The sequence below is a fragment of the Arvicola amphibius genome, chromosome 3 (genome assembly GCF_903992535.2).
Source record: "Arvicola amphibius chromosome 3, mArvAmp1.2, whole genome shotgun sequence".
NCBI lineage: Eukaryota > Metazoa > Chordata > Mammalia > Rodentia > Cricetidae > Arvicola > Arvicola amphibius.
The window spans coordinates 180,085,540-180,147,448 of NC_052049.1; the positions used below are offsets into that span (position 1 = coordinate 180,085,540).

At 42.8% G+C, this 61,909-nt stretch overlaps 1 protein-coding gene across 1 annotated transcript; it reads left to right on the forward strand.

Annotated features, from left to right (window-relative positions):
* The first annotated feature begins 12,357 nt into the window (after window positions 1–12,357).
* Dync1li1 (dynein cytoplasmic 1 light intermediate chain 1) lies at window positions 12,358–53,062 on the forward strand. The gene is made up of 13 exons (XM_038323631.1): window positions 12,358–12,604; window positions 12,784–12,857; window positions 30,781–30,897; window positions 31,565–31,795; window positions 33,959–34,128; window positions 37,876–37,969; window positions 46,183–46,318; window positions 46,797–46,908; window positions 47,867–47,926; window positions 49,430–49,474; window positions 50,106–50,226; window positions 51,450–51,602; window positions 52,855–53,062. The coding sequence occupies exons 1-13, from the start codon at window positions 12,459–12,461 to the stop codon at window positions 52,965–52,967; spliced, it is 1,572 nt and encodes a 523-aa protein (XP_038179559.1). The 5' UTR covers window positions 12,358–12,458; the 3' UTR covers window positions 52,968–53,062.
* The last annotated feature ends 8,847 nt before the right edge of the window (window positions 53,063–61,909 follow it).

The window sequence follows — 61,909 nt, forward strand, 5'->3', positions numbered from 1 at the left end:
AGAGAGGAAGAAAGTCAGGAGGGAAGGAGGGAGCCACAGGAGCAGAATAATCACAAGAGTGTTTGCTGACATGGAGTCCTCAAAACACTTCAGATGTATTTCTCACAATAACCCTTAATAGGTTTTCTACCCCACCCCCATAATAGATTTCTCTTCCAATGCAGTAAGCTGGATCAAGTATAATTGAAAAAGTATAACAACAGGTTTATTTGAGCAAAGCAACTCCCAGGTGGGTTCTCCAATCCCAGAGATCAAGGCCAGAGAAGCCATACACCCGAACTAAAGCAGGGAGATTATATAGATTGTAGACAAGGGATATTGACGTGTCCGCCACGACTGGGTTTGTGCCCAAGTATGATCCAAAGCTGAGCGCTTTAGGAGGGGATTTGGGCAGCTGACAACTTCAGGGCAGGAAGCCGCAGAAGCCACCAAGAATGCAGAACTGGGCTTCTTGGTGCCTTCCCTTTGTTCAGAGACTCTCTGAGTAGGCGGGTTTGAAGAGACAGGAATGGGGATTTCCAGATTATGTAGGGGCAGGCTGGAGGTTCCAACCTAACAACTCTAGTTAGAGCTGAGGAAGCAGAACTCCAGGGCTACACTGCTAGGAAGGGGCTCAGTTGAACTAAAGTGGGCTGATTTGGGATCTTGTCTGTAAGTCAAGACTGTAAGTCACTGTCTCATGTACTTTACTCCAAACATGGAATCCAAACATTAAAAAAAAGATTTATTTTTAGCATTTTTAATTATGTGTGTGTTCATGCTTGTGTGTGGGTGTGTACCCAAGTGCAGGTGCCCTTGGAGGCCAGAGGCATCAGGGCCCCTGGAGCTGGAGTTTCACAGACAGTTGTGAGCCATCTGATGTGGGTGTTGGAAACCAAACTCAGGTCCTCTGAAAGAGCCATAAGTGTTCTTAACAATCTAGAACTTCATCTGATGCCCTCTTCTGGCTTCAGGGGCACTTCATGCATGCCATACACATACATATACATGGGCAAATGCTCATACACATAAAATTAATTTTTTTTTGAAACAGGGTTTCTCTGTAGCTTTGGAGCCTGTCCTGGAACTAGCTCTTGTAGACCAGGCTGGCCTCAAACTCACAAAGATTCTCCTGCTTCTGCCTCCCGAGTGCTGGGATTAAAGGCGTGCACCACCACCACTGCCTGGCAAAAAAATTTTTTTAAAAAGAAAGATTGCCAGGCAAGTGAAAATGCACATTCTTAATCCCAGAGGCAGAGACAGTCAGATCTCTGTAAGTTCAAGACCAGCCTGGTCTATAGAGTGAGTTCTAGGACAGCCCGGGCTACACTGAGAAACCGTCTTGAAGCTCCCCCCCCCCCCCCCCCCCGCCTTGCAAAAAAATGACTTAAAAACAGAAAGATCAGAAGGATTAGGAAGAATAATTCTGCTTTATTTCTTGTTTGTTTTTTCCTGTTTTGAGACAGAGTCTATGTGGTCTTGGTTAGCCTGTACTGCTCGACTCCATTTTCATCTTGTGTGCATAAGTTCACGAATGTGTGTACGTGTCTGTATGTAGGTACACGTGTATGAAGCTAATAGACTTACGTGGGCCATTTTCCTCACTTGTGCTCCTTTTGATTGTTTTGACTGTTCATTCAGTATCTCATTGAATGTAACTTTGTAAATAAGAATTCCCAACAAGGCAACTGTCTGATGCTCTTCCCACGTGATGTCTTCATAGGTACGGGATATAACAGGTTATGATTCCAGGCTTGTTTCCTAGTTTTGGACTAAAGTAAATTAGTATGAGTATGACATCACCTATGGCTAGAAATGATAGCACTTTGCTAAAAATAGGTATCTAACACAGAACCTCTAAAGTTAAAAAGACATAATTACCTTTGTGTCCAAAGTCAGCTGACCTCCAGCTATAGAACCCTGAATAGAGATTTCTTCCTTTAGGAAGCAGAAATTGTAGCAGACTATTAACACCAGGAATCTAAAGAGTGCCATTAAAACATTGCTAGTAATCGGGATATGTCGCTCAGCTGTCAAGAGTGCTTGCCTAGCGTGCAGAAGGCACTGGGTTCCCAGAACCTAAGACCCAGTGGAATGGCTCTCCTTGAAATCCTGGCCCCGGGGGACACTAGGCAGGAAGACTGTTGTACAATCTGAGGCCAGCTTGTACTACCTAGTGAGTTCTAGGCCAACCAGAGCTACAGAGGGGGCTCCTACCTTAAAATAACACAACTAGTGTGGGAATGTGATGGTTTCTACTGATTAGCAATCTGATAAAACACAGCATCACCTAGGAAAGGAGTCTTTGGGCTTGCCTCTGAGGTGCTTTCTAGGATAGGCTAGCCTCTGGGCGTAATTATGAAGGATTAGCTTTTTTTTTTTCTCCCTTGAGAAAGAATCCCTCTATGTAACAGTCCCGACTGTCCTGGAAGTTGATATGTAGACCAGGTTGGCCTCAAACTCACAGAGCTCTGCCTGTCCCTGTCTCAATGAGTGGCAGGATTATGAAGAGTGCCAGGTCATGAAGAATTATGTTGACCATATTAGCTGAGGTGGAAGACCCACCCTAAAATTGGACAGCGCTATCCTATGTGGGGTCTGACTCGATACAAAGGAGGAAGTCGGCTAAAAGCCAACACACGTCTCTGTTTCCTGATCGTCGATGCAATGCAGCAAGCTGCCGCATGCTCCTGCTACCATGTCCTCTCCGAGACAAAAGACTGTACCCTGGAGCTCTGAGCTAAAGTAAACCTTTTCTCTCTTAAGTTGTGTGTGTGAGGGTGTTTTATCACAGCAGCAGGAGAGGAACTAGGACAGGGAATTCCACTTTAAATACACTAATAGGGCAACTTCCTTTCTGGTGTTTGTCTCACACACACACACACACACACACACACACGTAAACGGAGACTGCTTGTTTGTTTCCTGGTCACTCAGACCTAAATAACCACACAAAATTACTATATTAATTACAACACTGCTTGACCTATTAGTTCAGGCTCCTTATTAACTACATCTTAATTTACCCATTTCTATTAATCTGTGTATCACCATGAGGTTGTGGCCTACCAGTAAGGTTCTGGCGTCTGCCTCTTTCGGCAGCTACATGGTGTCTCCCTGACTCTGCCTACTCTTCCTGTATATCTCTGTTTGGAGTTCCCGCCTGGCTTTATTCTGCCCTGCCATAGGCTGAAGTAGCTTCTTTATTATCCAGTGGTAACAAAACATATTCACAGCATACAGAGGGGAATCCCACATCTCAAATACATACACATATACAGAGAGATAGAGAGAGACTCAGAGAGACAGACAGACAGACAGACAGACGGACAGACAGATAGATAGATAGTCTCATGTAGCCCAGGCTGGCCTCCATCTTCTGGCACCCTCTGAGTATTGAGATGTGCAGCATTGTATTTCTACTTTTTGACTGGCATTTCTACACTTCTTGGTACTGAGATTTGAAGTTGAGTGATGGTTCACTTGACAAAAATCACTGAGGGGTTGAGGAGTTGAGGAGATGCCTCAGTGGGTGGGAGTGCTTGCTCTGCAAGCATGAGAACCTCAGTTCCAATCACCAGCACTCATGTAAAAAGCTAGGCATGGCTGCATGTGCCTGCAATCTCTGGGGTAGAGACAGACAGAAACCAAAGTTTGCTGGCCAGCCAGTCCAACCCAATTAGTGATCTTCCTGTTTGTCTCAAAGGAATAAGGCAGAGAGAGCAACGTCCTCCTCTAACCTCTGCATGGGTGCAGCTATGTGCACTGTTACACACTCAGGTGCATTCACCAGGACACCACGTACACAGACACACTCCTAGGTGAAGAAAGGAGAGATGTTAGAACTGTAATTAGAGAGAGCAAGATCAGGAAAATGAAGCAAATACCTATCACTTCCCTCATTCTGAAGAGGCACTTATAACACGATAAGCGAAACAAGCACTTTGGGACTGCTGTCTCCTGGGGTAGCAGGTTGAGTCTTCTGGGAGAGGATGCAAGGAGGATTGCCACTCTGGCGTTACTGTTTTTCTTTCAAACATCAGAGATGTTAGGTGTTGGGGGGAAGGATGGAGGGAGGAAGAGATCTTCCGTCTTGTGTAGATGACGAACTATCTAAATTCTGAGGCCCATTCCATATCCTCTTTGCCCACACAGTCAAACCGTAAGAGCCCTTTGCTTTCTTCTGTTTTTGGCTTTGTGACGCTTTAACATCGACTGTGACTTGCCGGCATTTGGCACAGCGGATGAGGCGAGCCTTATCTGGCAGCCTATGAGAGAGCTGGTACAGCTTGAGCAGGGATGCTCTTGTCCCAGTTTCCAAACCTAGAGGGGGGAACCTCCTGCAGGGAGAGGACGTGGCTCTCTGTTCCCCTCCTAGGCGAACCAAATTTTGGCAGAGTTCTCGTGTCAAAATCCCCAACTGTGTCCTCAGGGAAGCCGGTGAGTAGGCAGAGGATGCTGACATAGATAGAAGGAAAGCAAGCAGAGGAGACACCAGGCTCCTGGGAGACAGCTGAGGGAGGCTACGCTCCAGCTGGAGGGCGCAGGCTCTGTCTCTCCTCTGGATAGCACTCCATTTTCCTGGGCTTCAACTGAATTGGAAACCAGACCAAAACAAAAAAGCAGAGCCATCTGGGGTACATCTGAGATGATCCAGTAGAACCTGACTCTGATGAGCCTCAGGGAGCCCAGAGCTTTCCAAAGCAAATCTACATTTATAAAACCCAGAATACTAAGTGTGTAACACATTCTTCAAGGATTTATAGTTTTAAGCTATTATCTTCTTTTTTGAGATAGGGTCTCATTATGTAGTCCTGGCTGTCTTTGAACTTGCTATGTAGACCAGACTGGCCTTGAACTCCCAGAGATGTGGCTGTATCTCCTTCCCTAGTGGAAGAGCTAGAACAAAAGCCTCAAAGCAAAGAGACACATTTTTTCAAAGAACAGCAGCAGGGTTGACAAGGCTCAACGGGAAATCTAGGGAGTGAATGGCCAGGCAGAGGAGGTCAGATCCTGCATGGCCTTATAGATCATTAGAAGGTCTTTTGACTTGTACTCTGATTAAAATTAGGAGTTATAGGGTAAGATGATGCAGTCAGTACAATGCTTGTCAAGCAAGCATGAAGACCTAACTTTGGATTCCCAGCACCCACAGTTAAAGTATGGCAGGTAGTGTACATGTAATCTCAGCACTGGTAGGTGGAGACTTGCTGACCACTCACCCTAGTCAACTGGGAGGCTCCAGATTCACTAAGACCAAACATTGGTTTCTGGTCTCTATACATGGGTACACACATGTGCACCACACATGCATACATCTGTGAACATGTCTGCATACATGTACACAAAATAAAAAATAAAAAGGAGTCACTGTAGTGTTTGGGGCAAAAAAGTGATAATGTCTGTATAATGTCAAAAGATCACTTTATTGTGCTATTTTTGAGCAAGGTCTCTGGTGCAGGCTGTCCTTGAACTTAGTAACCAAGGATTATTTTGAACTTCTAATCATCCTGTATCCACCTATAGAGTGCAGGAATTACAGGTGAACAAGACCATGCCTGGCTGATGCAATGATGAGGGTCAAACCCAGGGCCTCCTGCGTACTAGGCAAGCATTTTACCAACTAAGCTACAATCCCCTCCGAAGATATTTTAGATGCCATAGGAGGCTGGTTATAGTAACTGAGACAAGGGATTAGAAGTGGTGGTCCACGCTTGTTATACAAATACCTGAGATGCAGAGTCAGATGTAAAGCTAGCCTATGCTACATGAGACCATGTCTCTAAAACCATTGCCAATAAAACACCCCTCCACTCGTGCTCAATCAAGCCACTGTAACTAAACTCAGTGTGTAACAGAAAACAAAACCAAGACAGGAAGTGGGGGAGCAACTTGATGGGAAGGAGCAGGAGAGTGAGAATATATGGGGAGAGAGGTGAAAATGGCGAAATCTCATTATATACGTGTATGAGATCAAAGAACTAAAAAGGGGATTACTGCTCACTCAAAGGGGCTTTCAGTAATGAGTGATCAGAAGTTGTATTGTGAGCCTAGCAGTGGTGACCCCCACTTTTATACCACCACTCGGGAGGAAGAGGCAGGCAGATCTCTGAGGTCGAGGCCAGCCTGGTCTACAGAGTGAGTTCCAAGACAGCCAGAGCTACACAGAGAAACCCTGTCTTGAAGAAACAAAACAAACAAACAAGCTGCATTGTGGGGCTGTCAAATGGCTCAGGGGTAAAAGTGCTTGCCGTACCAGCTCGTGGAAAAGTGCAAGGAAAAGACCAACTCTGTTCACAAAGCACACACATGTGCACACACACATGCGCAGGCACACAAAAGAAGTTGCATTATAGGTATATGTTGAAGGTAGGTAGGCAGAGCAAGATTTCCAATGGTTTCAAGTTTCAGTTTGAGGTCTGAGAGAAATAGAGAAGTTACAAATGACTCAGGTTTTGGGCCCAGGCCACAAAGGCTTGCTCTGTAATGGAGAAGTGGGGTAATGAAGCTTTTATGGGAGAAGGCTCGTTTAGTTTGGGGTATGTTAAGTTTGAAATGCTTATTAAACATCTGAGTGGAGATGTAAATTTGGCAGGTGGGTCTATTAATCTGAATTCCAGAGGAACATCTAGGCTGGAGAAATGATGTAGACTCCTGTATCATATGCAGGCATCCTTTGGTGTCTGTATGGTGTGAGTGGGATTGGTTCCAGCACCTATTGTGAATGCCACCATCTGATAATGCCAAAGTCCCTGATATAAATAGTGCCATATTTGCATCTAATCTCTGCATATGCTCTCATACACTTTTTTTTTTCTTTTAGACAGAGTCTTGCTTATGCTGGTCTTGGACTTTCAATTAGCCTGTCTTAGCCTTCCTAGGGCTCAGATTACAGACATGTGCCACTAAATGCAGTCCATGTCTTTTAAATCTCAGCTACTTGTGGATTGTGATTCTACATGGGTCTCATAACTGAATTGGGGTTATGAAAAATTTGGCAACAGTAAGAGGGTTCTGACTGGGCAGTGATGGTGCACACCTTTAGTCCCAGCACTTGGGAGGCAAAGGCAAGCAGATCTCTATGAATTCAAGACCAGTTTGGTCTACAAAGCGAATTCCAGAACAGGTAGGACTGTTAGTTACACTGAGAATCCCTGTCTTGGAAAAAAAAAAGTTCTGGACAACTCCAAATTAATAAAAATCAAATGTACAATGAATCCAAGGTGTTTCTAGCCCCACTCACCTGTGTTGCGTTAAAGGACTGCACCACAGCCATGGTTCTGAACACACATGTGAACTTTGCATAGTGCATGCTGTTACACTATGCAAAGTTAATGGAAGCTGCCTGAAACACCACAGCTTCAACTTAACACTATTTTATGTAATGAATGAATTTTTCTGCTTTATACAAACATAATAGAATAATTACAGAAAAAAAAGACGTTTTTTTTCTAGACAGGGTTTCTCTGTGTAGCCCTGGCTGTCCTGGAACTCCTTCTATAGACCAGGCTGGCTTTGAACTCACAGAGATCCACCTGCCTCTACCTCCCGAGTGCTGGGATCAAAGGCGTGTGACACCACCACCCAGTGAAAAAAAGACTATTTCCCTGCCATCATTCCTCAGCACAGAAGTACCAAATTATGGGGCTGGAGAGATGGCTCAGAGGTTAAGAGCATTGCCTGCTTTTCCAAAGGTCCTGAGTTCAATTCCCAGCAACCACATGGTGGCTCACAACCATCTGTAATGGGGTCTGATGCCCTCTTCTGGTCTGCAGGCATACAGACATAATATTGTATATATAATAAATAAATAAATATTAAAAAAAGACGTACCAAATTACTTTATCTTTGGACAGTGCTGTGTTAGACTGTTTAATTTTTTTAAGTTGCTATATAAGTTACTAACTTAAGTTTTATTTAAAAAATTATTAATGCCAGGCAGTGATGGTACATGATTTAATCCCAGCACTCAGGAGGCAGAGGCAGGTGGATCTCTGTGAGTTCAAGACTAGCCTGGTCTACAGAGTGAGTTCCAGGGCAGCTAAAGCAACACAGAGAAATCTTGTGTCAAGAAAAACAAAAACAAACAAATCATTAGGAGGTTGGAGAGATGGTTCAGTGGTTAAGAGCACAAACTGCTCTTGCAGAGAACCAACGTTTGGTTGCCAGTGCCCCTACGGCTACTAAAAAGGGCCTGTGACTCCAGTTCCAGTGAACTGATGAAATCTTCTGGCCTCTAAATGCACCTGCATGCACATGGCACAGATATACTCGAAGAAGCACACACACACACACACACACACTTTTTAAAAATCATTAAAGGAGGGGCTAGAGAGATGACCCATCAGTTAACAGCACTGGCTGCTCTTCCTGGAAACCCATGTTTAATTCCCAGCACCCACATGGTGGCTTTTAACCATGTAACTCCAGTCTGAGGTGATCAAACAGCTTCTGGCTTCAGAGGCACCAGGCACTCATGTGATACAGATACAAACATGTAGCAAACATTTATACATATAAAATTTAAAAAAAAAATAAAATCTTAAAACAAAGATTAAGACAGAAAATCACATTACAAAGAATGCAGCCTGGTACATGATAGGTATTTGTAAGCAATCATTTTAATCAGGCATCTTTTTTTTTTTTTTTTTTTTTTGTTTTGTTTTTCGAGACAGGGTTTCCCTGTAGTTTCTAGAGCCTGTCCTGGAACTAGCTATTGTAGACCAGGCTGGCCTCAAACTCAGAGATCCGCCTGCCTCTGCCTCCCGAGTGCTGGGATTAAAGACGTGCGCCACCACCGCCCGGCCTTAATCAGGCATCTTAATAGAAAAATGCTACATATCAATACTACAAAATCACAGGAATACAACTTCCCTTTTGTCTTTTTTCTTTTCTTTCTGGAAGTGGGGTCACATGTAGCCCAGGGTACCCTTGAGTTGCCTGTGTATCTGACGATGACCTTGAATTTACTGTCCTCCTGCCTCCACCTCCCAAATGCTGGGATTATAGGCCTACACCACTCCTGGTGTATTCTGTGCCGAGGATTGAACTCAGGGCTTTATGCATGGGAGACTGGCAGTCTACTAACTGATCTACATCCCCAGTCCCATAGAAATACAACTTTGACCTCAGTTTAAGTCTTTAATTAGCCTTCTGAAGGTCTGCCATTGTTATGAAAGTAAACACTTCTCAGACAAAGCCAATCTGGTAGGGAAACCATAATGCTGGGCATAAACACAATTGAGAAAACACTCTGAGGGGAGATGATTGAAGCAACAAAGTAGAGCAGAAAGTGAACCATCTCTCAGAGGGGCCACAGCTCTATAGAGTTTTCCTTTGTGGCTATGACTTGGGAGGCTCCAGGTTGTTTGGCATCATGGGAAACCTAGGATGGAAGGGAGGGCTCTTTCTAGACGGAAGTTTTTTGTCCTGCTCAGTCATTCAGTCCCAATAAAACCCAAGAGGTTCATATTAATTATAAACGTGTTGGCCTGTTAGATGAGGCTTATTACTAACTAGCTCTTACAACTTAAACTAACCCATAATTCAGGTCTATGTTTAGCCATGTGACTTGGTGCCTTTTCTCAGTAAGGCATTCTCATCTTGCTTCCTCTGCATCTGGCTGGTGACTGCCATTCTGCCTTTCCTCTTCCCAGAATTCTCCTAGTCTGGTTGCCCTGCCTTTACTTCCTGCCTGGCTACTGGCCAATTAACGTTTAACTAAACCAATATGAGTGACAAATCTCCACAGTGTACACAGCAGGCTCTGGTTCTTTCCCTAATCACAATGGCATGAATTTTAGCTCCAGGAATTCATTCGAGTCACCTTTACCAGGGCTTGGCAAGATATGATTTGAAAGGTTAAGAAAAGACAATTAATAAGAATAATTAACTAGGTGAGGTGCTTTTTACCTGTAGTTCCAGCACTTGAGAGGTTGGAGGCAGGAAGATCAGTGGCTCATGGTCATCATCATTGACACAGGAGAGTCAAAGCCAGCAATAGCTACTGTCTCACACAGTAAAATGGGCTGGGGAGATGGCACTGTGGGTGAAGTGCTTGCAGCTTGAGGGCTCAGTGAAGATGCCTAGAATTAACATAAAGCCAGATGAACAGTGTTTCTACATCAAGTGGGAGGCAAAGGCAGATAAACGAATCTTTGGATGCTTTAGGGTCAACTAATTGGCAGATAGCACTGGCAAACTACAAAGAAAACATGAGAGACCCTGTCTCAAGCAAGGTGGAGGGTGGAGAGTGATACACAACTCACACACAGAGATTATTTGACAGGGTTGGAGAGATGGCCCAACAGTTAAGAGCACTGGCTTGTATACGGACCCTGCTCATTTGTTTCCTGGCCTCCCTGGCCCAAATAATCACACAGAAACTATATTAGTCACAACACTGGTCTATTAGCTCAGGCTTCTTATCAATTAACTCTTAAATCTTAAATTAACCCATTTATATTAATTTACATTTTACCACGAGGCTCATGGTTTGTTACCTTCTTGTGCAGCTACATCACATCTTTCTGACTCTGCCTTCTTAGCCTGGCTATATTCTGCCCTGTCTTAGGCCAAAATAGCTTCTTTATTCATTAGCCAATAAAAACAACACATATACAGAAGGGCATCCCATCCCTGGCTCCTCATCCCGAGGACCTAGATTTGATTCCCAGCATGCACATGGCAGTTCACAACAGTCTGTAACTCCAACTTCAGGACATTCAATGTTCTCCTCTGGCCTCCACTGGCACCAGGCACAGGCATGCATGTGGTACAGAGACATATATCCAGCATCCAGGCAAAGTACACATAAAATAAAAATAAATACATCTTTTTAGTTTTTTTCAGATAAGGTTTCTCTGTGTAGCCCTGGCTGTCCTGGAACTCACTCTGTAGATCAAGCTGGCATCAAACTCAGAGATCTGCCTGTCTCTGCCTCTCGAGTACTGGGATTAAAGACATGCACCTCCACTGTTTGGCCAAAAATAAATACATCTTTACAAAAAGGTTTAAAAATAAAAGCAAAACAATAATTAACAAACACTGAGCACATAGGATTTTCTAGGAAACATTTTAACCCTTTACACGAATCATCTTATTTAGCCTTCCTTTTATTCCCACCTTACAGTAAAAACCTGAGACTCAGAGAGGGTAAGTTGTGAGGTTACAAAGCCAATAAACTGAACCCAGGTTAGTCAGCCCACAGCGTCTATTAGTGCAAAGTGACCTGTAGCAAACAGTGCTTGGCGGTGGACTTTCTTGTTAGCTTAACAGCATTGTTCAGGTCACGTGAGCAAGCCATCTTCAAATATGTAAAAACTGTACTATTTTCAGCAATTGTTCTTACAGGGTGCATGACAGAGCCGTAAAGAGATGGCTCTCAGACGATCCAATCTACTTAGCCAATAAAATCCTAACAGAGAATTATCTGGGTGCAAGCTTAGGTTCTCTGGGCTTGCTGCATTAACTACAGTGATGGAAAGACTTGTATTGGGGCCAGAAGGTAGGGTGGGGTCTTCACAATCTCACGGGAGACATTTCAGACATCTAGATCAGAAGCCAGCATGGTGATGTTCACCTGAAAACCTCAGCACTTGGGACAAGCAGGCAGGAAGATCAGTTAAGAGTCCAGTTTGGAACAGGGCGGTGGTGGCGCACGCCTTTAATCCCAGCATTCGGGAGACAGAGGCAGGCGGATCTCTGAGTTCGAGGCCAGCCTGGTCTACAAGAGCTAGTTCCAGGACAGGCTCTAGAAACTACAGGGAAACCCTGTCTCGAAAAAAAAACAAAACAAAACAAAAAAAAAAGAGTCCAGTTTGGGTGACATGAGATCCCCACCTGAAACAAACAAACAAAACCAAAACAAATCCATCAAGACCAGTAATTTTACAAGTGCTGCCAACATTCATCTTTCATCAGTTGCATAGAAACTGAAAGAACCGGCTCCAGATGTGGGTCCAGCTTGAGGTACTCATCGCCCCTTGAGAATGCAGAGAGAAATCCAGAAATCCAGGACGATAGGACGACTCCAACCCCGGCGGCGGGGACAGGAACAGCCGGTTTGTACCTGGGCTCAGTGAAGGCTGCCGACCCCGCTTGGACCAGCGCAGTATCCACGTCAGTACTAGGTTTCCACCTAACACATCCTGCCCGCTCTACCGCCGCAGCCCGGGTGATCGGTGATGCACGCGGGGCTGGGTTTCAGGTAGGAGACTCGAGGAAAACCAGCGTGACCACAGAATAAGCGACTCATCAGGCCGCGCATGCGCAGTCCCCCCGACTTGGTCTTCCGCGCAGGCGCAGCTGCGTTTCCCTACAGCTCCGCCCCAGACCCCGCCCTCAGGCTTGGTCCCCGCCCCCGCAGGCGCGGTCAGCTCCAGAGCCCCGAACGCCCATATCCGGGTTCCCTCCGCCGCCGCCGCCGCCGCCGCCTCGCTCTCTCAGCCCTGTCAGGAGTGGTGTGATTCCCGATCAAGATGGCGGCCGTGGGGCGAGTCGGCTCGTTCGGTTCATCTCCGCCCGGGCTAGCTTCGACTTACGCCAGCGGGCCCCTGGCCAACGAGCTGGCGTCGGGCAGCGGCGGCCCCGCGGCGGGCGACGACGAGGACGGACAGAACCTTTGGTAACGACCGCACCCCTCTCTGGTCCCCCGCGGGTTATCTCCTCTCCGGGGCGGACGCCTTCGGGATCCCAGAGCCCCGCGGGAGCAGGGAGCCGGGCGGGGCTTCCTGGTAGCTGGGGCCGGCGGTTCCCGTCCTCGGCCGGGCCCGGCCTCAGCCTGTGCGCCTTGCTCCCTGTTAGGTCCTGCATCCTCAGCGAGGTCTCCACGCGCTCGCGCTCCAAGCTCCCGACCGGGAAGAACGTGCTGCTGCTGGGTAAGTGCTCTCCGCCGGGATCGGGGCTGCAGGCTCACTCCTCCGCTCGCCCACTCCCTTTGTGCGGACAGCGGAGCCCAGCCGCGCCCCGCCTCCCGGCCTGCGGCTGACAGCTGGGGGACAAGGCACCCGGGTCCTCCCGGCTTGGTCCCTCCCGTCCTTTCTCCTCCCCGGGATGTGGGGTGGCTCTGTCATCTCCCTTGGGAGAGGCAGAATGAACGAACGTAACACCCAAGGGAATCCTAGTGGTCTGAGGTTCCACTTAGACGAACCGGGACAGTTTTCCCTTTCATAACAGAGATTGGTAGCAAGCAGGAGGGTTCCAGCGCAAATGCACGCCGTTAATATTTAATAGCTGACTCTTTTGTGTAATTGACAGGAGCCAGAGACTGGGTCGTGATGAGTGTTATTTGAATCAGCGTTCTCCCGTTCTCCTGGCGCTGTGCTCGGGTTGCAGCTGCCTTTTTGACTGTCACCTAATAACTCTGAAATTTGTAAAGGGCAGTAGAACAGCGGTCTCATTTAGTTCCTTCAGCCGAATGGCTAGAATAAGGAAGACATGTCTCTCCCCCTTCTCATAGGTATTTTTTATCTCTACCGGCTGTGAAGTGGGGATAAAGGGCCGAAGGACAGCAGACAATCCTAGCCTCGCATTTTTGCAAGTTTTTCTAGCTCCAGGAGAAATCTCACTTTTTTATTTTTTATTTATTTTTTACATGCAAGATTTGGAGTGTATAATAAGATGACAGTTATATTTTAAAACTTTGATGTGGGTGTCTCAAGACTTTAGACTCTTTGAATTTTAACCAAAAGGCTATGAAGCTGTGCCTGAAGAGTTTTTGTTATGTGTACCTAGGAATTGCTCCCTGAGAGGCTCCACAGTGACTGTCAATGGGCAGGTAGGAAGAAATGACTCATTTTCTATGACCTCCTGCCGCGCATGCAGGCGTCTTTGTGTTGTAGAAAGCTGTGGTCAAGCTAGTTGGAAGATGAGCTTTGCACCACGTGTAGCCTGGATTGAATAAAGGCCCCCGTTGCAAACAAACAGAGTCCATAGGTGTCTGTAATCCTGGGTTCCTTCGTCTTTCAAATGCTAGCTGTGGGAATAACAGTGCTTGCCTGCTGGAATTGTGGGAGGGTCAGATGGGACACCAGAAAGCCAGGCTGCAGATTATGCTATGCGCTGGACTGAATGCGAACCCATTCCTGAGAAGTCTTTAACCAGTGGCTTAGAGCCGCTGATGTGTCTGCTGCTCCCATTGCAGTGTTCCCAGTGTCTTCTTCCTTACAAACAAGACAGGGCCACTGCCTACATCAGTGATGTTGATAGGGCAGAGATAAAGTAGGGTCCCAAAGCAACAAAGCCAAACCAGTTCCAGAGAATGCTTTTAATTGCTAATGTAGACAGGTTACTAACTGCTACTGAGAACTTAAGACTGTATGTCCCCCTCGAAGTGGATTCTGTTTTAATTACTCTGTTAAATAGATTCCTTTTTGAGTCTCATCAATAAATAGCGGCAGTCTTGTTCCTGTCTGGTGTTTTCTAGATCCTTCAGACACTGGATCAGTCTATAAGTCTTGGTGTACTCGGAGCCCCACACTCTCTCAACTCCCCTTTACCTAAGCTAGTTTTCTTTCTTATGAACTTAATAGTTCAGAAAGCTCCATCTGGTGTCAAGTTATATAAGCCTGAAATGTCATGTTTTTCTTTCGTTACTATTAGGGTTTTCCTGAGAGCCCTTTTCAGCTAATCATTGATTTTAAAATACTGTTTGTGCAAAAATAGTTACTTTTCCAAAATTCCTCCAAAGAGTTTTTAGAGGCATTTAATTATCAGGTATTATAGCAGTGTTCAGTCTTTGATGGTAGAGGAAGGAAACACACAGGTGTCCTGTTGTCTTTGTTATTGAGTTTGAGGCTGTCAGGCCAGGCAGATAGGTGCTTGGCTCTAATATGTCACTCATGAGTGAGGATGGTATTTTGTCATCTATGCTCAAAGAAAAGAAGTCTGAGCCCCTTAACATGGCTTTGTATTTCAGAAATAGCCTGGTATGGGGGATGGTATATGCCTTTGTCTGAATCCCTTGCATAGCTACACTGCATAGCCACACACCCCAGTTTAACCCTTAACTTGCTACTTCACCTTTCCTTCAGTAGGATAAAGGAGCCGGAACTATGTGTCAAGGATTAATTATTATTTCAGTTATGTGTAGTGGGTGAGTGGGGACTATATGCACATGAATGCAAGTGCCCTTAGAGGCCAGAAGTATCAGATTCCCCTGGAGCTACCTGATGTGGGTGCTGTGATTCGAACTCAGGTCCTCAGAGCAGTATGTGCTCTTCACCACTGAGCTATCTCTCAAAAACATTTTCATACACATCTCATCTACAGTTCTATCACCCAATCTAGAGGGTAGATGGTAGCACCAATTTGTAGATAAGGTGATGATATTTAGATACAGTTAAGTAGTTCTCCAAACTCACACTGTTGTTAAGGTCCTGTGTGGTGTGGTCCTGGTATAGCTTTCCAGCTGGATTGAAGTCCCTTCAAGGAATACAATGCCATATACAAAACTTTTACTACTCAATAGTTATTTTTGGTCCAAAATACCGGTAATTATTTAAAAGAAAAAAATCTGGTCTTAATCCAGGAGGCTAAAGCATAAGAAACACAAATTCAGGGACTGTATAGGGACGGACATCTTATCTTTAAAAAGAAGCTGGGTGATGTGGTGATGAGTTCCTGTTGTCCCAGTATTTGGAGTTTCAGGTAGGAAGATCAGGAATGTAAAGCCATTCCCAGTTACTTAGTAAGGTAACAGCCAACAGCAGCAACAATAAAACAAACAAACAAAAATCCAAAAACAAAAAACCCAAGAGCAAGGGGCTGGAGAAATGGCTCAGCAATTAAGAACACTTGCTGATCTTGCAGAGGGCCCAGGACCACAGAGTGGCTCATAGCCGTCTGTAATTCCAGGTCCAGGGACCTGACACCCTCTTCTGGCCTCATCACCAGGCACACAAGTGGGGCACACACACATGTAGAGACTAAATGCTCATAAACCTAAAATAAAACCTCAAAAGCCCAAATAAAATATAACTCCTAAAACAATAACAACAAAACCTAACAAGAGTAGATGAAAAATGGTATTGCTGGATCTTGAGGTAGATTGACTCCAACTTTTTGAGAAATTGCTATACTGATATCCAAAGCGGCTGTACCAGTTTGTACTCCCACCAGCAATGCAGGAGTATTCCCCTTACTCCACATCCTCTCCAGCATAAGCTGTCATCAGTGTTTTTGATCTTGGCCATTCTTACAGGTGTAAGATAGTATCTCAGAGTTGTTTTGATTCGCATTTCTCTGATGACTAAGGGTGTTGAACATTTCCCTAAGTATCTTTTGTGGCTATTTGAGATTCCTCTGTTGAGAGTTCTCTGTTTAGGTCTGTACCCCATTTTTTTATTGGATTATTCTTTTGATGTCTAGTTTCCCGAGTTCTTTGTATATTTTGGAAATCAGTCCTCTGTCAGATGTAGGGTTGGTGAAGCTCCTTTCCCGTACTATAGGCTGCCAATACCACTCTTAGGCATATACCCAAAGGATGCTCAATCATACCACAAGGACATTTGCTCAACCATGTTCATAGGAACATTATTTGTGATAGCCATAACCTGGAAACAACCTAGATGCTCCTCAAATGAAGAATGGATAAGGAAAATGTGGTACATTTACATAGTGGAGTACTACTCAGCAGTAAAAAAAATAATGACATCTTGACATTTGCAGGCACATGGACAGAACTAGGAGAAAAACCATATTGAATGAGGTAACCCAGACCCAGAAAGACAAATATAATATGTACTTACTCATAAGTAGATTTTAGACATAAAGCAAAGAATAACCAGATTACAGTCCACAACCCCAGAGAGCCTAGACAATAAGACCCTAAGGGAGAAATATATGGATCTGCCTAGGAAGGAGAAAAAGACAAGATCTTCTGAATAAATTGGGAGCATGGGGGGCAAGAGGAGGGAAGGAAGGAAGAAGAGTGGGGAAAAGTATAGCTCAATTAAAAACAACAAAATATAAAATAAAAAAAAGAACAAGGGGAGACTATTATATAACAACAACAACAATAACAAAAAGATGAAGAAAATCCAAGTACTTATTGAGCTTAGGGATGTGACTTATTGACAGATATAACTGGCCATGACACTTATGAATAAGCAGCCCTTTAATTTACCTGGACCTGACTCATAGTGAAGTCTAGAAAGACTATGACAGTGCTTAATCATTCAACCTATATCTGTATATTTCTCCTTTTTTATTGTGTGTGTGGGGGTTGGGTGGGTAGTAGGTCTTGAACCTGCAGCCTCACATAACAGGCAGAAGACACTCTTACCACTGAGGTTATCCTAAGCCTCTGAACTCTTGTGGAACAGGTATTAAAGATCACCAGAGTTCTGTAACTGTAGGAAACAGGTTTTTATTAGTTATGCCGATGCTGTTTTCTGGTTTAGTAATTATGAGACTATGATGCCAGTGATAGATGATACAAAGAAAAGCATCTCTCATATCCTGAGTTGAGGATTAGCATAAAATTATGTTGTTTAATATATGTTATTAGTAAAAATATACCAAATACAAAATGTTATGAGGATCATCAGATGGCATATTGTTCTCTTAAAATAGTCAGGGCTGCTAGTTGGTGGTGGTGCACGCCTTTAATCCCAGCACTCTAGATGCAGAGGCAGGTGGATCACTGAGTTCAAGGCCAGCCTGGTCTACAGGGTGAATTCCAGGACAACCAGGCTACACAGAGAAAAAACAAACACAAAGTCAGGGCCAGCACAGTTTTCTGTAGAGAATCAGAATCTAAGTGATGTGCGTTTTGTGAGCTGTAAAGTCTCTTGCAGACTCCTCGGTTCTGCTCTTAAGTCCCCAAACAACCACAGATAATAGACAAATGAATGAAAAATAGCAGTGTTTTGATAATTTATAGAAACAAGCATCAGGCAGGTTTGGTCTGTGACCTGAAATTGGTGAATTATGCCTTCCTGTAACCCCGTTGTTGCCATTAGTTTTATCCCTAAACTAAGATGACAGTTAATGGAGGTTTTGTTGAATGAGTTAAGGTATCTGGCATAGTAGAAGCTCAGTGAGTATGTGTTGCATGAATGATGAATTAACTCTCAGTTTGGTTGAGCAGAGATTTAAGAATTAAGAAGAGTAGACCTATTTCCCCCAGTGCCACTGTCAGAAACAGAAAACAGAGCTGCAGGAGTGATAGATACAGATGGTAGGATGGAGTGAAATCCACCGGAAGAGAATGCCAACCAAAGCACTTTGACTGTTCAGGAGAGTAGCTGGACATGGGGGCACACACTCCCACTACTTAGGAGATGGAGGCAAGAAAGAGGATTGGGAAGTCAGAGTCATCCTCATTACATAGTGAGTTAGAGTTCAGCTTGGACTACATGAGACTCTTGTCTCAAAAAAACAAAAATAAAAATAAAAGCCAAACAGAAGAGCCCTGCATTGATGGGAAAGCCTGTCTTCTCTGGCTGAATAGATGCATTTCTTCAGGAGTTTTAGAATTACACTGTGCAGCATCATCTAAGGAAAACATAGCCTGAGACTCCCTTCTGCTCTCCAGAAGCCTTTAAAGTCCTACAGGGAGATGACAGAGTAGCAGGAGTCAGATGAAATGTCAGTGTGAAGCAGCCATGAGAAACTGTTGCTGGAAGTGCCCTGGGGAGGAGGACTCTGGGTGAGGGACAGTGGGAAGGTGCAAATACCTGCTGAGAAAGGCTGAGAAAGTACCTCAGGTGTGGTGGAAGGAGTCCACCTGGAGGCCAGGCAGCTGGGAGTAGACTGTTCTGTCTTTGGAAGCTGGAGCACTGTGGACATCGCCTCCTGAGGTATAAATTGAGATAATTTCATACTTCATGGTATTAAAAGAACCAAAAGACATTATGTCTAAAAACCTTTAAAGTTGGAAGTCACTGATTTAAAAGTTGTGCATGTTTCATGCTAGAGAAAGAAAAATAAAGTGTTAAAAAGATGAAGTCAACTGCCAGGCACAGTGGCGCACGCCTTTAAATCCCAGCACTCGGGAGGTAGAGGCAGGCAGATCTCTGTGAGGTCGAGGCCAGCCTGGTCTACAGAGTGAATTTCAGGGCAACATAGTGAGGTTTTATTGGAAACAAAACAATTCCAAACAAACAAAAATCCAAAAGACCAGCTATATTTATATCATACACATTATTTATATAAATACATATTTAAATATGTATTATGTATGTGGTGTGGAGTGAGAACAACTTTGTTGAGCTACTTTTCTCTTCCACTTTTTTTTTTAGTTTGAAAATTGACCTTTTTTATTATCAATTGTTAAAAGACAACCAAGTTTTGTGTTAACATATTTGTAATCTGAGCATTCTGTAGACTGAGGAATTTAGTTTGAGACGAGCCTATGCTACAAGAGAGTTCTGTGCCAGTTGGGCTACTTAATGGCAAGACACCCTCTTGCAACAGCCGAAAGCAATGAGTAAAGAACTTAAAACAGCAAGAACAACAACATAAGAAACAGATTATGGTATTTTAGGTTTTTTTTTTCTACAAAACATTTCCTAAACCAAATGGAAAGAGATATTTGTTCCAAATACTAGTCACTAAACAAAGCCTTTGAGTTGGTGTATGCTAACTTTATTTGCACATCTTTATGGCAGACAAAAGGTCTAGCAGAGTACTAGTGCATAAGCGTGTAAAATCAGTGTTGTTAATAATAAATCTGAAACTCCCAGAAATTCTGCAGAAGCCTACACATGGGAAACCCTTCTTATGTGGGATCCAGAGACCAAACTTAGGTTGTTGGGCTTGCTTGGCAAGCATTTTATGTGCTGAGCCACTTCACCAGCCCAGCTTTATCTTTCCTTATTGAATAATAGTATACTTGGTTGTATTGTAATTATGGTTGATTATAGGTCATTATTGTTACATCTTATTTTCCATGTACCCAGTATTATCTTTGGAATAAATTCCTGCTAGCGACATTGCTAAGTAATGCATACCGGCATACAAAGCTGCTGATAAAGAGCCTTTAGTTCAATGAGACTTTGACCTCTGGAGCAGAGGAGCTGGTGATAGCCATTGGGATCAGCATTTACTTACTGGCTTTAGTGCTCATTGAATTAGACTGGTTTTGATTCCCTTTTAATCAGTCTGTGGGAGTCAGAAGAAATAACTGATAATAAGTTTTGATGTTTTCATTCGATGGGAACTATCCTGTTATGCCAGTTACTCATGCTGAGGATTTCCCAAGTGAAGTGTCTTGTAGTGTTTCTGCTATTTTACAGACAAGGGCTTTGTGTCTCAGGCTTCACAGTTTCACTAGTATTCAAGGTCGGCTTTGTCTTTTTGTTTTGCATATACTCCTTGATGCTTCTGAAAATCTAGTCTGAATAGGTGTGCATACAAGTTTATTCATGGCAACAAGTCCTGTAGCTGGCCAAGGAGGAAGATGCCCACTGAGAGATGGGAGTAGGTCAAAAGCAACCCCCCCCCCCAATCTCTCTGGAGCCTCCACATGACCTTAGGAGGACTAAGTGGAAGATCTGAGCCAAAAGTAGTTGAATGAAGGTCCCTCATGAGGCTGTGTGTGGTGGCACACATTGGCACTTCGGAGGTAGATCTCTGAGTTCAAGGTCAGCCTAGTTACATATGCAATTCTTGGACAGTCAGGGCTCCATAGAGAGATGCTGTCTTAAAAAATAAAACAAAATGAACGATCCCCCATGGGTTTTGTCACTAGAACTTTCAGATGAAACATGTTGCTTTATGTTTTGTCATGCAAGGTCATGAAGTTGCATCTTGTTTTTATATGGCAGGTTGGGGGATTCCTTCTCACCCATTTATCTTGATGTGTACCTGATGTATCTATCAGGTGTAGAGATGCCAGCCAAAGCTCTGCAGAGGTGTGTGGCACCAAGCCTGTGCTAAGCAGGAAGTAGTGTCTCAGCAGAAGAGAGGACAGAGAAAAGAATGCAGAGTGCTATTTAATTTGACTCATTGTCCTGAACGATGGGGTGGGGCTGATCTAGGCACAATGTGGTAATGTGGCTTTGTGTTCATGAGCGCTGGGCGGGCTTAAGTTGCTTTGCATTTTAGACAGTAGCACCCACTTTCTAGCCTCGTGGGCAGGATGTGCAGTAACTTCTGTGAAACCCTGGGAACAGTGCTATGCTTTAGTGTTCGGGACAGCAGTTACATCACATGTTGTGTGTGCCTTCTCACTTGCACCTGCATGATGTTCTTTTTTTTTTTTTTTTTTTTTTTTTTTGGTGTGGGGTGTTTCAAGACGATTTCTCTGTGTAACCCTGGCTGTCCTGGATCTCGCTCTGTAGACCAGGCTGGCCTCGAACTCAGAGATCTGCCTGCCTCTGCCTCCTAAGTGCCACCACCGCTCAGCTCATGATGCTCTTTTTAAAGTACTGCTGGTGGACCTACAGAAGTTTCATTCTTAAACAATGTCACAGATCCAGTGAATAATAATAGGGACAGAATTTCAGGTCTCTGCTGTGTCTAGGGTCACCCAGCTGCTGAAGGGATGTCACAGAAGTCACATCCAAATCTTCACATTCTTCATCTGCAAATTGACATTACAAAGTATCTTAATAGCCTGGTGAGATGGGTCAGTGGTAAAGGCTCCTGCTGCCAAACCTGATGACCTGGGTTAGAACCCTGGCATCCACATGGTAGAAGGAGAGAACTGAGCCCCTCAAGTTATTCTCTGACACCACACATGCGCCATGGCACATGCATTTCCCCACCACTAAAATAAGCAAACAAATATAAAAATGATTTTGGTATCACATCTCTTTGTTGAATTAGAGATCATCTTTCAGGGACATACAGCACTACCAGCATACATTTGTCTGTATACACTTCCAGTGATTTTTGCAGATCTTGATTTTGTGATCACTTTGGTTTTTTTTGTTTTTGTTTGTTTTTTTAAAGATTTGTTTATTACTTGAATGTTCTGCCTGCATGTATACCTGCAGGCCAGAAGAGGGCACCAGAACTCACTCTAGATGGCTGTGAGCCACCATGTGATTGTTGGGAATTGAACTCAGGACCTCTGGAATAGCAGCCAGTGCTCCTAACTTCTGAGCTGTCTCTCCAGACCCCCACTTTGATTTTTAAATTTGAATTGAAGAATAAGAATTGATAACTGTGGTTGCTTTGGAGAAAACTGAAGTCTGGTAAGTGCCGGATCTTGTGAGTGGCTTATGTGAGCAGAGTCTTGACAGATAGGATGGAGTGCAGGCTTACTCACGGTGGAGAGTCTGACTGTTGTCTGCATCCGTGATCAACAAGCCTTCTCGCCTTCGCTTATCCTTCTGTCAGACACGGCCCTTCCCTGTCCATGGGCTCTTAAATGTCTCCACACTTGACTAGGACAAAGCAGTTCCCAGCTGACATTCAGGGATTGTCCCATGGTGATTTTAAATGGCCAACAAACCAAGAATGACTCTTGTTTCTGTTTTTTAGGGGTTTAAAGAGCTACAGGGGCAGTGAGATGGCTCAGAATATAAAAGTGCTGGTGCTCTGAGTTTGGTCTTCAGGACCTGCAAGTGGAGGCAGAGAAGCAACCTCCCTGCAAATAGTTCTCTGACCTTGCACTCGCATGCAAATGTGCTTGTGCGCGCGCGCGCACACACACACACACACTCTAAGTGTAATTAATTTTTTTTGATGTTAGAGGCTATAAAAGACTATGTGAGAGACCTATGTGTCCTGTAGCTTAATTTTCTAATCATTTACATTAAAAGCTTCCTAGTATCTGTATGTGGGCATGAAAATAACTATTATAATAGTATCTGCCCAGGTGTGCTCTCTTACTTTCCCACCCCCTCTTTTGAAGACAGAGTCTCCATATGTATTTCAGTCTGACCTCAAACTGATGATCCTCCAGCTTCTGTCTCCAGAGAAATGATCCAGCTTTAGTCTGTTTTAAAAGCACTTTAAAATATGTCTCCTAGGACCAAGGGTGTGGCTCAGTGGTAGAGTGCTTGCCTCCCGACAGTATATGAGGTCCTATGGTCAGTTCCCAATGCTAGAAAAAAAGGAAAAGTGAAATTATGTTCTCTTTAAGAAAATCTAGTTTATAAAGATGCAAATTTAGATAAACTTATCTTAACATCATCACCTGTAGGGTTCTTGACTTTACAGGGCTTTCACCTTGGTTTGCTTACATAGCAACTCTGTTATGTAGACCAGGCAGGCCTCACACTCAGAGAGATCCTTCTGCCTCTGCTGGGATGAAAGGAGTGTGCCTCCATGCCCAGCATATAGCTTCAGGTTTTCTAACCCTGAGTTACGAGCCGTTTTAGTAGACATGGTGAAGGCCTGGGGCAAGCAGGTCCATAAGGCGTATTATGAACAGAGAGGTGGGCGGTGAGCAGTTGACATGGATGCTGGTAAAAGATCTTCAGTGCCTAAGGCATGGTTCTGTTTGGGTGAGCTAGTAGGTAGTCTGCCAGAGAAGAATGGGGTAATTTCTTGTCTGGGACCTCCTCAAAAGCAAGTCCTTTATGTCCTACATTTGGTTAAGAGCTCCTGCCTACAGAGGCCCTGTGTTCTTCATTGTTTGAGACAAGGCAGCCTAGGCTGGTTCACTATTGGAACTCACTATTAGTCCCCAAACCCGAGATCTCCTGCCTAACTTACCTTCCCAGTGCTGGGATTGTGGTGCTGTGCACCACCGTGTACTACTTAGGCCATTAGATTTAATTACAGGGCCTGAGAGATGGCTCTGTGGGCACATCCAGTCTAATGACCTATGTTTGACCCTGGGACCACGTGATAGGAGAGAACCAACTCCTGCAAGTTGTTCTCTGACTTCCACTTGTACACCTTTGCCTATAAATAAATAAGTGCAAAAATACTTTAAAAAAAGATTGAACTACATTTGTTTTTCTTTCTGTTGCTGGAAATCAAACCCAGTGCCTTGTTTATGCTAGGCAAGCTCTCTGCCAGTGAGCTATGTTCCATATTCCAAGTCTGCCAGTTTTTTGTTTTTTTTTTTTTGGTTTTTCAAGATAAAGTTTTTCTGTGAAACAGTCTTGGTAGTCCTGGAACTCACTTTTTAGACCAGGCTAACCTCAAAGTCACAGAGATCCACTTGCCTCTGCCACCTGAGTGCTGGGATTAAAGGTATGCTGATACCATCACATCTAGCCTAAAATATTCTTTAAAATAGGAAAGGGGATTTGTGAAACTCACAAGAATCTGGGCTAGTACTGAGCTGATGGCACCATTCAGTGGCCACTCTATGGAAGACTAGAGATGAATACTTTTTTTGTTTTTGTTTTTTGTTTTTTTTTTTTGAGGCAGGGTTTCTCTGTAGCTTTGGAGCCTGTCCTGGAGCTAGCTCTTGTAGACCAGGCTGTTCTCGAACTCACAGAGATCCACCTGCCTCTGACTCCTGAATATTGGGATTAAAAGCGTGCGCCACCACTGCCAGGCGCATAGATACTTTTGTCACTCATCTAGGCAGTGGGGCAGTGAGCAAAACAGTCAAAATACTCGGCCTTCTGCAGCTTCCGGTTGGAGACTAAGTACATGTGTGCTAGTGAGTTCTATGGGGAAAAGTCAACAGGAGGCAGAAAGGAGGCATGTTTCTATTTTACTGATTATTACTGTGGTGGCTCAAGGGATAGAACACACTGCCAGATTCGTGCTAGCTAAGTGCTCTGTCACGGAGCTACAGCCTCAGCCTTTTTTTAAAAATTAATTTGTGTGTGGGGGAGAGTGTGCATACATATATGTTCATGGGTTGGAAGACAACTTACAAAGTCAGTCCTCTTTTCCTTCTGTCTTGTGGGTCCCAGGGACTAAACTCAGGTTGTAGGGCTTGGTGGCAAGTGTCTTTACTCCTGCTGGCCGACTCGATGATCATTTATTTTTATTTTTATTTTAGATAGGGTCCAATTATGTTGCCCAGGCTGATCTTGAACTCACTCTGTAATTAGGGCAGAACTTGTGAACTTGAACTATTCTTGCCTTAGCCTCCTAAGTAGCTGTGGCTACAGACTAGGTCTATCCCAGACTTAATCTTTTGTTTTGTTTGTTTGTTTGTTTGTTTGTTTTTCGAGACAGGGTTTCTCTGTAGCTTTGGAGACTGTCCTGGAACTAGCTCTTGTACACCAGGCTGGCCTCAAACTTACAAACATCCGCCTGCCTCTGCCTCCCAAGTGCTGGGATTAAAGGCGTGCACCACCACTGTCCGGCCCCAGACTTAATCTTACACGAGTCTGGCTTCCTGGATTTTCCACACAATCTTTCTAAAATATCTAAACTGCTGGTGACTCCCCATCATGATAAGGACAGTTTTATTAATTTAGCCCAGCCTGCTGGCTTCAAGCTTGCCCCCTTGGTCTACTTTCTACATAGCCTAAGCTGCTCTCAAACTTGGGATCCTACCCCATTTCACACACTGCTGGGACTGTAGGCTGTACCACCATGCCAAGTGTTTATTTGTCCTTGTTAGAAGGGTACTTCCTTTGTCTGAGTCTCTGCACTCGTTTTTTTCTTTCTGAAATGATTAACTCTTGGTGGTTAATTAATCCTGCAAGGTTGGCTGAAGTGTTGCCTTAGTTGCAAGGCTGTCTGACTTCAGGCCTCACTAGGCTCCTTACTTCTTAGGACAGTGACAGGCGGGTGGAGTTCTATATTTCTTTTCTCTTTTGTTTTTTTGAGACAGGGTTTCTCTGTGTAGCTCTGGATGTCCTGGAACTCATTTCTGTAGACAAGGCTGGCCTCGAACTCAGAGATCTGCCTGCCTTTACCTCCTGAGTGCTGAGATTAAAGGTGTGCACCAACTGCTTTTTTTTTTTTTTTTTTTTTTTTTTTTTTTGTATTTCTAGTTCAGGGTTTGTAGACAGGCACAGATCTCTTAAGCTTTCCCATAGCTCTACTACCATGGTGATTCAAATAATTTTTAGTGTGAGAATCCTTTCCAGCCTCCTGAGGTGATGGATAGAAATGTTCTTCCTTATTGCTCTCAAGCAATCACAAAGCTATAAGTTAAATGCCATAATGCTATATAGAGCTAAGAGAATTCAAATCACAAGACCAATACAGCAAACACTTTTGACATATCCCACTATGCAGCAGTTAGCTTTATTTCCAGTTTTTGAGCATGATGGTTGATCATGGGAATTGCTGTTATTGTCAAAGATATTGCTGTCTTTAACCCAATCTGTTGTTTTGATGGCTAGTTTAATAGTATACCATAAATGTAGCATGGAATACTCATTTAATTGCCACATTCTTTTTCTTAATAAAGTAAAATTATACATGCTTGCTGTGCATAACATACTATGGGGGACGTATGTACCCTGGGCAGTGGCTTGTCATGTCAAATGTGCCAGTCTTGTGAAGAGAAGCCTCAGCCTGCTCCGGGCAGTCCCCCCACACACTGCAGGCTGCTGCAAGTCCTGCTGCTCACTGCAGTACAAGAGCACTTTGATACCACTTTTCCTTTCTACCTGAGACTTTGTGATCTTTGTGATCTCTGCCTCACCAGTTCCCCGGACCCTGGGAACCAGCACTGCATATTCTGTCTGTGGGCACAGTCTCTAGCTCCTTCTAGAAGAGACATTGCTGTGGTATTTGTCTTTTGTGCCTGGCTTATCTCACTTAACATTGTATCCTCTGAGTTCATTTTAAGTTTTTACAAATTCAGGATTTCTTTTATGACTTTGTAGCAATCTGCAGTGTATCTGTATGTTTCTTTTTATTTTTTGAGGCAGGGACTCATGTAGCCTAAGCTGGCTTCAAACTCATAAAGTTGAGGCTGATTTTCAACTTATGATCCTCCTGTCTCCAAATCCTAAATGCTGTGACTATAGATATGCACCATCATGCCTGGTTTTACTGAATTTTCTTTATCCATTCATCTTATGATGACTCTCAAGTTTTATATCTTGGCATTGTGGATAATGCTGCAATGAACAGTGGAGTGCAAATAACTTTTCAACATACTGATTTCATATATATGTATGCATGTATTATATATGTATACAATGTCAAACTTCTGATAGATATTTATGGTTATTTACTAACAATAAGGTGTTGGAAATGATTCATGAAAATAACCAGTCTTCAACCACAGATGAAGTACAGTAGGGAATATTGTGAGGTACTTTTTTTTGCTTGTAGTATATTATATACTTTCTTGTTTTGCATTAACAATGTATCCCAGGTTAGCCTGAAGCTCTCAATACATTGCCTCAGGCAACTAAGTATTGGGATTATAGGCATGCATCACTACTTCTGGGTGTGTGTTGGTTAGTTTTTTTCTCTACTTGGTGCAAACTAGAGTCATCAGAGAAGAGGGAACTTCAACTGAGAAAATGCCTCCAACAGATTGGCCTATAGACAAGTCTGTGGAACTTTTTTTTTTGATTGATAATTGATGTGGGAAAGTCCAGCCTACTGTGGACCATGCTCTCCCTGGACAGATGGTCCTATAGTTATAAGAAAGCAAAGAGGGATGTAGAGATGGCTCAAAAGTTAAAAGCACTAGCTGCTTTTGTTGATGACCAGCGTTCAATTCCCAACATCCATGCGGGCTCACAGAAGCCTGTAACTCCTTTTCTAGAGGATCTGATGCCGTCTTCTGATCTTCACAGGGCAGTTCACACATGATGAACAGACATACACATTCAGGCAAAACATTCATATGATAAAATAAAAGATATAAAATAAAAAGAAAGGAAGCAGAACGAGCAAGCCAGTAAGTAGCACTCATCCATGGTCTATGCTTCAGTTCCTGCTTCCAGGTTCCTGCCTTGAGTTCCTTCCCTGACTTCCCTGCATGATGAACTGTAGGCTGTAAGCTGAACCCCCACACACCAAAGTTGTTTTTGGTCATGGTCTTTTTTACAGCAATAGAAGCTTAACTAAGACACTTGACATCTGGAATACTTTGCTTTTTAAAACTTTAATTAGGTTTATTTTAATTGTGTGTAGGTGTGTCTTTGTATGAGTTTGTGCTAGCCTGTTGATCCCACTGGAGTTCTAGTTACTGGTAGCTGTGACTGCTTCGTGTAGGTGCTGAGAATTAAGCTCAGGTACTCTTAACCACTGAGCCATCTCTCTAACCCCCAGGAACACTTTGTTTTGAGTTGGATGTACCTGTGTGGCCATCTCTTCTCTTTTCCAGTGTCACCTCTGCCTCCTCCTGACATGATTAGAAACACCAGAGGGGGGCTGGAGAGATGACTCAGAGGTTAAGAGCACTGGTTGCTCTTTTAGAGATCCTGAGTTCTATTCCCAGTAACCATATGGTGGCTCACAACCATCTATAATGAGATCTGGTGCCCCTTTCTGGTGTGCAGGCAGAACACTGTATACATAATAATTAAATCTTAAAAAAAAAGAGAGAGAGAGCCGGGCGGTGGTGGTGCACACTAATCCCAGCACTCGGGAGGCAGAGGCAGGCGGATCTCTGAGTTCGAGGCCAGCCTGGTCTACAAGAGCTAGTTCCAGGACAGGCTCTAGAAACTACAGGGAAACCCTGTCTCGAAAGAAACAAAAGAGAGAGAGAGAGAGAGAGAGAGAGAGAGAGAGAGAGAGAGAGAGAGAGAGAGAGAGAGAGAGAGAGAGAAACATCACTGGGCCGGACATAGTAATGCATACCTTTAATGCCAGTGCTTGGGAGACAGAGGCAGGTGGATCTCTGAGTTTGAGGCTTGCTTGGTCTACAGTATGGGTTCCAGGGAAGCCAGGGCTACACTGAAACTCCCCCCAACCCCCCAAAAAAGAAATAAGGAACAGTGGATAGGTGGCCACTGTGATCTTGTGGCAGCATTTAGATAATAGAGGTAGTCATTCAAATCTGTGACATAGATGGCCTCAGCTGCTGTTGCTTCATCATCTTCTTCCTCTTTCTCCTTCTCCTTCTCCTTCTCCTTCTCCTTCTCCTTCTCCTTCTCCTTCTCCTTCTCCTTCTCCTTCTCCTTCTTCTTCTTCTTCTTCTTCTTCTTCTTCTTCTTCTTCTTCTTTAACATGAAAATAAAAATAGCTGGAGAGATGGCATAGCAGTTAAAATCACTGGCTGCTATTCCAGAGGACCCCTGTTCAGTTCCAGGACCTGTGTGGCAGCTCACAACCAACCATGTGTAATTCTAGTTTCAGGGGATCTGACTGCCTTTTTTCATCTCCACTAGCACCAGGCATGAACCTTGTGCACAGACATAGATGCAGGCAAAGTACCTGTATACATAAAATAAAAATAAATGAAGAAAAATATTGAGACAAGGTTTTATGTAGCCTAGGCTGGCTTCAGACTCAATTTGTAACTGAGGATAGCTTTGAACTCTTGAACCTTTTGCTCTACCTACTAAGTATAGAATTTCAGACATGTATCATCTTACCATGTTTATATGGTGAGACATTATGGCCATGGCAACTCTTATAAAGGAAAACATTTAATTGGGTTACCTTACAGCTTCATAGGTTTAGACCATTATCATCATGATGGAACTTATGACATGCAGGTAGACATGTTGCTGAAGAAGTAGCTGAGAGTCCTACATCTTGACCTGCAGATAAAAGAAAGTAGTCTGAGTGTCACACTAAGGGTAGCTTGAGCATAGAAGACCTCAAAGCCCAATCCCACAGTGACACACCTCCTTTAACAAAGCTATACCTACTCTAACAAAGCTACTCCCTATGAGTTTATGGGGGGCAATTCCATTCAGACTATTACAGTGGTGCTGGAAGGGAACCCAGGGATTTGTACATGCTAGGCAAGACTCTGTCAACTAAGTTACATCCCAATTCTTAAACTTTCTATATTTGCTAAGTTTAAATCATACACTTTCCTGTCATTAATATTTTTAAGGCTATTTCCTACTATTGTCTGTTCTATCTTCCTTCTTTTCTTTTCTTTTGCCTAACTTAATATTCCTTCTCTGCTCTCTCAACCCCATGTCTCATGGTTAATAATTGAACCCAGTTCCCTGGCCTGACCTGTTGAATAAGCCAATGTGGGCATGATTCAGATCAGGCCACTCCCAGGTCAAGAGTGGTAGGAATCCAGTAGTCCCAGCTGAGACAAGCAAGCAGGTCTTAAGTTAGAGACCAACCTGGGCTATACAGTAAGACATTTTCTCAAGAAGAAGGGGTGGAGAGTGTTGGAGGAATGGCTCATGGGTTTAGAGCATATCTACTTTTGCTGAGAACCTGTGTTTGTTTCCCTGTACCCAGTTGGGTGGTTCAACCATGTATAGCTCCATGTCCAGGGAGAGCAGATTCTCTGGTCTCCAGACACATGTACTCGTGAACATAGACCACACACACACACACACACACACATACACACACACATGCACGCACGCACGCACATAAATTTTAAAGTAAATATTTTTTAAAAATCCAAACAGAGAGTGGTGGTTCTGTTACAATCATTGCCCTCTGTAGTTTGTGGTATACTTTGTAAATTTCCCTGTGCTCTGGTCTTTAACCAAACAGAAGGTGTCTCTATGTAGCTGAGATTCTTCAGGCTGAAGGCTAAGAGGGAGCCCTTTGTTCCTTATAGATTAAAGTAGGATGATGTAAATTGGCATTTTCCGAAGCCATGGCATCCCACTTTGTCACTCTGTCCCCCAGAAGATACCCATTGTAGCAGGATGGAACAAGATTCAACAAGAGTTACAGCAGTAGTGAGAAGGAAGTCTGGTGTGGAGACTTTGTCTTTAATAGTGCCGTGCCTGTCTGTCTTCTTCAGATTACTTTGTGCCTGATGCCACTTGAGCTTGCTTTTCACATGGTTCAGAAAGTGTCCTTGGTCCATATTAGAATGAAAACAGACTTTTTCTTTTCTTTTTTAAAAATGTGTCTATCTAGGTGAAGATGGAGCTGGAAAAACAAGCTTAATAAGAAAACTTCAGGGAATAGAGGAGTACAAGAAAGGAAGAGGACTGGAGTATTTGTACTTAAGTGTGCATGATGAAGACAGGGATGGTAAGTGTGGCTTGTCTGTGACACTGGCTTCATGAAGTCAACTTTGAGGGACCCTGCTGTTCTCTTCTGAAGTTGGCCCCTTTCCAGTTTGTCATTGCTCAGCAGATATCTGGAATGTTGCTTGGGTCAGTGAATAGTTATGTATAGCCATCTAATCATGTGAAGTTGGGTTTCAGATTGTGTGGTTCTAAGCAACTTACAGTGTTCTTATGTGGGATGTTAACCCTCTCGCCATCCTCAAAGAATCTCAGTTGAAGTTGTTTCTCCTGAAGTATGGTGATTATTTTGCCCACCTCTTTTCACCTTTTCTTCATTTTCTTATAATAGTGTAACTGTCCCCAAAGTTGTTTTCATTTGTTCAGCTTTCTTTTCTTCTATAGGGCACTGTCCTTTTTGCGTGTGTAATTTCTTGAGTCTGTACAGTTCTGTCTGCTGATGGTAAAATGTAAACGGTATTTAATGTCTTTGCCTTGATTAAGGAATAGGAAATAGAGAGGGGGTTCTCTGTCCTACAGTTGCCTGCTAGCATCATTTTAGGCTTTTCTGAATCGTCATACTTGACCCAGATAGTTAAACTTGAGCAGTGGTAACAGATACCTCTTGTGGATAATTAAATGACTTAGCAGAGCTGCTAAAAGAAACAGTATGAATTCTTTTGTCTTTGTAGATCAAACAAGATGTAATGTGTGGATCTTGGATGGAGACCTGTATCACAAAGGGCTACTCAAGTTCTCCCTGGATGCCCTTTCACTGAAGGACACTCTGGTTATACTCGCTGTAGATATGTCAAAGCCTTGGACTGCTTTGGACTCCTTACAGAAATGGGCAAGCGTGGTGAGAGAACATGTTGACAAGCTGAAAATACCCCCTGAAGAGATGAAAGAAATGGAGCAGAAGTGTGAGTGACAAGAAATACTAATGTGGGCTTCCGGTCAAGATATCTTAGCTGACTATAAAAAATCATTCTGATTGTTTTTTTCTACAAACAAGATTCAGTGAAGGAAATATAGTATGACTATCATTTTGAAATTCAACTTGAATGATGCATTGAGTTTTAATATTTAATAGACATAATATTAAATTCTTTGGTAAGAAGTGTGTTTTATTCTTGCCAAATGACAATGTATATTCATTTTCAAAGGTCATTTTTTTTTTTTTTTTGGTTTTTCGAGACAGGGTTTCTCTGTAGCTTTGGAGCCTGTCCTGGAACTAGCTCTTGTAGACCAGGCTGGTCTCGAACTCACAGAGATCCGCCTGCCTCTGCCTCCCGAGTGCTGGGATTAAAGGCATGCGCCACCGCCGCCCAGCTCAAAGGTCATTTTTATGCATAAAAATGTGAACCTTTCTTTAGTTGCTCTCTCACTTCCAGCAGTTTTGTGACTAGTAGTCTTAACAACTTTGTTAATGTGACAAGATGTTAACATAAATAAATAATAAGCTGGTTTTGTTATTTATAGAGTACATTAGAGTGTGTGTGTGTGTCTTTTGCCTGTAGATCATTTCCCCTTTGCCCCCTAGTTCATGCTTGTGCTAGAACCGTTGATCTCTGCTTCTGGTTTATACTCTTATGTATGTTATGTTTGAATTTTTATGTTATATATATGTTTGTTTGTTTTGTACAGTGTCTCCCTTTGTATCTTAGGCTGGACTCAAACTTGAATTCTTCCTGCTTTTCTTCCCCAGTGCTGAGATTACAGACATGTACCACCACACCTGACTGTCTTAAAGGATTTTAAACTGCAGTTTTCTTTCGTCGATGATCATTGCCCGTGGAGTCGTTTCCCTCCCCACCCTAATCCAATGTTTGTTTCTGGTTCACACTCTTGTGTGTTTTATGTATGAGTTTGTGTGGACATGTGCATGTAGATCCCCTTTATTTTTAATTTTATGTATGATTTGTAAGAAATGTGCACATGTGAGTGCAGATCCTTACAAAGTCCAGGGGAAGACTTTGGATGCTCTAGAGCTGGAGTTACAACAGTATGAGCTGCCCATGGTGCTGAGAACCAGATTCTGCAAGAGCAGTATGTGCTCTTAGACGCTGAGCATCTTTCTAGCCTCTCCACCTTAGGTTTTGAGATAGGGTCCCTTGCTGAACCTGGAACTCATGTCTTCATCTTGACTTGCTGGCCACTACTGCTTGACTCTGCATTCCCAGTGCTTGGATTATAAGTACATACCACTGGGCCTAGCTTTTAGTGAGATCTGAACTCAGGTCCTCATGCTTGCCCAACAAGTGCTTTTCCAATGTAGGCATCTCACTAGCTGCTGTTAGAAACTCCTAAGCAGGCAAGGAATTATGGACATACTTGATTAAGGACTGTATTCTTGCAGGGCATGGTTGCTCAGCTATGATCCTGACACTCAGGAGGCTGAGGTGGATTCCAGACCAGTCTGAGCTACATAGGAAAAACCTCTCGCAAGGGAAAGAAGTACCCATCTGAATGTGGTGGCTTACGCCTGTAATCCCAGCACTCTGTAGGCAGAAGCAGGATGATTTAAGGACAGTTTGAATTACCCCTGCTTCAGGTTATGCTAGGAAGACAGGTGTATTCTCCTATGCTCAGTAAGCACTGTTTTATTTATTTTATGCGTATGGGTGTTTTGCATGCATGTCTATCTTTGTACCATGTGTGGAATGCCCATGAAAACCAGAAGAGGGCATTAGGTCCCCTGCAACCAAAGTTACAGATGACTGTTAGTCACCTTGTGGATGCTGGGAATTGAAACCAGGTCCTCCAGAAGAGCAGCCAATGCTCTTAAGTGCTGAACCATCTCTCCAGCCCCAACACTATGCTTAAGTTGTAGATTCTTTTTCTTCCATATTTAGTTTTCTCTAATTCTGCAGTATGCTTCCTTTAGAGAAGGCAGAGGGCCAAAGCCCTCTGGTGTGTGTGTGTGTGTCTGTGTGTGAACGCAAAATGACTTCTAAAGTCATTTTTTTGTTTCTTCTCCTGTCTAAGATGGTATCTAAGCCTAGAAAATATAGATTTAGATTGTTACAGAAATAGTGGAGGCTCACATAGTGCCATTCCTAAACTATGCTTACTTGGACTTGCAGTGATTAGAGACTTCCAAGAGTACGTGGAGCCAGGAGAAGACTTCCCAGCTTCCCCTCAGCGAAGAGCCACAGCCACACAGGAGGACAGAGATGACAGTGTTGTCCTCCCCCTGGGTGCAGACACACTCACGCACAACCTGGGCCTCCCAGTGCTCGTCGTCTGCACGAAGGTTAGTGTGCTTCCTGGGAGTCTCTCAGAGCGTGCAGCTGTTTTGTTTTTGGGGTGTTAGTTTTCGAGATAACTCTTTCCTTTTGAGACAGGGTCTCATGTCAGATTCACTTTCCTCCGGTCCCGGCCTCCAGGCAGTGGAACCACAAGCAAGTACTACTATGCTAATGAGGTGCTCAGGGTCTGAAACAGGTTTCTTGAATGAAAATGCTATTTTAAACAGACTGTTCATGGTTGAACTTCATTTTCATAATTTCAGTTAGACCTCTCTGTACCATGAGTTTATTAGAAATAGCTACAGGTGAATGATATAATAATTAGTTTATTCTGTGTGTATGGGTGTTTTGTTTATATATATGTCCATGCACCATGTGCGTGTAGTGTCCTCATAGGCCAGAAGAGGGTGTCAAGTCTCCTGGGACTGGAATTTTAGAAAATTGTGAGCTGTCATTGGGTGCTGAGATTGTCATTTGTTGGACCATCTCTTCAGTCCCCAAGAGCTTAGCATTGTTGTTATTTTTATTTTAAAGATTTATTTATTTATTTTATGTATATGAATGCTCTATCTACATGTATGCCTTTTGCCAGAAGAGGGCATCAGATCCTACTATGTGGGTGCTGGGAATTGAACTCAGGACCTCTGGAAGAACAACCAGTGTTCTCAACTATTGAGCCAGCTCTCCAACCCGCTTAATTTTTTAAATATTTATTATTATTATTATTTATTAATTAATTAATTTATTTTTGAGACAGTGTTTCTCTGTAGCTTCGGAACCTGTCCAGGAACTAACTCTTGTAGACTAGGCTGGCCTCGAACTCAACAGAGATTCGCCTGCCTTTGTCTCCCAAGTGCTAGGATTAAAGGCGTGCTCCAACTACCACCTGGCTCTCTTATTGTTTTTATAAGTAAAATATCTTATTTCTTTTTGTTCTTTTTTTGTTAATTTTGTTTTTGATTTTTGCCATGGAGTAACCGTAGCTCACTCTGCAACCTTGGCTGGCCTGGTGCTCTGCTTGTTCTGTCTCCAGTGTTGGAATTAAAGACGTGTACCACTATACGCAACTTAAAATATTTTTCAGTGTTACCTTTTATTATACTATACTACTTCATTTTTCTTTCTTTTTGTTTGTTTGTTTTATTGAGACAGGGTTTCTCTGTGTTGCTCTGACTGTCCTGGAACTTGCTTTTTAGACCAGGCTGGCCTCGAACTCACATATCCATCTACCTCTGCCTCCCGAGTGCTGGGATTAAAGGTGAGTGTCACCACTGTCTGGCTACAGCTGACTTTTAAGCTCCTTGTATCACCTGTTATGTAATGTTGATATGCTATTATTAAGAACTGTTATTTGTGTATTTATTAAAAGGTGCTGACAGAATCATGTTTTCAAAAATCTCTTGGCTTACTGGGCATGGTTGCATATACTTGAATCCCAGCTTTTAGGAAGTGGGAAACTCATTAGTTTCAGACCAGCCTGTGTTACATAGCCAGGCCTTACCTTATACATACAAAGTAAACAAATAGTTCTGTAACTTAGTTCTTTTTACTGAATGTGTTTTGTTATGAAAAGATACTTTGTTGTGCAAGATTTAACTCTTTCTGCTTTTTTAGGGACCCACCACACAGCTCCCAAATAAAATCCCACACAGGGGTTTATTCTCTTCCTTAGAAATGCCCTGCCTTAGCTTGACTTGTTTCTTGCCATCTTTTCTTAAATTATCCGAACTACCTTTTGCCTCTGAGCTTTTTCCTTTTCTTACTTCTTTTTTTTTTTTTTTTTTTTTTTTTTTTTTTGGTTTTTCGAGACAGGGTTTCTCTGTAGCTTTAGAGCCTGTCCTGGAACTAGCTCTTGTAGACCAGGCTGGCCTCGAACTCACAGAGATCCGCCTGCCTCTGCCTCCCAAGTGCTGGGATTAAAGGCGTGCGCCACCACCGCCCGGCTCTTTTCTTACTTCTTTATATCTTAATTCTTACTCTGTGGCTGGCTGAGTGGCTGTTCCCTGACATCCTCTTCTTCTTGTTCTTTGTTCCTCCTCTTCCTCAGTTCTGTTTATTCTCTCTGCCTGCCAGCCCCCACCCCCATCCTTGCTTCTGCCTCTCTATTTGCCGTTCAGCTCTTTATTAGATCAATCAGGTGTTTTAGTCACACAAAGAATCACAACTTCACAAAATTAAACAAATGCAGCATAAACAAAAATCACACACCTTAAAATAATACTCCCCAACAATACTTCTTTTGAAGTATAACTTAACTGCCAAGCCCATTTTCTCTTCTTGTTCCTAAGTAATGTGTTTTTACTATTTGTCCATTTGAATAGTTGAGAAAGTGTCAGGACATAAACTGGCTTGTTCCATTCCATCAAAACACAGGGCCTTGTATATGCTAGGCAAATGTTCTGCCATTGAGCCCCACTCTTAGAACTAACATAATCCCAAAGGCCTAAAATTATTTCTTCTTTTTTTTTGGGGGGGGGGGAGAAGGGAACAGGATTTCTCTGTAGCTTTGGAGCCTATCCTGGAGCCTATCTTGTAGACCAGGCTGGCCTTGAACTCACAGAGATCTGCCTGCCTCTGCCTCCCGAGTGCTGGGATTAAAGGTGTGCACCAACACCACCCGGCTTATTCCTGCTTTTTATATTATGGAAAAGGTGCATGTAATGAGAAGAAAGTGCAGAAATCTGCTCATTTTGGGATAAAAATAATTAAAAACAAAATTAGAAACCCCTAAAGATCTGGCCCTTGTTTAGGTTAAAAAGCTATTTACTAGGGCTGGAGAGATGGCTCAGAGGTTAAGAGCACTGACTGCTCTTCCGGAGGTCCTGAGTTCAATTCCCAGCAACCACATGGTGGCTCACAACCATCTGTAATGAGATCTGGTGCCCTCTTCTGGCCTGCAGGCATACATGGAGGCTGAACACTGTGTACATAATAAATAAATAAATCTTTTTTTTAAAAGTATTTACTAAACTGCCATACTTCACAGTACAATATGTCAACAGTACAATAAAGTGTCTTTAATTATTTGAAATGTCACTCAGTAGTATATAAACTGGGCAGCCGGTATTCATGATTAAATAGGAAGACTTCTGTAATGTATGTGTGTAACAAATCTATATATGAAATTTTGACTCCAGACTAATAGTGCATATAATAATTAACAATATACAGTGTTGTTTTTTATATTCTACACTTTTAGTTTGGAAAGGTTTCAGTGAAATTATTTGGATGTCATGGTGTTTGAACATGCCTCTTTGTATTGTCCGTAGTGTTTTTCTACAGCAGTTAATTTTGTTAATTGCAGGCGGTGTTGTACAGCCAGTCTTGCTTTGTTATGGTGAGCCTGTGAAGAGGTGATTGAAGCACCAGGAAAGAGATGAGGGCCACAGGCCAAGGGAATACACAGCTGTGTTCTGTAGAACTCAGATAGGGTTAGATGAATCCATTCATTTTAGGAGATTGGTGGCTGAATGGCAAATGTGACCACTGGACACAAGTCTGTTGGTCTTCATTCTTTCATGTACTAAAACTGCCTGGAGAATTCGGGCCGGATGGAGTATAACACAGAAGCCAGTACTATTAAGGATATCTCTGTTGGTATTCCAGGTCCTGCTAGTAAGTTACTATAGGTATTGCTAACTTGTTATGTTTTCTTATCCAAAATTGAACTGTTTGGTTTTTTAAATTATCCTATTGGATTTCAGTGTTTAAAGTTACTGCAATGCCATCTTATGATTGCTTTATCTCCACAGTGTGATGCCATTAGTGTATTGGAGAAAGAGCATGACTACCGAGATGAACATTTCGATTTTATCCAGTCCCACATCCGCAAGTTCTGTTTACAGTGTATCCTTTAGCAGTGCCCAACCAAGCAGAGCAATCATGAGGACTTTAGAAAGTCTGTGAGTATAGCCCACCTGTCTGCTTTCCAGGTCACTTCCATGTGGGCATCCTGAGGTGCTGTTTAACTAGAGTATTAGGTTTGTGCTGCCCTCTCTCTGCTTTGTTGAAAACATGGACGATGGAGATGAAAGTAAATGGGAGAAAACAGACTTATTCAAGGCTGGTTCTGAGCAGGTTTGTTCTCAAGTCTCTATCTTGGGAGAAGGGCACAGAGATACAAAGGACTTTTATGCGACACAAAAGGTGTCCAGTGAGAGTGACCAGGACAGCTGCAGGCTGGGGTATGGGGAGCTGGCTGCTTTTCTCTGGAGTTTTGGTGTGTGTGTGTGTGGTGTATGTGTTGAGGCAGACTGTATAGAACTCAAGAGCCTCCTGTGTCAGCCTCTAAGTGTTGGGATTATGGACTGTACCTCTACACTCAGCTCTTGGTGGAACTTTTTCAGAAAACACATCTAGCGAAAACTGTATGGGTCAGCACCTATAGTTATGTTTGTTTTAAACAGACACATTGTTTTGCTAAAGTCAGTCCATGTGAGCTGAAGAAAAGAGGGTCATTACAGAAGCCTCATTTTGTTTATAGTAGCACACTAAAGAGATGGTTCATTAAAAAAAATGGGGAAATGGTTGGGAAGAGGGATACAACTAATGGCTTTTGCCTGCTCTGTAACATGTGAAACCAGGAATTGAAATATGTGCCAGGCGGTGGTGGCACACACTTTTAATCCCAGCACTCGGGAGGCAGAGGCAGGCAGATCTCTGTGAGTTCCAGGCCAACCTGGTCTACAGAGCGAGTGCCAGGACAGGCTCCAAAACTACAGAGAAACCCTGTGTCAGCGAAAAGGAAACAAACAAAACAAAACAAAGACAAAAAATAAACCCTGAAATATGTAATATTAATTTGCCATATTTAAAAAATTGTGCTTAAGAAAAATAGTTAATCAGGTTGTGATGGTTTGAATGAGACTGTCCCCCATTGGCTCATGTATTTTGAACTAACCCATTTCTATTATTCTGTGTATCTCCACAAGGTTGTGGCTTACCAGGTAAGGTTCTGACATCTGTCTCCTTCGGCAGCTACATGGTGTCTCTCTGACTCTCCCTATTCTCTCTCTATATCTCTGTTTGGATTTCCTGCCTAGCTTTACTCTGCTAAGCCATTGGCCAAAACAGCTTTATTCATTATCCAATAAAAGCAACACATGTATAGAAGGACATCCCATATCTCTTCCCCTTTTTTGTATAAATAAAAAGGAAGGTTTTAGCTTTAACTTAGGAAAATTACATATAACAAAATAGGTATTAAGCAAGAATTTCAATTACAATGTTTCTTTATGAGTCTAGAATTTCATAATTAATTTATATTTTATCATAACTAAGAAAAATAACTATATTTGTCTTCAACTCTTCAAAGACCCCAGAAGGATATAATATTACCTAAATAAATGGGAAGTGCATTGTAAGCAACTTCCAAAATTCTAGAATTGACAGAGACATCTTGCTGCCTGGACAGTTACCCAAAGTTCTTCTGTAATGTTGGGGCATCCATCTTCAGCCTACTGGCTCATAGTATCCAGTAAACTTTTCCATGAAGCAGGAAATATGAAGATCTGTTCTGCCTTGTAATGGCAAAGTTTACCAGTTGCTTTCTCCTGTGTCCTGCAGAATGTCTGTCAGTTTCTTCTGTGAAGCAGAAACCCTGAAGGACCATCCCATCTTTTGGGAATGTTCAGCAGTCACTTTTCTGTGGGTCCTGCATGTCCAGTTCCTACAGTATACCATAAAGCAGTGCAGGCACATTGAAGGCAAATTCCATAACAGTTTTCTTTGATGCCCATCAACTTCTCTGAAGTAATTGGTGCTCCCAGAAGCAGACAAGTCTCACTAATGAAAAAAGTCTAAATTCCTAAAATATTTTAAATGCCATATTCTGTAGGTCTTTGTTTTGAAGAATACTTATCCATTTGAAATATATCTCTGTACATCTAGAAAATTTAACTAACATGACTACAAGTTTGACTATTATAAGTGACTATCTATTAATCTGTAATTTTTAGATTAGCTACATGAACATATAATACCTTAAACCAGAGGAGAAATACACATATAACAAAATTGACCTTAAATTAATATCAATAAGCCAAAGTCCATACCAATGTAAAGAATTCATTGCTATATCATATACCCCCTTTAAATGAACACAAACATTTATAAACAATCATTTTGGGATTTTGGATGTTGTTTTCTCCAAACTGCTTCCTGCTGTTTGTTGAGTGAAGTATTTTTAGGGTTCATGGAGACCTTTTGGGGGAGTCTTGTTCTATCAAACCATATTAGCCTGGAAGGAATCCACAGGTCCTCATCTTCTATGGAAACAAAAGCAGAATGTATATATATATATATATATATATATATATATATATATATATATATATATATATATGTTTGTATGTATAATGTTGGTTTAGCTTTGTAGCCTGTATAGTAAAATGTCTCTCTGTACTTAGCTCATTTTCAGTCAAAAAATTCAAAGAAAACATAATAATATATATATAAAATACAAATTCTATGTATATTTTCATCTTTACATGGCTTATTTTTTTACTCTATTACTTTTTAATATTATTTTATTATCTTTACTCCTTTAATCTATGACTGTACTTCTATCTATATTCTTTTTCCTTTCTCTCCCAAGTCTATCTACATTTTTAAAACACAGTGTGACCCATTTAGAGGTTTATTTTTGTCTGAATCTATCTTTATTGCCTAGCTGTAATCACTTTCTGACCAGGATAGCCTTTTTTTTCTTTTTAAATGTGAAGTGGTCGTGGTTAGGGCCAACTCCAGGGCCCTGCCTGTTGTTCCTCCCACTCCAACATGGTAGAGGTATGTTCACTGCCTCTGTGAGCCGTGCTCACTGCCCCAACTTCAGGGATGCAGTGGGTCTTTGTTGCCATTAAACAGCTTGTAACACTCTGCTCACAATACCCCATTTAAGTGCTCTGTAGCCAAAAGAGCCAGAGCCATTCATGCCAGTATGAACCAGGAAGCCATCTCTTAAAGAAACTGTGCCTCTGCTTGCAGCCAGCAAACAGAGCCTAAATGAGAAAAAAAAAAGTGGCAACCAAGAAGTTGTGCTTGGTTCCCATTTTTGTGGGTCTAGAAGCTCTCTCTCTCTCTCTCTCTCTCTCTCTCTCTCTCTCTCTCTCTCTCTCTCTCTCTCTCTCTCTCTCTCTCCCCCCCCCCTCCCTCTCTCTCTTTGTAAGCTTTTTTTAGGTCTTATGTGGATCCATGCCCCAGACAGTGGGCACCATTTTGTAATCGGAGACTGCACGTTTGGTTCCCAGATGCCCAGACCCAAAAAATCACGCAGAAACTATTAATTACAACACTGATTGGCCAATTGACTTAGGAGTATTTCTAGCTAGCTCTTATATATTGAATTAACCCATTTTTATTATTCTATGTATCACCACGAGGCTGTGGCTTATCAGGTAAAGTTCTGGCATGTGTCTCCTTCGGCAGCTATGGCATCTCTCTGACTCTGCCTACTCTCTCTATATATCTCTGTTCGGAAATCCTGCCTGGCTTTACTCTTCTAAGCCATTGGCTAAAGCAGCTTTATTCATTAACCAATAAAAGCAACACATGTATAGAAGGGAACCATAGTATTTTATGTTTACCTAAAATTATATATGATACCTATAAGTATGTGCCACAGATAGAGAGGTTGATTTTAGCCTTAAAAGACGCACAGCCTTTCTCTCTACTTTGTGGTTGTGGTAAAGGATGTGAGCTCCTGGCATTCTGCTCCATGCCTGCTGCCATGCCTCCCTGCCATGACAGACGGTTATCCCTCTGGAACTGTAAGCTAAATAAACTCCTCCATCTATAAGTTGTCTTGCTTCTCGTGTTTTACCACAGCAGCAGAAAAGCAACTAATACACATGTATATGTGGAAAATTCTAATATGACAGTCTTGTCAATCTACATGATTAAAATCTGTGGCCGGCGTGATGGAGCATGCCTGTAATTCCAGCATCTGCCAGACTGAGACAATAGAATGGAGTTCGAGGCTAGCCTGGGCTATATAATGAGTTCATGGCCTATCTGGGCCACATCCTGAAACCCTGAGGCAAAATAAAAAAAAAAAAACTATCCATTTATTCTGTCTGTCTGTCTGCCTGCCTGCCTATCTTTTTGGGAGGTGGTTTTTTTGAGACAGGGTTTCTCTGTAGCTTTGGGGCCTGTCCTGAAACTAGCTCTTGTGGACCAGGCTGGCCTTGAACTCACAGAGATCCACCTACCTCTGCCTCCCAACTGCTGGGATTAAAGGTGTGTGTCACCACCTCCCAGGTTATTTTGTTTTTTTGAGACAGGGTTTCTTTCTCCGTAGTCCTGGCTGTTCTGGAACTCATTTTGTAGACCAGATTGCCTCAAACTCAGAGATCCGCCTCCCGAGTGCATCACACTCAGCTGTGTCTGTTTATTATGAGTGGTAGGGCCAGAGCAGCCTGTCGGTTTGTTTTCATTTTTAGCTTGTTCTGTATGTTACACAGAGCCTTACTTAGTGCCTTCAGAATCAGGCTATGTTTACCTAACTCTTAGATTCTAAGACCTCTTAGTTTGAAACATTCCAAGTCAAGGATGGAAAAATCCACTTTTAAAACTTCAGGGGTGAGGTAGTGAGTAGGGGATTGGAGAGGTGACTCAGCTGTTGAGAGCACTCATCTGCTGCTCTTTCAGATTCCCAACAACCACTTGGTGGCTCACAACCATCTATAGTGGGGTCTGATGCCCTCTTCTGGCATAAAGTCGTACATGCAGATGTAGCACTCATATACATAAAATAGATATATCATTGAAAAACAAATAGACAATAATAAAAAAAAACCTGCTGGGACCAGGTGTAGTGGCAAATGACTTTAATCCCACTATACAGGAGACTGGGGCAGGTGGATCTCTGTGAGTTTGAGGTCAGTCTGGTCTGCCTAGTGAGTTCCAGGACAGCCAGGGCTACATAGAAAAACAAACACCCCCAAATAAATAAAATAAATCTTTAAAAAAAAACCTTGTGGGGGCTGGAGAGATGGCTCAGAGGTTAAGAGCATTGCCTGCTCTTCCAAAGGTCCTGAGTTCAATTCCCAGCAACCACATGGTGGCTCACAACCATCTCTAATGGGGTCTGGTGCCCTCTTCTGGCGTGCAGGCATACACACAGACAGAATATTGCATACATAATAAACAAATAAATAAATAAATAAATAAATAAAAACCTTGTGGATTATTTTTATGATCACACATTGGGAAACATGTCATATAGAGTCTTTCTAATTTAGGTTGCAAAGATTAAATGAGTCTGAGTGACCTTTACTAACCAAAGAGAAAATGAGGCTTGTGAGATTTTTAAGAGAACTTACAGGTGACAATTGAGTCCTGCACAGGTCTTATATAGACATCATGCTGAGGATGGACATTTAATTTAAAGGTCACGTAGGAGAGCCTAGTTGAGTGAAATCTTTGGGCATGGTCATTTTCTTCCCTGGTGCCCCTCTATGTACTCTTCTGTTCATGGCCTGTCTGTCCCCATGTCACCTAGTTGTTGAATTGTGCTGAGGTGAAGGGCACTTCTGGATATTGCATCTTCAATGGGAAACAAAAGGACGGAAGGGTGGCTGCAAGCACTTATTGCTATGCAGAATTGTTTCCCAGTATCTGTATCTGATGGTGCACAGCTACCTGCAGTGCCCCCTGCTGGACTCCATAGACTACTGCATTCATGCACACAGACATGTCTGCACAGCCACATACATGATAAAGTACCTTTTTTGAGAGAGAGAGAGAGAGAGAGAGAGAGAGAGAGAGAGAGAGAGAGAGAGAGAGAGAGAGAGAGAATAAGCCCTCACACATGTAGACAAAACACTGGTGAGCATAAAATAAAAATTAAAAAAAAGCTGGGTATACACACATACCTTTAATCTCAGCAGATTCTAGTGAGTTCCAGGCCAGCCTGATCAGCAGCATAGTGAGACTGTCTCAAAAAAAAAAAAAAAAAAGTTATGGGCTGGAGAGATGACTCAGTGGCTAAGTGGCTAAGAGCACTGACTTCTCATTTAGAGGACCCATGTTTGATTCTTAGCACCCACGTGGCAGCTCACAACTGTCTGTAATTCCAAGATCTGACACGTACAAACAGACATACAGGCAAAACACCAATGCACCTAAAAAAAAAGTTATGATTGAAAATGTAAATGTTGTCTACAGCCATCCCACCCTGACCGTGCCTTATCGTGTTACTCTCAGAAGCTAGGCAGAGCTGGCCTGGTTAACACATGGGTAGATACTGGGTGCTGTAGGCTTAGGGGGAAAAGACAAAAGTGTAAATGTAGAAATGTAATCAGGGAAGACGCTGTCCACTACCGTGGAGATTATAGCAGTTGGTTCTCAGAGAGTACCACCTGTGAGAGGTCAAGATGGTGAAGTATGTATTCATTAACAATAACAGTCTGAAGTCACCGACTGTTTTAAAGCTTTTAATTGCAGCTCAGGTTTTTTATTTGTAGAAATCTTCTAAATTATTAAAAATCGGTTCATATTATGAACAAGATTATTCAGAATTCATACTAGTAAGTTTTTGCTTAAGATTAATATTTTGTTTGTGCCAAGTTATATTTGACAGTATTTGAAGTTTGTAAGGTTGAAGTCATGTCCTAAGACAATAGGAATATCCCAGTTGGGAATATTTTCATCATTCCATGTTGGACTTAGTTACTCTCCTTTTTCAGGAACACAGTGGCCTGTGCTAGACTGTGATCCTTCTAGGTGCTTGTAGAAGTTGGGATAGCCACTCTGAATAGATCACCTATCAGTGGTCACATGCTCTTTTCCTTAAACCTTTAATCCACCATGGCCTCTAGATAAAAGATGGGAAGACAATTTACAAGAGTTGGTTCTTTCCTTCCACCATGGGGGTCCCAGGATTTGAACTCAGGTCTTCAGGCTTGGTGGCAAGAGCTTTTACCCACTGAGCCTTCTGTTTAAGTTCCCAAACTTCTTTATTCATTGTTGTTTATTGTTTCTTTGGCGCGCGCGCATGCGTGTGTGTGTGTGTGTGTGTGTGTGTGTGTGTGTGTGTGTGTGTGTGTAGGTATATGTATTTGCCCATGCCATGTTTGTGTGACAGATGGAGAACGCTGGGTGTCTTTCTTTGTTGCTGTCCACCTTATCTTTTGAGACAGGGTTTCTTACTGAATCTGAAGATTACCGGTCCAGTTGGGCTGACCAGCCAGTAGGCTCCTGGGGTCCACCTGTCTCTGCTCCCCACTGCTGGGACTACATATCCAGCTTTTAAATCCAGATAGGTGCTGGATTTGAATCTGGGTCCTCTTGCTTTCCCAGGAAGCACCCTTACCCATGATGCCATCTCTTCAGCCCCCTACTCCCATCCCATTCCCCTTTTAAGACAAAGTATCACTGTGTGGTCCAGGCTGGCTTCAAACTGATGATCCTTCTGCCTCAGCCTCTTTGGTGTTGTGATTCCAGGTGTGTGCTGCCATGCCCAACATTTCATGTGCTTTAAACATGGTAGTGGTATCAGTATTGTTAAATTTGCTTATACTTCTTAGGCTTATGACACATCTATCCTCCTAAACTAAATTTTTTTATTTTTTTCTTTAATTTTTCAAGACAGGGTTTCTCTGTGTAGCCCTGGCTGTCCTGGAACTAGCTCTTGTAGAGTTCAGGCTGGCCTTGAACTCACAGAGATCTACCTGCCTCTGCCTCCTGAGTGTTGGGATTAAAGGTGTGCGCCACCTCCGCCCAGCTTCTAACCTAAATTATATAAAATTATTTTATTTTCCTTATAGCACATAAGTATTTTTTACTTTGGAAATTATTATTTTTTTGAGGCAGTGTCTCACATATCGCTGACTGGCCTTAAACTCTCTGTATAGCTGAAGATGACTGTGAGCTTCTCTGATCCTCCTGCTTCTCCTTCCTAAGTGCTGCATAATTCAGAACTTCTTGCTTACTGTGTTATCATATTAGCTACCCTGGCTTCTTCCTCCTTGGCACTGTGCATACATGTGCATGTTAAGCTGAAAACATGGTTTGTGGCACCTTCGTGAATCTCACACTTTCTTCCTTAATGAGATGACTAGATGGTGCAGCGCTTATTTACACCTCAGTAAAAGAGAACAAGAACATAGATCTAGTTTATAAATACATCGTCCAGAAGCTCTACGGGTTCCCCTACAAGATCCCTGCGGTGGTGGTGGAAAAGGACGCAGTGTTTATGTAAGTGTGCGCAAAGTGCAGTTTCTCCTGTGCTGTCGCTCAGTCTCTGTGCTCTGTTTGGAGATGGGGCTTGAGGCCTGTGTGACAAGTGGGTGGGAGAGTTTGTTTATAACCTGCTCGGACCTGCATCTCATTGTCCTTCAGTTTTACCCGTCTCACAAGTTCTCTGCTGTTTTAGCTAAATTGTCAGGTGCCTTATTGGTAGATCTGCTTGTTCAGCTGTTACAGTATACGATGCCCAAAATTTAGTGTGGACTTGGTTTTACATATTTCGGGGAGGGGCTGGTAGGATGCTTCCCTAGCATGCATGAAGTCTGCAATTGGTCCCTGGGGCTGTAGCTCAATGGTAGAGAATGACACTGCATGCACAAAGCCACATGTTCAGTCCTTAGTACTGTGCCCCCTCAACTCCCCAAAGTGTTCCATGGGTTAAGTGAAAAAAGTGATGATGTTCTGTTTTGTGTGCATTTCTCCCCAGTCCAGCAGGATGGGATAATGATAAGAAAATAGGAATATTACATGAAAATTTTCAAACCTTGAAAATAGAAGATAATTTTGAAGACATCATAACCAAACCTCCTGTCCGAAAGGTAAGTGATAGAATTGGTAAGCGGCGCGCTATCTCTGGCCTGCAGTGGTAAGGGCACAGAAGAAGAAGGTCTCCTTAGCGGTCATGGGAGTGACTGAGTGTGCACCTGTCCCAGCAAATGTCAGCTGACTACTCGGTTCCGGACAGGAGTCTTTCCATCTTTAGACTGCAGACACTAGCACTGAGTCTGTTTCTAACATACTGTGGGAGCCACGTGAGTGGACATGTGGATCTTGAGCACTTAGAGCACGTGGAGACTGTGAACTTCGGAGGCCACCAGGCCAACACTGAAGGGGTCTCCTCCACTCCAGCCATTGAGGATCTTGGGTCCTGACCTTAGTCACTGACCGCCTGCACTGGCTCACAGCGGGGACCTGCCGTTCTGTTTTAGTCTTGTTAAATCGGGTTCCAGAAGGTACTTTTCCTATGTGTATATCTTGTATAGAAGTGACATAAAATGAATATTTTTGTGTATGTAATCCTCCTCAAAAATCTAATGCAGCATTTTAGGAATAAATAATATTGGTGAGATCCATGTCATGAACCCTACTGAACTGCAGTGTTCACAGTTTAGGCATCTGTCTTCTGTGTCGGGTTGTTAAGTAGTGACAAGAGCAAGCTCCCTCCCTCCATCCCTCCCTCTCTCTCTCTCTCTCTCTCTTTTTTTCTCTGTGTAGCTTTGGAGCCTGTCCTAGAATTTTCTCTGTACACCAGGCTGGCCTTGAACTCCCAGAGATCCGCCTGTCTCTGCCTCCTGTATGCTGGGATTACCACTGCCCAACCATGTGTAGCTTTTCATTATAAACCTAACAAAATTACACAGCCATATTGGGCGTCACTTATGTAAGCAGAGGCAAAGTTCAAGTTCTTGAACTGTCTTTCAGGCTAATTCACACAGTTATTAGTGGTGTTAGCAAACTTATTCAACTTCCTCATTTCTTTCAACTTACTCCTTTCAGTTTGTGCATGAGAAGGAGATCATGGCAGAAGATGATCAAGTGTTTCTTATGAAGTTACAGGTATGAAGTCACGTTCAAGGTGGTCTTTGTAGAATTAATTATGCAAAGATGATTTCATTTGCCTTCAAGCCCTATGCATATCTGTATAACTATAGTGCACCTAAATTTGTATTACATTATTTATTTATTTAATGTGTATGAGTTGGGGTGAGGTGTGCATGCATGTTGTTACTTCTGTGTTGTGAGAGGACAACTTTCGGGGGTTGGTCCTCCTGGGTATTGGTCATCATCTAGGTCATGAGGCAAATGTCTTTACTTTACCCTTTTAACCATCATGCACCATTCCAGAGATTGCTTTTAATTTTTTTTTTATTTTAGTTTTGTGAGACAGGGTTTCTCTGTGTAGCCCTGGCTATCCTGGAACTCACTCTGTAGACCAAGCTAGCCTTGAACTCACAAAGATCCGCATGCCTCTTCCTCCCAAGTACTAGGATTAAAAGCATGTGCCATCACCAGCTTCTTTCACTCTTTAAAAAAATATTTATTTATTTATTTATTTATTTATTTATTTATTTATTATGTATGCAATATTCTGTCTGTGTATATGTCTGCAGGCCAGAAGAGGGCACCAGACCTCATTACAGATGGTTGTGAGCCACCATGTGGTTGCTGGGAATTGAACTCAGAACCTTTGGAAGAGCAGGCAATGCTCTTAACCACTGAGCCATCTCTCCAGCCCCCTGCTTTTACTTTTTTAAAAACTAAAGTATTTTAATTATAGCATTTTTTTTTAATCTATGAATGTTTTGTTTGGGTGTATGTATGTGTGCCATGTGCATGCTTAGCGCCCAAAGAGATTAGAAAAGAGCTGTAGGATCTCGTAGAACTGGAGTTTGGATGGTTGTGAGCTACCATATGGGTGCTGAGAACTGAACCTGGATCCTCTGGAAGAGTGACCAGTATTCCTAACAGCTGAACCATTTTCCAGCCCCTTATTTATTTGTTTATTGACTTTTTGAGACAGGGTTTCCCTGTGTAACAGCCCTAGCTGTTCTAGCACTCCCTTTGTAGACCAGGCTGGCCTGGAAATCAGAGAGATCTGCCTGCCTCTGCCTCCCCAGATTAAAGGCCAATCCCTGGCTAATTTATTTATTTTGACCCAAGGTCTCACTGTGTAGTCCTGACTGGCCTGACACTCATTATGTAGACCAGGCTGGCCTGGAAATCACAAGGATCCACCTGAGTCTTCCTCTTGAGTGCTGAAATTAAAGGTATACATTACTATGCCTGGCCCATGGTTACTTTTAAGGCTAATGTGCATACAGATGTATACACCAGGTGCTGGTGGTGCATGCCTTTAATCCCAGCACTTGGGAATCAGAAGCAAGCAGATCTCTGAGGCCAGCCTTGTCTACAGACTGAGTTCCAGGACAGCTAGGGCTACACAGAGAAACCTTGTCTTTTTTTTTTTTTTTTAAAAAAAAGCCTGTGTATGTGAATATATATATTAAAAAGACTAATGTAAGCTATGAATGTCTAAACTAGAATTCTTTTTTCCCCCAGTCCCTTTTAGCAAAGCAACCACCAACTGCAGCTGGAAGGCCTGTGGTCAGTATTATTAACCTTGACAAAACTGTTAATGTTCAGCTCATGCTGTTGTAATTCTCTTAAATACACACCCACACATGCACACATACACAGTGCAGTATGCTTCAGTATAAACTTCAATTGGTAATTCTGCAATTGTGAGATGTTTTTAAAGAATCTATACTTTTTAGTACATTGAAATGTAAATTTCTCTTCAGTGTTTATTTTATACCCGTATGTCATTGTATGTCACTGTACACAGCTGTGTGTGTACTTTTACAAACCCACAATACATCCTTACAGAGAAGTCCTGATACATAATAGTCCCCATTGTAGAGGGAGTGGCGACTAGGGAGGACCCGTGACTTGTCTAGTCATGCAGCTGGGAAACCAGCTCTGTCTCCCAAGCTCGTGCTCAGAGCTGCACTTCACCATCCGGTGCATTACTCCCTTTCCACCAGTCAGTGATCGCCGTCCTGGAGTGTGGGCCTGTGCTGCTCCCTATAGTAATGAGGGCGGGATTGTTAGTGTTTTTATCAGTAAGTTGTAGTGCAATAGCTAGTAGAATAGGTGGGGACAGTAGCAGGATGTTTTTGAATATTGTGAAGACTTTAATTTTTAAAATATTTGTGCTTTTCCCAATTTTTCCTAGGATGCATCACCAAGAGTTCCTGGAGGCTCCCCTCGAACACCAAACAGATCTGTGTCATCCAATGTTGCCAGTGTGTCCCCCATCCCTGCTGGATCAAAAAAAATTGATCCGAACATGAAAGGTATAGCTCTGCCTCTTGGAGGAAGCAGTGCAGTACATTCTATAATGAGCGTGCATGTCTGGAATCTACTGAAATGTTTTCCTTTGCTGCTCCATAATCTCTAAGCTTTATTTTGTAGCTAGGAGCTCATAATCTGGCTGTAAACACCACAGTGTCTTCTCACTGTCTCACTGTGCTTGTGGCAAAGCTTCAGTTATTCTCTGGGAGACCGTTGGAGAAATTAATTTTGATAGTTAATAGGTAATCTAGGGTTGGCGGAATGGTTAGGGGTAAAGTCACTTGCTACCAAGCCTGACAACGTGAGTGAGTGCAGTTCAATCCCTAGAACTACCCACATAGTAGAAGGAGAGAACCACTCATGCAGGTTGTCCTGTAACTTACACACACACACACACACACACACACAGAATAAATGTAAAAAAAAAATTATGAAGCTCTTTTAAAAGGGACAGGTAGCTGGGTGGTGATGACACATGCCTTTAATCCCAGCATTCTGGATGCAGAGGCAGGTGGATCTCTGAGTTTGAGGCCAGCCTAGTCTATAGAGCAAGTTCCAGGACAGCCAGGACTACACAAAGAAACCCTGTTTTGAAAAATGAAATTTAAAAAGGGGGGTATATTAGCATCTAATATGAATGCTTAAAATACTTTTGGCCCAGGACTGCCCAGATACTTCAGTGGTTAAGAGTACTGACTGCTTTTGCAGAGAATCTAGGTGCAGTTCCCAGCACCCACATGACTGCTCAGCCGTATGTCAGTCCAGGGGATCTGACGCCTCTTCTGACCTCTGTGGACCCCTCCCTCCCACACACACACCTGTGGTACATATGCACACAATACAATAATATAAATAAAATAAAAATTATTCTTGGCCCTTTAAAATACTACTTTTGGACTGGCAAGATGGCTTAGCAAGTTTAATACTGCTGTCCAAGCCCAATCACCTGAGTACAGGCCCCAACACATGTGAATGTGAGGGAGAAACCGGCTCCTCAGGTTGTCTCTGGCCTCCACACATACAGTGTGGAGCCACATCCACTACCACCCACACACTCACACACAGATCAGACATGAAGACAATAATGAATAAAATTAAGACTAAAGACCTATCCTAGCTATTACTTTGTGTGTGAGCAGATGAAAGTATAAGTAGTTTGTAATAATATGGGAAAATGGAATCTGTTCTAAAACGTTATTTGTTTGTTTGTTTGTTTGTTTTAAAGCTGGAGCGACGAGCGAAGGAGTCCTGGCAAACTTCTTCAACAGTCTGTTGAGTAAGAAGACTGGCTCCCCTGGAGGCCCTGGGGTCGGGGGCAGTCCTGGAGGAGGCACTACAGGTGGAAGCCCTGGCTTGCCACCCTCCGCCAAAAAGTCAGGTAGAGCCTTCTGAGCAGGGGGCGTTGTTGGAGTGCAGCCTCACTGGGTGTGACACAAATGAAGTCGCATGTGGCTTTAGAAACTGTCACAGTCTAATTTCAGATCATCTTCATCTCAAAGAAAAGTCAGACTTTGCATGCCTTTCAGTGTCTGGGCCGCTGGTACTGGTCTGGTCTGGGGCTGCCTGGCCGCCTTCACACAATTGCAATCGTAGCAGCGCGTCTTGTTTCCTGTGCTCTCAGGCGGCTCCATGTCGTAACCTGTGCTGGAGCTTCCTTTCTTTTCATGGCTCAGTACACACCCTTGTGTGGAAAAGTTACCTTTCATTTGGTTATTCTTTCTTTCTCTCTCTCTTCTCTCCCACCCTCTCTTCCTCTCTCTTCCTCTCCCTTCCCCCCACCCTCTCTCTTTCTTTTTCTTTCTCTCTTCCTTCCTTTTCTTTTTTCTCTCTCTCTTTCGTCTTGGCCACTTTGAATAATGCTGCTATAAATGTTAATTTTTATGCGATCTTACATTTTTAATTATTTGGGACAATATTTGAGATTGGAGTTCCTGGGTCATGTCATGATTCTATGTTAAATTTGTGTGGGGAGGTCAGAAGACAACTTTCTGGTTTCAGTTTTCTTCTACCTTGTGGGTCCCAGAGATCAGATTCAGGTCATCAGGCTTGCCTTTCCCTGCTGAGCCGTCACATCAACCCCTACATTTAAAGATTGGAGAATGGCTGGCGTTTCAGAGAGTTAGACATGTCACCCCTCGGCTGGTTAGGAGGCAGTTCTTGCTCATTTCTCCAGATCAAGCTCTGCTGTTTGTTGGATTGTTCACTGCCCTGTGCCCTAAAAATAGAAACAACAAAACTCACACGTGAGGTTAATTGATAGGTGCTGGTGCACTGCCCTCAGTTTAAACGAGGACCTGTATTTTAAGGGTGTTTATATAATAGAAAGGTACATAAAGTTTTTTGTTGTTATTGTTGTGGTTGTTTTTTAAGATAGGGCCTCAAACTCAGGTCCTATCTTAGCCCAGGTTAGCCATGATGTTATGGCAGTCCACCCTTCTCAGCTTCCCCGAGTGCTGGGACTGCAGGCGTGGTCACCTGCCACCCCCACGCCAGGGCTTGGTGTGTAGCCTTGAACTCAGCAGTCATCTCCCCTAGCCACCACAGGCAGCCTTAGGAGGAAGTGTAAAGTCAGTGAAAGCATTGGCCAGTTTTAAGTAGAAGACTATGTCTAACTCTTGTTCTTTCTGTAGGCCAGAAGCCTGTGCTCTCAGACGTTCATGCAGAGCTAGACAGAATCACACGGAAACCTGCTTCCGTTTCTCCTACAACACCTACATCTCCTACGGAAGGAGAAGCCTCCTGAAGACACCAAACAAAGCCATTTGTTCATTCTTCTGGGGAAAGCAGCTCGCCTCTGTCTGCCTTTTCCTTCCAAGTTGGAATTAGGGGGCTGGGAGCTTATACCTTTTTTTTTTTCCTGTGGCTGCCCATTTTTAAAAGAGGAGTTACACAGAAGAAAGACAATTTTACATTATGTAGAATAACTGTTTGCATTGCCATTCTGCATAAGGAAGTAATTTTGGATTTTGAAAAAACTGTCAAACTGTATAAGACTGCAATAGAACCAGGTGATCCTGTGTTCTAGGCTATATAAGCCTAGAAAATAATGCTCCGTACAGGAGCATTTAGGGAAGGGCAGTTGATTAACTCAGAAGTCTCAACTTGTGTTAGGTAAGACTATTGAAATCCTTTTTAAAATCCCATGTTTTTCTGAAGAACACTGATCAGTCGTCTGATTTCACACCAACCAGAGTGTAGTCACACCTGAGGCACAGCCGTCTCACTCCGTGATGCTGCACATCACCACCAGAAGGACAGAACCCTTGGCCAGGATACTCCTCTGATCAAGAAAGCAAGCACACCTGAGTGTGAGAGATGTCGAAGTTATGAACATGTAAAGAGAACCGGCTTTGCAGTTGTCTATACATACATATATATATGTATATGTATATATATATGGCTCTGCCTTAATATACTCCTTTTTTGTTCGTGACTTTCAACTGTAATCAGTTAATAAAGTATTTATTCTCTGCATTCAGGGTCAAATAATGTGTTGCCTTTTCTTATATTCTTCCAGTTTGATTTGTCAGCTAAGGAATGAAATTTGTTAGTAATTTGAAATGTTTGACTTAATAGGATTATTAAGCATTCTGATCTTTCTCAGAGGCAAATGAACAGGTGAAATTCACTCCTAAGTTTTCTTAATTTAGAAGTTCTTCGTAGTACCTTCTCTGACAGGTGTGGAATTACAGGTTGTTTGTTTGTTTTTGAAACAGGGTGCCATGTATCTCATGCTAACTTTTAACTCACTATGTAGTTTAATTTTTCCCTACCCCCTTTGGTGTTTTTTTTTTTTTTTTTTTTTTTTTTTGAGGCAGAGTCTCATGTAGTCAAGGCTGGTCTTGAACTCCTGATCCTTCTGCCTCTGCTTCCCTAGTGTTGGGATTATGGATTTGTGCCATTGTGCCTTTTTTTTTTGTGTGTGTGTGGCACTAAAAATTGAATGTAGGGCCTGGCAGCACAAATCTACAGACATAAATATAAGTACTTCAATGGTAGTTGGACAATAGTTTTGCAGACAATAGTGGGTTCCCACTACAGCATGACTTCCAAGGACTTTTGGCCAGCTTTACAGAACCAGGCTTGGATATCCTCTTGTGGAGTGGAGCCTCATATTCAGTCAGAAAGTTGTTGGTTACTCCCGTAACAGCCATACCACTGTTGCTATAGTTGGTACTTCTTGCCTAACATTGAAACCATATCTTACTGTGTAGCTCATCCTGGCCTAGAGTTTGGGATTGTCCTGCCTATGCCTTCCAAATGCTGGGATTACAGACATGCACCTCCCCAAGTTGGAAGCTATTTTTAAAACTTGGCAATTGCACCAGAGCAGCGAATAGGTAGAAGACAAGTGTGACCAGTTCTGCCTTTTCAATGAGCTCAGTTTTCAGGGCTTGTTTTAGAATGCCTTTAATAAGGTCGTGTTTTTACTAAAATTCAGCTAAGAAAAGACATCCACATTTGACTTATTAGTCATTTCAGATGGACTTGTTATCTTTATTGTTATGATTTAAATTTGAAATATCCCCATAAGCTCATTATTTTAATACTTGGTCTCCCTGGTAGTGCAATTGGGGCGGGGGTGCTATTGATTCCTTAGAAGATGATTTCTGTTCGGAGGAAGTAGGTCGTTGGAAATGTACCTTTGAGAGGTCTTCTTGTCCCCAGACTCCTCTCTCTGGCCTCTTTGTCTACCATGGGTTGAAACTTTTTTATCCTACCATGCATTGCCTGCCACAATGTTTTGCCTCACTGTGCATAAGTCCAGCAGCAATGAAGGCCAAGGACAAGTGGCCATGAACTAAAATACTCACGCTGTGGCGCCAGTGAGATGACTCAGCAGGTAAAGGTGCTTGCTTGCCTCCCAGCCTGAGGACCAGAGTAGAGAGAGAAAACAGACATTCACAAGTTGTCCTCTGATCTCCACACTGATATAGGATGTGTACTCCTCTAGTATATAGAACTTTTAAAATTTAATAAAATGATAAACACTTATGCTCTTTTCGAAGGTATTTTGTCTTAGTGATAGAACATGACATCGGTCTTTTTTCTGCTTTATATACTCAAAAATTTGTTTGAGACAGTGTCTCTAACTCAAGTTGCTGTCCTAGAACTATGTGGCACAGGCTAGCCTTAAACTCTGTGTTTCTTCAGCCCTCACCTCTCCAGTGCTAGGAAAGTGGGCATGAGCAACCATATCTGGCTTTTATATTCCAAAGACATTTTCCAAATAAATAATTGGTAGTGTTGGTGGCACACACCTTTAATACCAGCACACGGGAGGCAGAGGCAACTGGATCTCTGAGTTTGAGACCAGCCTGGTCTACAGAATGAGTTCCAGGACAGCCAGGGCTATTACACAAGTTAACCCTGTCTTGAAAAACCAAACAAACAAAACCCCAAAACAGCAAACAGAAACTAAACATCTATGATGTAACATTATCTTTTCACTAAAATTTTAAAATCTAGGCTGTGTGTGGTGGGTTCACAGCTGCAATCCTGTCACTTGGAAGGTTGAGGCAAGCAGATAATCTGAGACCAGTCTGATCTACATAGCAAGTTCCAGGCTAGCCAAGACTAGGTAGTAATATTTTGTCTCCAGCAAAACCAAACAAAAAACTTCTTTAAACTCTTGTAGTCTTAAACTAAAATGTTTTACAGTGCTATTTGACATCCTATAATTTGATGTAACTGCTAAAGATACATAAATACACAAGAGAATAATTTGTTTCTACATGGGGAAAACTTTATGGGTATACGAAAAAATGGAAAACTTTTCTTATTTGCTCTAAAAGAAAAAAGCTGTTGAAGCTGGGTATGGTGCACATCTGTCATCCCAGTTGCTGGGGAGACTCAGGCAGAAGATGGAGTTCGTGCTTAAGGCCTGTCTAGGCAGTTTAGTGAGACCTTAAAGTAAATGGGCTGGGGATATTCAGCTCAGGGAGAACATGTGTGGCCTACGGATTAAATGCTCAGTATTGCATTGAGCTGGGAGTCATTGATAGAATCTAGACCAGAAAGGATTGTGCAATTTTAGCAATATAGGGATTTAATATTTTTTATTATAGTTCTCCTTGTGAGGGCAGATATCTGAGTGGCACAGCATGTATGGAGGCCAGAGGAGAACATTCAGGGTTTGGTTCTCTACTGGGGAATCTGGGGCTCAAACTCAGGTGGTCAGGTTGTCCTGGCAATGTAGAGTCGTCCCGTTGGCCCTAGAATTTTGCTTTAAAACTGAGTTGTTTCTGGTTTGGGGTTTTGTTGTTGAGACAAGTTTTCATGTAGCCCAGGCTGCTCTCTACAACCTGCTAGGAGCCAAGAATGAACTCCTGATCCTCCTGCCTCTGCCTCCAAGGGCTGGGTTGACAGACATGTGCCACCACACTCAGCTAATTTTATTCTTGTTTCTTTCAGCAGATTGGTGAAATGTACAAATACAGAAAAGTGCATATTACAATTATGATTTGAAATATCACAAAGTGACCACAAGTGACCAGCACAGAAACTTCTAATGCATTTCTCAGCCCATATGTGTGTGCTCACACCAATGAACACACATTTCTGTATCTGTCTCTTTTTATTAGAGAAACACAAGAAAGGTATCTGGGAAGTGATGGCTCAGCAGTTATGAGCATCTACTGTTTTTTTTAAAACATTTATTTCATATACAATGTTCTGTCTGCATGTATGCTTACAGGCCAGAATGGGGAACCGGCTCTCATTATTGATGGTTGTGAGCCACCATGTGGTTGCTGGAAATTGAACTCAGGACCTCTGGAAGAACAGTCAGTGCTCTCTCTTAACCTCTTAGCCATCTTTCCAGCCCGCATCTCCTGTTCTTACAGAGGACCTTATTTTGGTTTCCAGCACCCACATTGGGCAGTTCACAACTGCCTCTAACTCCAGTTCCAGAAACCTGATGCCCTCTACTGGCTTCTGTGGGTATCTGCATGCACATGATTTACATAAACTCACACATATATGATGTGGGATGTCCTTCCGTATAAGTGTTGCTTTTATTGGTTAATGAAAGCTGTTTTGGCCAATAGCTTATCAGAGTAAAGCCAGGCAGGAAATAGAGAGTCAGGGAGTCACCATGTAGCTGTCAAAGGAGGATGCCAGAACCTTAAGGGTAAACCACGAGCCTCATGGTAAAATATAAAGTAATAGAAATGGGTTAAGATATAAAAGTTAGTTAATAAGAATCCTGAGCTAATAGGCCAAACAATGTTGTAATTAACATAGTTTATGTGTGATTATTTGGGTCTGGGCAGCTGGAAAATGAACATGCAGTCTCTGTTTTTATAATGGTGTCCAATTTGGGGCCCAAACCCATGGCTCTGGGATTAAGAGCCCAGCTAGCTCAGTCAGTCAGTAGAGCATGAAACTCTTAATGTCAGGGTGTTGCAGGAGCTCCTTCTGCTCCTTCAGCCAATAGCCGCTGAGATACCAGCCCATTGGGGCGTGGTCTCTCTTTTTAAAAATGCGGCCACTTCCCTCGGCTCTCTCTCTGGCTTCTGGCTCTGTTTCTGGCAACTAGGCTCCCTTCCTGATTGCGCAGAGGGCTGTTGTCTGGGACGGTGATCTGTAAGTTTTTTCCCCTTTAAATAAATAACCATTATATTAATCATAGTTCCAAACTGGTGTGGGATTGTTTGTGATTTACGCCTTCATCAGGGTCATAGGTTCAGGCCCTATGTTGGGTTCCAATTTGTAGTCATACCAAAGAGTTCCACAATAGCCCAGAATGGAGTGTAACTAAGGTTTATTTATTTGGGGATAAATTCACAGTAAGGGTAGTTATCTGCAGTCCTCTGCATGGCTGGAAACTGGAACCAAATCAAAAGAGACAGTGCTCTTACAATTGAACCATCTCTCTTGTCCCTAAGAACTGAAATGTAATCAGAAGGGAAAGAAAGGAAAGAGAACAAACAAACCTCCCTAAGCTGGATTTCTAGCTACCTGGAGTAGCACTTTGAGACAAGGCCTACTGTTAACAGTTAGACAATAGTGCCCAGGACTGGAGAAATGGCACAGAGGTTAAGAGTACAGGCTGTTCTTCCAGAGGTCCTGAGTTCAATTCCCAGCAACCCCATGGTGACTCACAACCATCTATAATGAGATCTGGGTGCTCTCTTCTGGTGTGTAGGGATACATGCAGGCAGAACACTATATATTTAATAAATAGTAAAGATAAATACTTTAAAAAAAGAAAATAGTGCCCAAGCTCCCTCTAATCCAAACTCCAGACTGGATCCCACCCTCTCCCATCCCCAGGTAACTACGCATTTACTACCCTCTGCCCTCCCAGGCCATCAAAGTGTTTTGCACTAAAGTGCTCACAGGAGGAGCTGACCCCTCAACCTTTTTTCCCTAAGAGCACTCTGATCTTCACCGAGCTTAGTGATGAACACACCAGCCAGCAGGCCTCCTTAGCATGCCTTTGTTTTTGTCGTCCTCTGCTGGTCGAAATGGAACATGCAGATTGGGAATGTAGCTCCAGCTTCCCTAAAAGCCATTGTCAGTCCGATCAGTTTAAACAACTCCTAAATCCATTCTAGGGACTTTGTTTGCCTTTTCTAACATTGTTTCTTGTGTTCTTTCCCAACTCCTTTAAGCATTTATGTATCTATTTGTTTGTGTATTTGCCTGTCTGTTCTTTGGCTATCTCCCACTCTGAAGTGTAAACCTGAGGGCCTCCCCACACATGGGGTCTCGTTCAATGCTAACACTGTGGTGTTCAGAGACACCTCTCCCCACCACCCATTTATGAAGGGGCCCTTCCATCTGCAGGTGTGTGTTTTTCACTGCATCACCGGTACAGGGTCCCTGTGAACCCACCATAAATTTGAAATAGCGAACTTTTAAATGGAAATTTATTCTTATGAGTGTGTGCACGGGTATGAGTGTATACATTACACACTGTGCATATGGAGAACTGTCATGGGACTTTTTCAGCGGGACTGTTGGCTCCCTAATAACGTCACATGGGCTTATTATAAATATGAAAGTTTGGCCAATAGCTTTGCCTTGTTTCTAACTAGCTCTTATAGCTTCACCTGCTTCTATTAATTTCCTTTCTGCTTCATGATTTTATTACCTTATCTCCGCAGTACCCATCCTGCTTGCTCCGTGTCTCCTGGCGTCTCATCCTTCTTTCCAGCATCCCCTCTGCCCGGAAATCCTGCCCTAGCTATTGGCCATTCAGATTTTTGTTACACCAATCAGAGTGACACATCTTCACAGTGTACAAAAAGCTTATTTCACAGCAAGTCATCTCTCAGTCCCATACATATTTTAAATCTAGGATCTGCATATCAGAGACCATATGGTCTTCATCTTTTGAATTTGCCTTATTTCACTTAACAGTAACACTCAGTTGTATTCTTTTTCCTGCATATGTCACACACACACACACACACACACACACACAAACTGTTGAAAAAAATTTCCCTGTGTATATGTACTGCATTTTCTTGGCCCGTTCCTCTGTTGGTGGGTATCCAGGCTGGCTCCAGTTCCTGGTTATTGGGAACACGCTGCTAGACACATGTGTAAGGAACTCTAGGGTACATGACCCAGAGGCTTTTGTGTAAATACGCAGGCATGGCGTAGTGGTGGAATGGGAGTTCTGTTTTCAGTGGTTTGAGGAACCCCGCGCTGATTTCCACAGTGGATACACGAGTTGGCACTCTCACAGCAGAGAACAGAGGTCCTTCTTCCCTGGCCCTTTGTGACATTAGCTCCTTCTGCCTGGGGTGAGCCCATTCTCACAGTAGCCTTAATTTGCATTTCCCTGAAGTTAAGGAAGTTGAACTCTTTAAGTTCTCATTGGCCATTTATCTTTCTTTTGAGAATTGTCTGGTCAGTTCAGCAGTCTGTTGATTGATAGAACAATTCGTTTCATAAAAATTATGAACAGTTGCAAATGTGTTTAACCCTGTTAAATATAGTATATTTATTTAGCCTTCCCTAAACATAGTTACATTAGCCCATGTTTGGGAAAACATTTTAAAATAATAAACCCAGTTTTACAAAACAGTAGTTGACTATTTCACATCATTTATTGAAAAGAGCCAATTTCCAGGTCAAAAAGTGGTTTCTGCTGAATACAGATGGGTTCTATACTATCAGTTAAAAAAAAATCTAAAGTTGAAAAGTTTAAAAAAATCTAAAATTGAAAAATCATAGGTTGGCAATGGTCAATATCTTTCTTCATGTCATTTATCAATATCTAATAGTTTGATTAATCTGTTTACTAATTGTCCTTTAGAACTTTCATTACTCTGCCTAGTGTCCTGCTGGGAATGGTTTTGTGTCTTTAGTTGGCACACGGCAGTAAACTTAATACTGAGATCTGGTTTTCAGTTGTACTATAGACATCCGGCAATAAAACAGGAGTTGGAAGACAGCTTAGCTGACAAAGTGCTTGCTGGCATTGACGACATGAGTTCAGTTCCTAGAACCCATATGAAAAAGCCAGGTATGGTGGTTTTTGAACTGTTGTGGGGACACGGAGACAGGCATACGCCTGAGCCTTCTGAGCCATTTTATTCTAGCCTACCTGGTGAGCTGGGTTCAGTGAGAGACGCTGCCTGGAGACAATGCCCAAGGCTGACTTCAGATCTCCACACTCACACATGTGAGCCCGCACCTTCATACACATGTGCACCACCCCCACGAAAGAAAAGATGATGATCTGAAAAATGGATCAGCCAGTTCGCAAATAATGACAGGGAGACTTCTTACTAATTATGAAAGCTTGGCCTTAGCTTAGGCTGTTTTTCTTTTCTTTTTTTAAAACTATTTATTATGTATGTAGTGTTGTCTGCATGTAAGCCTTCATGCCAGAAGAGGGCACCAGACCTCCTTACGGAGGTAATTACCATGTGGTTGGTGAGAATTGAACTCAGGACCTCTGGAAGAACCTCTGAGCCTCTCTCCAGCCCCCGCTTAGGCTGTTTTTAACTATCTCTTATAACTTGAATTAACCCGTTTCTATTAATCTATGTTCTGCCACTTACTGCTCACCCTGCTTCTTCCACATCTCCTGGCATCTCTTGTGGGCCTACAGTCTCCTCTCCTTCCTTTTTGTCTCCGGACATCCCATCTATACTTCCTGCCTAGCTATTGGCCGGTCAGCTTTTTATTACACCAATCACAGCAAGCACATCTTCACACAGTGTGCAAATATCCCACGATAGTGGGAAGTGAAAAATAAATCAGAACTCCATGGGAGGAGGTTGGGGGTGTGTGTGAGTTTTAGCATGCCGAAGGCCCTGAGTTCCATCCCCAACACCTTTTAAACACAAAACATGCTGAGCACGGAGGAGTGCGTGCCTGTAACGCCAGCACTTCAGAGATCAAGGCTGGACGATTGGCACTAATTCCAGGAGCTACTACTGTGTTCTAGGCTAGTCTGGGTGGTGAGATCTTGTTTCAAAAAAAAAAAAAAAAATCAGATCGAAACCAAACTTCAAGCCTGGGCGGAATAATGGCTCTGTGGGTAAAGACACCAGCCGCCACTCCTAAAGATGATTCAGTTCTCAGGACCTACACCGAAGGGATAGAACTGACTCCCCACATAGTTTCCCGACCTCCACACAGTGCCCCTAGATAGATTAAAAAATAAATGTAATGAAAAACAAACAAACCACTCCCAAACCCCCCTCCCCCCAAAAAAGC

Bases quoted from the DNA above. Each gene is read 5' to 3' on its own strand.
- Dync1li1 (XM_038323631.1), top strand. From the start codon at position 12,459: ATGGCGGCCGTGGGGCGAGTCGGCTCGTTCGGTTCATCTCCGCCCGGG. The intron at 46,319-46,796 runs GTAAGTGTGCGC...ATTTCTCCCCAG, and splicing joins GAAAAGGACGCAGTGTTTAT to TCCAGCAGGATGGGATAATG. The intron at 51,603-52,854 runs GTAGAGCCTTCT...TTCTTTCTGTAG, and splicing joins ACCCTCCGCCAAAAAGTCAG to GCCAGAAGCCTGTGCTCTCA.